This window comes from Nerophis ophidion, linkage group LG14 (genome assembly GCF_033978795.1).
Source record: "Nerophis ophidion isolate RoL-2023_Sa linkage group LG14, RoL_Noph_v1.0, whole genome shotgun sequence".
Lineage (NCBI taxonomy): Eukaryota > Metazoa > Chordata > Actinopteri > Syngnathiformes > Syngnathidae > Nerophis > Nerophis ophidion.
Window position 1 is genome coordinate 47844807 of NC_084624.1, and position 72089 is coordinate 47916895.

At 43.5% G+C, this 72089-nt stretch overlaps 3 protein-coding genes and 1 non-coding gene across 6 annotated transcripts in view; 1 reads left to right on the forward strand and 3 right to left on the reverse strand.

The window, feature by feature from the left end:
• Positions 1 to 14915: 14915 nt before the first annotated feature.
• amy2a (amylase alpha 2A) lies at positions 14916 to 39185 on the reverse strand. 2 transcript variants are annotated; one of them, XM_061920898.1, is made up of 11 exons: positions 39067 to 39185; positions 36307 to 36485; positions 34927 to 35073; positions 34645 to 34842; positions 26502 to 26732; positions 21845 to 21978; positions 21555 to 21777; positions 20335 to 20456; positions 20113 to 20238; positions 19317 to 20041; positions 14916 to 15341 (listed from the first exon to the last, which is right to left on the reverse strand). In XM_061920898.1, the coding sequence occupies exons 2-10, from the start codon at positions 36472 to 36474 to the stop codon at positions 19852 to 19854; spliced, it is 1539 nt and encodes a 512-aa protein (XP_061776882.1). In that variant the 5' UTR covers positions 36475 to 36485; positions 39067 to 39185; the 3' UTR covers positions 14916 to 15341; positions 19317 to 19851. The 2 variants fall into 2 exon arrangements, with proteins under 2 accessions (XP_061776882.1, XP_061776881.1); XM_061920897.1 differs by lacking the exon at positions 39067 to 39185 and having other exon boundaries at positions 36307 to 36541.
• Positions 39186 to 61765: 22580 nt separating this feature from the next.
• fem1a (fem-1 homolog a) lies at positions 61766 to 64695 on the reverse strand. Its single transcript, XM_061920899.1, has one exon. It carries the CDS (start codon positions 64513 to 64515, stop codon positions 62662 to 62664), a length of 1854 nt encoding a protein of 617 aa, XP_061776883.1. The 5' UTR covers positions 64516 to 64695; the 3' UTR covers positions 61766 to 62661.
• Positions 64696 to 70335: 5640 nt separating this feature from the next.
• Positions 70336 to 72089, reverse strand: part of LOC133568771 (C2 calcium-dependent domain-containing protein 4C-like) — an 11072-nt gene continuing 9318 nt past the window's right edge. For both annotated transcript variants that reach the window (XM_061920901.1, XM_061920900.1), the window contains exon 3: positions 70336 to 70999. In XM_061920901.1, coding sequence (XP_061776885.1) covers positions 70448 to 70999 — 552 coding nt within the window. In that variant the 3' untranslated portion in view covers positions 70336 to 70447. The remainder of the gene's footprint in view (positions 71000 to 72089) is intronic.
• On the forward strand, positions 71951 to 72022 carry trnag-ucc (transfer RNA glycine (anticodon UCC)). Its single transcript has one exon. It is a non-coding gene; the product is annotated as a tRNA-Gly (tRNA).

Sequence of the window (72089 nt, forward strand, 5' to 3'; positions counted from 1 at the left end):
AAACTAACATTTCTGAGGACTTCTGGAAAAAATCGCTAAAGGCTGTAACCTCGGGATGGTTTTCTGTTGGCCCCACTATGGACTGGACTCTCACTATCATGTTAGATCCACTATGGACTAGACTCTCACAATATTATGCTAGATCCACTCGACGTCCATTGCACCTCTCCAAGGTTTCTCAATGTCCCATTGGGTTGAGTTTTTCCCTGCCCTGGTGTGAGATCTAAGCCAAGGATGTTGTCGTGGCTTGTGCAGCCCTTTGAGACACTTGTGATTTAGGGCTATAGAAGTAAACATTGATTGATAGGCTGTCTTCATCGAATTCAAAGTGTTCCACAGACTTCACTACAGCAAACATAAACTCTCCATCATACACAATATTGCCAAAAGTATTCGGCCACCCATCCAAATGATCAAGTGACTACCTCTTGAAGCTCATCGAGAGAATGCCAAGAGTGTGCGAAAAAGTAATCAGAACAAAGGGTGGCTATTTTGAAGATATTACAATACAAAACATGTTTTCAGTTATTTCACCTTGTTTGGTTAAAAGTACCATCACATGTGTTCCTTCATAGTTTTGATGCCTTCAGTGACAATCGACAGCAGGGCTCAGGAACCTTTTTGGCTGATAGAGACAAATATTTAAAAAACTGTATTTCCTTGAGAGCCATATGATATTTTTTTTAAACTGAATACAACTAAATGCATGCATTTTTGATTGGTTGATTGATTGACACTTTTATTAGTAGATTGCACAGTACAGTACACTAATTGGTAACACCCGAATAAGTTTTTCAACTTCTTTAAGTCGGGGTCCACGTTAATAAATTCATTTACGTAAAACCAACATTTTTAGAATATAAGTCTCTGATTCTTTTTAATAACATTGTTATTCTGAAGCTAACCAATAATACCTAAAATACTTCTTACCATTAATGCAACTTCTTGAACAAGTGCCGTAAAAAAACGCATGAGAATGTTTTATATTTGTAACGTTATTTTTAACACTGTGATTACCAGCGAAACGATTAATTACTTATCCTGTTAAGTAATGTCAGCTAATCTACACTGTAAATAGTCATGAAAATAAAGAAAATGCATTAATGAGAAGGTGTGTCCAAAAAGACAACCATGAGCAAAGCAAAGCAATATATATATATATATATATATATATATATATATATATATATATATATATATATATATATATATATATATTTTTTTTTTTTTTTTTTATTATTTTTTTTTTTTATTATTATTATTATTTTTTTAAGACTTTTGTTTAGGCGGTGGCTCTTTGTTGTTAAGGCGGCCACCTTAACAACAGCAAAAAAAAAACCAACTAATTTGTATACATATGTAAATGTATTCAGTTATAAACATTCATTCACTTTCTTCTTTCCTTCATGGATCTGAACTTTACCGCTGCTGTTAGTTTGTCTATATTTTTATTTATTACGTTGTAGGTGTATTTATTTCAGTATTAAAAGTGTAAAATGATGATAATGGTGTGCCAAGGAATTCATACATTTTATATTTAAAGTTTAAATCTCCCACCACATTACTTCATAATTATCCCTCTTTTCAAAATGTTTCAGTTTTTTTCACATTGTTTTTTTGTTTGTTTGTTTGTTTTCTGTCAAACCAAACTATGTTTTTAATGGCAAACACAAAATAGGCAAAATCTTCCACCAAAAGTATTTTTCAAAGTGGAATATTTGATGTGAAGTAACGGCAACCTTGGGTATGTCAATAATTCATAATAACGGTGATTTTGATTCAATATTATGTTTTGAGCAGTGACAGTTTGAAAGAAAAAAAAAACCAGCTTTGTTTTATCAGTCAACATTGCAACTTTTTCGAAATGACATTTCATCTTTAAGCTTTTTTATTTTAATTTTGCTATGTTCTTGTTTATGCAAATAATATTTTTAGAATGTGAACTCCCTTGTCTCTGCCCCTCCCTCACAAAGGCTTTTGCATGCCACACCTTCACAATTTGTTTTGTTTTTTAACTCCTTCTTAACCCTGTACGTTCATTAAAAATACATGCTACTCCAACTCAAAATGCCGGACATTTGAGGCATTTAATAAACTCCTCCCGGACAGCCCCGCGAAAGAGGTCATGTCCGGGGAAAAGAGGACGTATGCTCAGTCTAAACCAGGGGTGTCAAACTCAAATACAGAGTGGGCCAAAATTCTAAACCGAACAAAGCCGCGGGCCAAAGTTGAACAACTTAACCTTTTAATAGGGACCCAAACAAGTTTTGGATTGAATATTGAACTAGCAAGGCTTAAATAACTTGCAAAATCGAGGTTTGTTGGTAGCGGGGGTGTATGTTGTAGTGTCCTGGAAGAGTTAGTGCTGAAAGGGGTTCTGGGTATTTGTTCTGTTGTGTTGATGTTGTGTTACAGTGCGGATGTTCTGCCGAAATGTATTTGTCATTCTTGTTTGGTGTGGGTTCCGAGTGTGGTGCATATTTGTAACAGTGTTAAAGTTGTTTACACGGCCACCCTCAGTGTGACCTGTATGGCTGTTGACCAAGTATGCCTTGCATTCACTTGTGTGTGTATGTAGAATCCACTTATATAACGTGACTGAGCCGGCACGCTGATTGTATGGCGGGAAAGTGGACATGACAACAGGTTGTAGAGGACGCTAAAAGCAGTACCTTTAAGGCACGCCGCCGATATTGTTGAAATCGGGAGAAATTCGGGAGAATGGTTTTCCCCGGTAGATTTTTGGGGGGGGCACTGAAATTCGGGAGTCTCCTGGGAAAATTATGAGAGTTGGCAAGTATTAGCATTAGCGGTGAATGCACCGCCGCTGTATAATACCGGCAGGCCAGCTCTAATGTTAATTTAATATTGTCTCAAAGGACATATTAAATTACATGGGGGGTCAGAGTTTGACACCCATGCTCTAGACGATACAAACAATACACAAGATATACATTTGGCCTGCGATAGAGCTTTTAATACTATTACTCCTGCAAGTTTGACGACAAGCAGATAAGTATAAGTTAGAAGTTTATTCACAATACCGTATTACGATTACAACAGTAGTGAATATCCATTTAAGGATGGTGGTAAGCGAAAGGGTCCCCCGGATAAGCTAGAAGACGCTTTTGGCAGGGGGTCCATAGGACAGTAGATGCATGGAATGCTGACATATGGTGGTAAGCACATAAACGCAATGTGTGTGTGTGTAAATATATATATATATATATATATATATATATATATATATATATATATATATATATATATATATATATATATATATATATGTATACTTATTAATTCAGGCTTATTATTTTTAGTTCTTTAGTCACTGTATTCTATTTGAGTTTTCTAATCTTGCATCTTTATTGTCTAAGAGGACTACTTCTTCTTATGGCAGGGTTGTTTTTAGAACCAATAGTACAGGACTTTTGAATGTTTCCATAGCACAATTGCACCGTATGTCTGAACGTGTCTTGATAAAATATTACTTGCAAAATAATTAAAAAATGATCTCATTTTATGTTCTTGTGTTGATAAAGGTGGACATGCATTCTGACTTTACACGGTTAATACTGCTCACTTTTGATTGACATGTGGTGTTATGCTAACAATAAATGTTATTATTGTGGGAATAAAGCAAATAGGAACTTTTATTTTTTTTTATATTTTATATGTGCTTTTTTTTTTTTTTACTGTGATGTCCTATGAGGAATTGTTTTAATTTTGATGAGTTGCCTGTATATATATATATATATATATTTATATATATATGTATATATATATATATATATATATATATATATATATATATATATATATATATATATATATATATATATATATATATACATATATATATATATATATATATATATATATATATATATATATATATATATGTTGTCGCTGTGAAGGTGTATACAAACATGAGATATTTGACATGTATACAGTGATTATATACATAGCAAGTGCCAACATATGTGTTTTACTAGTTGATTATTTGTTTTTTGTACCTGAAATAATATTTTGCTCTGTTTCAAGTCCAAAAAAGGACATCACAGGTGTTACCTTGAGTATTATAGTTCCTGTTGCAACACTGCCCCCTTGTGTCTGAAAGAGGAACACCATCAAGCCTGAACTAAGTTCAGTTTTATACAGTCTAGACTTGTGCGTCCATCTGAGTGGGAACAGTTTATTTTATATATATATATATTCCCACTGAAGGTTCACAAAGACAAGCTTGGGTGACTTTGGTTTAGAACAGAGCTGACAAGGTCTAACATGCTTCAGAGTCTTGTAGAAAGTCTTCCCAGAAGCGGTGATGGAGAAAAATGGAAGGATGTGGGAGCTCTCTTTGACATTATTCACATTTTGTTTATTATGAAAACCTCTCCAATTAGGTCATAATTTGCTAAAAAGTTAAAAGTTTATTGATACAACTTTCAATTTCAACCCTGTATAATGTACCTTTAATGTATATTGAACGTTTTAAGACATGATTACATGCTTTTGAATGAGAACGTGTCTCCAAACCTTTGATCTTATCCTGATTGTTACTTTTAATATTTAAAGCAATACGGTATTTAATCGCAGTACCTCATGGGAATCCTAAACTGTACCAATTTTTTATCATTTTGTCCGTTTTCCTGTGTTGATAAACATAAATTTGTTTCATATTAAAATAAATGTTTTTATGTACGTATTTAAATTTTAACCTATAATGAGAACTGTGATGTCCAGTGTTTTCTTAGACTTCTGAGTCGGATTTAGAATCAGAATCAGAAATATTAAATGATCCCCGAGCAAAAATTAAGATGTTCAGCACAATCCCATTCAACAGCAAACAAACAGTACAGGGGGACAGAACAGGATCAAACAGTACAGGGGGACAGAACAGGATCAAACATTACAGGGGGACAGAACAGGATCAAACATTACAGGGAGACAGAACAGGATCAAACATTACAGGGGGACAGAACAGGATCAAACAGTACAGGGGGACAGAAGAGGATCAAACATTACAGGGGGACAGAACAGGATCAAACATTACAGGGGGACAGAACAGGATCAAACATTACAGGGAGACAGAACAGGATCAAACCGTACAGGGGGACAGAACAGCGTCAAACAGTACAGGGGGACAGAACAGGATCAAACATTACAGGGGGACAGAACAGGATCAAACATTACAGGGGGACAGAACAGGATCAAACATTACAGGGAGACAGAACAGGATCAAACATTACAGGGGGACAGAAAATGATCAAACATTACAGGGGGACAGAACAGGATCAAACATTACAGGGGGACAGAACAGGATCAAACAGTAAAGGGAAACAGAACAGGATCAAAGAGTACAGGGGGACAGAACAGGATCAAACATTACAGGGGGACAGAACAGGATCAAACATTACAGGGGGACAGAACAGGAACAAACATTACAGGGAGACAGAACAGGATCAAACATTACAGGGGGACAGAAGAGGATCAAACCGTACAGGGGGACGGAACAGGGTCAAACAGTACAGGGGGACAGAACAGGATCAAACAGTACAGGGAGACAGAAAAGGATCAAACAGTACAGGGGGACAGAACAGGATCAAACAGTACAGGGAGACAGAACAGGATCAAACATTACAGGGGGACAGAACAGGATCAAACATTACAGGGAGACAGAACAGGATCAAACATTACAGGGGGACAGAACAGGATCAAACATTACAGGGAGACAGAACAGGATCAAACCGTACAGGGGGACAGAACAGCGTCAAACAGTACAGGGGGACAGAACAGGATCAAACATTACAGGCGGACAGAACAGGATCAAACATTACAGGCGGACAGAACAGGATCAAACATTACAGGGGGACAGAACAGGATCAAACATTACAGGGGGACAGAACAGGATAAAACATTACAGGGAGACAGAACAGGATCAAACATTACAGGGGGACAGAACAGGATCGAACAGTACAGGGGGACAGAACAGGATCAAACATTACAGGGAGACAGAACAGGATCAAACATTACAGGGAGACAGAACAGGATCAAACATTACAGGGAGACAGAACAGGATCAAACAGTACAGGGGGACAGAACAGGATCAAACAGTACAGGGGGACAGAACAGGATCAAACATTCCAGGGAGACAGAACAGGATCGCTGACGGGTCTGCCAACTTACTTTACAAAAAAGGTGAGAAACAGGTTAATGCTGTGCGGGGGTGAGGAAAAACAAATGTTCAATCTAAGCCTGGGCCCCTGTAGAGGGGGTCCAGACTGAGGCCAAGGGAGATAAAAACCCTCATAGCCATAGCCCACATAAACACGTTTGTTAGAGAGAATCGTCAAACTTCAAAGAACACAAGACACATTAAAAAGAACAGACCTGATGCAATAGCCATTTCTAGATACAGCTAGAAAGGTAAAAATAAAAAATAAAAACATGTACACTGTGGTGGCCTCTGCGGGGTTCTACGCCACCAACTGCTGGGGTGGGGGGAGCATGGCCGGAGACAGGAGCAGACCCACCAAAGCAATCAAGAGAACCGACTCCACCCTCGGCTCCAATACTAACTCTCTACCAGTGCCCAGTCGAGGACATGTCCAACAAGACCAAGGTGTCATTCAGCCAAGACACTGTGAAGCTTGTCCGTCCCGGCGCTCGGCACCAGTACTTACGGTACTGGACCTGTCAGCGATCCTGTTCTGTCTCCCTGTAATGTTTGTCTGATCTTGAATGGGATTGTGCTGAACATTTTAATCTCCCCTCGGGGATTAATAAAGTATTTCTAATTCTGATTTCTAATTAAAGAGGCGAAGAACAATTACATTTTACATCCGAACAATTCACAGCTTCATTTTGTTTTTTTTAATCGCGGCCTGGAACCGCTTCCTTCTTCCCGAATATTACAGGGAGACAGAACAGGATCGCTGACGGGTCCTGTATACCAATACCCGTATAGTAAGTACTGGTACTTACAGTACTTACTATGCGGGTAATGGTATGCAGGACCCCTTAGTACCAGTACTTACAATACGGGTATTGGTATCCAGTGATCCTGTTCTGTCTCCCTGGAACTACTTCCTTCTTCTCAAACATTACAGGGAGACAGAACAGGATCTTTGACGGGTCCTGTATACCAATACCCGTATAGTAAGTACTGGTACTTACAGTACTTACTATGCGGGTAATGGTATGCACGACCCGTTAGTACCAGTACTTACTATACGGGTATTGGTATCCAGCGATCCTGTTCTGTCTCCCTGGAACTGCTTCCTTCTTCTCGAACATTACAGGGAGACAGAACAGGATCACTGACGGGTCCTGTATACCAATACCTGTATAGTAAGTACTGGTACTTACAGTACTTACTATGCGGGTAATGGTATGCAGGACCCGTTAGTACCAGTACTTACTATACAGGTATTGGTATCCAGCGATCCTGTTCTGTCTCCCTGTAATGTTTGTCTGATCTTGAATGGGATTGTGCTGAACATTTTAATCTCCCCTCGGGGATTAATAAAGTATTTCTAATTCTGATTTCTAATTAAAGAGGCGAAGAACAATTAAATTTTACATCCGAACAATTCACAGCTTCATTTTGTTTTTTTTAATCGCGGCCTGGAACCGCTTCCTTCTTCCCGAATATTACAGGGAGACAGAACAGGATCGCTGACGGGTCCTGTATACCAATACCCGTATAGTAAGTACTGGTACTTACAGTACTTACTATGCGGGTAATGGTATGCAGGACCCGTTAGTACCAGTACTTACAATACGGGTATTGGTATCCAGTGATCCTGTTCTGTCTCCCTGGAACTACTTCCTTCTTCTCAAACATTACAGGGAGACAGAACAGGATCTTTGACGGGTCCTGTATACCAATACCCGTATAGTAAGTACTGGTACTTACAGTACTTACTATGCGGGTAATGGTATGCACGACCCGTTAGTACCAGTACTTACTATACGGGTATTGGTATCCAGCGATCCTGTTCTGTCTCCCTGGAACTGCTTCCTTCTTCTCGAACATTACAGGGAGACAGAACAGGATCACTGACGGGTCCTGTATACCAATACCTGTATAGTAAGTACTGGTACTTACAGTACTTACTATGCGGGTAATGGTATGCAGGACCCGTTAGTACCAGTACTTACTATACAGGTATTGGTATCCAGCGATCCTGTTCTGTCTCCCTGTAATGTTTGTCTGATCTTGAATGGGATTGTGCTGAACATTTTAATCTCCCCTCGGGGATTAATAAAGTATTTCTAATTCTGATTTCTAATTAAAGAGGCGAAGAACAATTAAATTTTACATCCGAACAATTCACAGCTTCATTTTGTTTTTTTTAATCGCGGCCTGGAACCGCTTCCTTCTTCCCGAATATTACAGGGAGACAGAACAGGATCGCTGACGGGTCCTGTATACCAATACCCGTATAGTAAGTACTGGTACTTACAGTACTTACTATGCGGGTAATGGTATGCAGGACCCGTTAGTACCAGTACTTACAATACGGGTATTGGTATCCAGTGATCCTGTTCTGTCTCCCTGGAACTACTTCCTTCTTCTCAAACATTACAGGGAGACAGAACAGGATCTTTGACGGGTCCTGTATACCAATACCCGTATAGTAAGTACTGGTACTTACAGTACTTACTATGCGGGTAATGGTATGCACGACCCGTTAGTACCAGTACTTACTATACGGGTATTGGTATCCAGCGATCCTGTTCTGTCTCCCTGGAACTGCTTCCTTCTTCTCGAACATTACAGGGAGACAGAACAGGATCACTGACGGGTCCTGTATACCAATACCTGTATAGTAAGTACTGGTACTTACAGTACTTACTATACGGGTAATGGTATGCAGGACCCGTTAGTACCAGTACTTACTATACAGGTATTGGTATCCAGCGATCCTGTTCTGTCTCCCTGGAACTGCTTCCTTCTTCTCGAACATTACAAGGAGACAGAACAGGATCACTGACTGGTCCTGTATACCAATTCCCGTATAGTTAGTACTGGTACTTACAGTACTTACTATGCGGGTAATGGTATGCACGACCCGTTAGTACCAGTACTTACTATACGGGTATTGGCATCCAGCGATCCTGTTCTGTCTCCCTGGAACTGCTCCCTTCTTCTCGAACATTACAGGGAGACGGAACCGGATCACTGACGGGTCCTGTATACCAATACCCGTATAGTAAGTACTGGTACTTACAGTACTTACTATGCGGGTAATGGTATACAGGACTTCCTTCTTCTCGAACATTACAGGGAGACAGAACAGGATCTTTGACGGGTCCTGTATACCAATACCCGTATAGTAAGTACTCTAAGTACCAGTACTGGCTCTTACTTATCCCGGCTTGGAACCGCTTCCATCTTCTCGACTTCCTAAGGCCTTGTTTCCCTCCTGTCACCGACAGGTGTGGCGTGCGCCATGAAATATGAAAGGGGAAGAGGACGTTGGTTGACAGACGCGTCACTGAGCATCAGTGAGGGTGACAGCGCCAAAGAGCTCGCTCGGCAAAAGCTGACATCTCGCCGGCTAATCAGAAGCTACAGGCGCCCTCGCAGCAGCCGGACGGGAGCGAGGAGACGGTGGTAGAAAAGGAGGTGAGGGGCGGTCAATAATTTAAAAGGAATGCGGGACAGGTCCAGTGATGGAGGTGTCCTTGATGTTGTCCTTCCTTTGCATTTTTTTCTTCTTGTGCCCTGGGAAATTATGCAACTTCACCTAATTGGTTAAAAAAACACTTTTTTCTGCAAATCAACAATTATAATCTGCAAATAAAGTTAAAGTACCAATTATTGTCACACACAGACGAGGTGTGGCGAAATTATTCTCTGCATTTAAGTGCTTCTTTAAAACTCATTTTTGCACTCTGGCCTTTTAAATAGACCCCCTTTTTAGAGCAGTTGATTTGCCGTTTCTCCTCTCCCTTACGGAGGGGGGGGAGGGGGGGGGGGGGGGGCACAGGCCCTGTGGCCATGGGTGAAGTGCTGGCTGTCCAGAGTCGGGACCCGGGGTGGACCGCTCGTCTGTGTATTGTTTGAGGACATCTCTGTGCTGCTGACCTGTCTCTGCTCCAAATGGTCTCATGCTGGCCCCACTATGGACTGGACTCTCACTATTATATTGGATCCACTATGGACTGGACTCCCACTACTATGTTAGATCAACTATTGACTGGACTCTCACTATTATGTTAGATCCACTATGGACTGGACTCTCACTATTTTGTTAGATCCACTATGGACTGGACTCTCACTATTATATTGGATCCACTATGGACTGGACTCTCACACTATTATGTTAGATGCCCTATGGACTAGACTCTCACTATTATGTTAGATCTACTATGGACTGGACTCTCACTATTATGTTGGATCCACTATGGACTGGACTCTCACTATTATGTTAGATCCACTATGGACTGGACTCTCACTATTATGTTAGATCCACTATGGACTGGACTCTCACTATTATGTTGGATCCACTATGGACTGGACTCTCACTATTATGTTGGATCCACTATGGACTGGACTCTCACTATTATGTTAGATCCACTATGGACTGGACTCTCACTATTATGTTAGATCCACTATGGACTGGACTCTCACTATTATGTTAGATCCACTATGGACTGGACTCTCACTATTATGTTAGATCCACTATGGACTGGACTCTCACTATTATGTTAGATCCACTATGGACTGGACTCTCACTATTATGTTAGATCCACTATGGACTGGACTCTCACTATTATGTTAGATCCACTATGGACTGGACTCTCACTATTATGTTAGATCCACTATGGACTGGACTCTCACTATTATGTTAGATCCACTATGGACTGGACTCTCACTATTATGTTGGATCCACTATGGACTGGACTATCACTATTATGTTGGATCCACTATGGACTGGACTCTCACTATTATATTGGATCCACTATGGACTGGATTCTCACTATTATGTTAGATCCACTATGGACTGGACTCTCACTATTATGTTAGATCCACTATGGACTGGACTCTCACTATTATGTTAGATCCACTATAGACTGGACTCTCACTATTATATTGGATTCACTATGGACTGAACTCTCACTATTATGTTAGATCCACTATGGACTGGACTCTCACTATTATGTTAGATCCACTATAGACTGGACTCTCACTATTATATTGGATTCACTATGGACTGAACTCTCACTATTATGTTAGATCCACTATGGACTGGACTCTCACTATTATGTTAGATCCACTATAGACTGGAATCTCACTATTATATTGGATCCACTATGGACTGGACTCTCACTATTATGTTAGATCCACTATGGACTGAACTCTCACTATTATGTTAGATCCACTATGGACTGGACTCTCACACTATTATGTTAGATCCACTATGGACTGGACTCTCACTATTATATTGGATCCACTATGGACTGGACTCTCACTATTATGTTAGATCCCCTATGGACTGGACTCTCACTATTATTTTGGACCCACTATGGACTGGACTCTCACTATTATGTTAGATCCACTATGGACTGGACTCACCCTATTATGTTAGATCCACTATGGACTGGACTCTCACTATTATTTTGGACCCACTATGGACTGGACTCTCACTATTATGTTAGATCCACTATGGACTGGACTCTCACTATTATGTTAGATCCACTATGGACTGGACTCTCACTATTACGTTAGATCCACTATGGACTGGGCTCTCACTATTATGTTAGATCCACTATCAACTAAGAGTCCAGTCCATGGTGAATCTAGTAAATAGTGTGAGAGTCCAGTCCATAGTGGATCTAACATAATAGTGAGAGTCCAGTCCATAGTGGATCTAACATAATAGTGAGAGTCCAGTCCATAGTGGATCTAACATAATAGTGAGAGTCCAGTCCATAGTGGGGTCAGCAGGAGGTCATCTTGAGTGGGGACAAGTCAGCAGTGCAGAAACGTCCCCAAATGATGCACAAATGAGTGGTCCACCCTGGGTCCCGACTTTGGACAGCTAGCGCGTCATCTATGGTTACTGAATCTGTGCCTTCCCTCTCCACAAAATGAAGGAAACAGAAAATAAAAGGCAATGAAGCATAGTGATGGCTACGCAGAACCAAAGTAAAACTGAACTGGCAACAAAATAAACAAAAACGGAATGCTGGACGACAGCAAAAACTTACAGCGTGTGGAGCAGAGATGGCGTCTGTACATGACACGACAATCTAACAATGTCCCCACAAAGAAGGACAGCGTCCGCTTGACTGAAACAGTCCTGTTTGCCAATAGAGAGCAGGTCAGGGAATGGGGCTCTAAAGGAAGGCGAGAAGCTGCTACAAGAAACCACCAACAAAACGACAAGAACTAAAGCACGACACACAGGAAAACAACAACAAACTCAAACTTTTTTCCTGTCTTGCCTCTTGGTGAGGGCGGTCGCATTTTTCTCCGCTCTCTCCTTCCCTGCTGGCTGTCTGTGTCCTGCCCCACCTGGACCCACTCCAATTCGCCTACCAGTCCCCCGACGGGGAGTGGAGGACGCAGTCATCTACCTTCTGAACCCAGCCCACACCCACCTGGTCAAGCCTGCAAGCAGTGTGAGGGTCATGTTTTTGGACTTCTCCAGTGCTTTCAATACCATACGGCCTGGGCTACTGGGTGTGAAGTCGGAGAGGATGCAGGTGGAGGCCCCCTCGGTGTCCTGGGTTGTAGATGACCTGACTGACAGACCACAGTACGTGCGACTGCAGGACTGTGTTTCTGACAGGCTGGTCAGCAACACCGGGGTACAGTCCTCTCCCCCCTTCCTCTTCACCACCGATTCCCACTATCAGTCAGAGTCCTGCCACCTTCAGAAGTTTTCTGATGACTCTGCGATAGTGGGGTGTATTGAGGATGGCGATAACAAGGAAGACAGGACACTGGTGGAGGACTTTGTCACATGGTGTGGAAAGAACCACCTCCAGCTTAATGTGACGAAGACCAAGGAGCTGGTTGTGGACTTGGGAAGGAGGGGGAGTACTTCAGCGACCCCTGTTTCCATCAGGAGGGTCGATGTGGACATGGTAGAGGATTATAAATACCTTGGTGTACACATGGACAACAATCTGAATGGGTCAAAACACGCTGAGGGACAGAGCCGCCTCTACTTCCTCAGGAGGCTAGGATCCGTCAACGTCTGTACAAAGATGTTGAAGATGTTCTACGAGTCGGTGGTGGCAGGCGTATTCTTGTATGCCGTGGCTTGCTGGGGCAGCGGGCTGAGAGTGAGGGACGCAAACAGACTGGACAAGTTAGAGGAGAAGGCCAGTAATGTGGTGGGAGTAGAACTGGACTCTCTGGCGGTGGTGTCAGACAGGAGAAGTCTAGCAAAGCTCCTAGCCATTATGGACAACACCTCCCACCCACTACACTCGGACCTTGCGGAGAGAATGAGCACGTTCAGTGGAAGGCTCAGACTCCCTAAATGCCATCAGACTGTATAATGCATATGTTCCTTGACTGCACTTAAATGTAGAATATATGTATATTATTCATATATTATATATATAATATATGTTATATATTATTTATTATTATTATTGTCTATTGTGAGCGAACTGTGGTGCTGAATTTCCCCCAGGGATCAATAAAGTACTTTCTATTCTGTTGTATTCTATTCTTTGTCTGAGCTTTTCTGAAGCCTCTTTCTTTGCGCTGTCCTCTAATCTAAACATCAAATATGAATATGATCAGCTGGACTCACGACGAAATTGACACAGTCTTTTCGACAAGGAAAAGAGGTTCGGGGGAGCCTGGCTGCCGTGATGGAACCATTGCTGCGGGGTACGTGAGAGACTCCTGGGATAAATGGAGAATCATGTGCCTCTCAGCCCTTTCCATCGAGGACGTGGGAGACATCTACCTATTTGGAACTGTGATCGCGGGGCACCTGCTGATTGGGCTGGGCATTGCTCTGGGGTATCGTCAAATTCAGAAGACGATGGCAGCCACTGAAGGGGCCCAACGGCTGTTCAACGCAATGGAAGGATTGGGAACACAGACTGGAAAGATTTCTGATTTGAATCGCAAAATGGATCTCATTTTGAAAAAGCTTGCTGACAAGGAATAATTAAATTGGAATTGGAGAATCCAGCATGGACACACAGAGAAGGCAAGTCACTGTTTGGTCTTCTCGAAGAAAAACAACATCTTAATCTACGGTTTGACTCCCTCGAATGGCCTTGATGCAATCAGGAACAGGCTGTTCTGAAGAATTCCCCCGGGGACTCCTCAAAGATGGACGCTTTTGACCTTCCTTTTTTCCAACAACATCTGGTGTCGAACTTGAGATCGGCCCCAGTCCACAAAAAGCATTCAACATCTCACCCAAGTTAATTGGGTATACGTTCATGCACACGCCCCTCCCCAAATCAACGCCTTCACCACCGCTTAATTCCTCTGGGGCTGTGGATGGCTGAGTAGCGCTTTATAGCGGCAGCCGGCCTCCAGGGCCTCAACTCACCCCCCCTTTCTCAGTTGCAAGTTGGTTTGTTTACATCTACCATGTTTATGCGTGCCATGCTATGTGAGATTTTTTCCTTGGACTCAGTCTGGACCCCTCCTGAGGGTCTAGCCTTGGACAGGTATTTTTTTTTACTCTTCCCCCTCTCCCAATGTCACCTTTTTCTCAGCTTTTTAAGGAGCACCGTAAGTGGCTGATCCATTGGCGGTCCCATCTTGTCCCCCCTGGAACGTATGTCTGCTCTTAGCGGGACTGTGCCGAAAAGGTAATTTCAGTTCTTATGTGTCTTGTACATGTTAAGAATGGACAAAATAAAGCTTGGCAATGTCAAAATAAGGCACGAGAACCTCCGTATTTTCTTTATTTAAAAAAAATGTACCAGACAAAGATCATCCCCTCTTCTGCCATCATCACCATCCTTACACGACTTTCAATCCCTAGATGTGAACTGTTGTTTCCAGGGAAGCAAGTCCTTGGTCTTATCTCACTTGCGGGTCATGTTGCCATGACAACTCAGATGAGCGGAGTGTTCTGGAAAAGCAATGTTTTAAATAAAAAATGTTATCCGTCTAAAGTCCTGGCCAGAGCTCGCCGGGTGGGTGGGCGGTACTGCGAAGGACAGGTGGACAAAAAGTTGTCAGCAGGTGTCCCGAGCGTCTCCACTTTGCCCCCATGCCAGCACTGGTGACACTGCGTGCGATGACAGGAAGTCCTCAGTGGCGGAGGGATGTGTAGGAAGGACATCCAGTGGGCAGCTCCGAGTCCTCCAGGCCGCACGTTTGACCGAGCACATGTCTGACGGAAGAACGGACGTGTTAAAGCCAAAAATAAGTGTAGCCCTCATATTCCGGCAACTATTTTTAAGTATGAGTGTGCCTTAAAGCCAGCAATTGTACTCAAGTAAGAGTACTGTTATTTAGAGATGTATTACTCAAGTAAAGGTAAGGAGTAGTCACCCAAATATTTACTTGAGTAAAAGTAAAAAGTATTTTGTGAAAAAACTACTAATGTAGTGAGTAACTGATGAGTAACCTGTTTGTTTAATGATGACGGCAACAAGTAATGCACAAAAACATAAAAACAGCAATGAACAATTTCAGAGCCACAAATATCTCTTAAGCAACTAAAACAATGATATATATTAAATCAGTGGTCCCCAACCTTTTTGGAGCTGCGGTCCGGTCAACGCTTGATAATTTGTCCCGCGGCCCGGCGTGGGCTAGGGGTGGGGGGAGGGATTCTTCTTTATTTTTTTGTTTTTTTATTTTTAATGAAAAAGGGAGGTTTTTGTCATGACAAAGGGACGTTTTTTGGGTTGGTGCACTAATTGTGAGTGTATCTTGTATTTTTTATGTTGAATCAATAAAAAAAAATATATATATTTTTTTAAACTAAACAAAAACATATATATATAAAAAAATATTTTGCGGCCCGGTACCAATGGAGCCCGGTGGTTGGGGACCACTCTATTTAATAATATATATTTGGTTTTAAACTGTATTGAAAAAAAAATTGAAAATGAAATTTACCTTTGCAACCTCATTATACTATTGGCTAAGTTTTATATTCATAGATGTGAGTTTCTCAATACCCGACCTGTTTTTTGGGCCTTTAAAAAAGATTTTAGAACTCTACATTAAAACACTCTACCTCTAACGACTAAAAAGCTGTGAAAACGATGAAGATGTGTTCCAAATTTAAGTTATTTACTGAGATTGAGTGAGCCTATGGCTTTGCACTTTGTTTATTTTATATATATATATATATATATATATATATATATATATATATATATATATATATATATATATATATATATATATATATATATATATATATATTTACATTCTATTTTAGTTTCTTTTTTAGTTTCTTTGAATTTGCAACCCCCTGGGGCTGTTTTGTACGGTTTTTATACTGTTTTGTACTGTTTTTGTACTTACTTTGATTATTATTTTCAACTGTTTTTAAATGTTGAAATTTATAAATAAAGGTTTATTAAAAAATAAATAAAATGTGTGCAGTTAATCATGTGACCGCCTGGCTCTGTTTGATTGGTGAAACGGAGTCAAAAGTCATCAGTGACTGCATTTTATTGGTGAAACGGAGACAAATGTCACCAGTGACCGCATTTGATTGGTGAAACGGAGTCAAACGTCACCAGTGACTGCATTTTATTGGTAAAACAGAGTCAAACGTCACCAGTGACCACATTTTATTGGTGAAACGGAGTCAAACATCACCAGTGACTGCATTTGATTGCTGAAACGGAGTCAAACGTCACCAGTGACCACATTTTATTGGTGAAACGGAGTCAAATGTCACCAATGACCGCATTTTATTGGTAAAACAGAGTCAAACGTCACCAGTGACCACATTTTATTGGTGAAACGGAGTCAAACATCACCAGTGACTGCATTTGATTGCTGAAACAGAGTCAAACTTCACCAGTGACCGCAATTTATTGGTAAAACGGAGTCAAATGTCACCAGTGACCACATTTGATTGGTGAAACGGAGTCAAATGTCACCAGTGACCGCATTTGATGGGTGAAACGGAGTCAAACGTCACCAGTGACTGCATTTTATTGTTGAAACGGAGTCAAACGTCACCAGTGACCGCATTTTATTGGTGAAACGGAGTCAAACGTCACCAGTGACTGCATTTTATTGGTAAAACGGAGTCAAACATCACCAGTGACTGCATTTGATTGCTGAAGCAGAGTCAAACTTCACCAGTGACCGCAATTTATTGGTAAAACGGAGTCAAATGTCACCAGTGACCACATTTTATTGGTGAAACGGAGTCAAACGTCACCAGTGACCGCATTTTATTGGTGAAACGGAGACAAATGTCACCAGTGACTGCATTTTATTGTTGAAACGGAGTCAAACGTCACCAGTGACCGCATTTTATTGGTGAAACGGAGTCAAACGTCACCAGTGACTGCATTTTATTGGTAAAACGGAGTCAAACATCACCAGTGACCACATTTAATTGGTGAAACGTAGTCAAATGTCACCAGTGACCGCATTTTATTGGTGAAACGGAGTCAAACGTCACCAGTGACCGCATTTTATTGGTGAAATGGAGTCAAGCGTCACCAGTGACCGCATTTTATTGGTGAAACGGAGTCAAACGTCACCAGTGACCACATTTTATTGGTGAAACGGAATCAAACATCACCAGTGACTCCATTTTATTGGTAAAACGGAGTCAAACGTCACCAGTGACCACATTTTATTGGTGAAACGTAGTCAAACATCACCAGTGACTGCATTTTATTGGTAAAACGGAGTCAAACGTCACCAGTGACCACATTTTATTGGTGAAACGGAATCAAACATCACCAGTGACTGCATTTTATTGGTAAAACGGAGTCAAACGTCACCAGTGACCACATTTTATTGGTGAAACGTAGTCAAACGTCACCAGTGACCACATTTGATTGCTGAAACGGAGTCAAATGTCACCATTGACCGCATTTTATTGGTGAAACGGAGTCAAATGTCACCAGTGACCGCATTTGATTGGTGAAATGGAGTCAAACGTCACCAGAGACCGCATTTGATGGGTGAAACGGAGTCAAATCTCACCATGGACTGCATTTGATTGGTGAAACTGATTCAAACGTCACCAGTGACCGCATTTGATTGGTGAAACCGAGTCAAATGTCACCAGTGACCGCATTTGATTGGTGAAACAGAGTCAAACGTCACCAGTGACCGCATTTGATTGGTGAAACGGAGTCAAACGTCACCAGTGACTGCATTTGATTGCTGAAACGCAGGCATGTGATAAATCCTACTTTGAAGGTCTGTCTGACAAACCAAAACAAACAAAGCGTGCATTAACAGATCGATACAAATGAGTAGCGAGTAGCGAGCTGAATGTAGATAAATGGAGCGGAGTAAAAGTAGCGTTTCTTCTCTATAAATATACTCAAGTAAAAGTTTTGTAACACAGTTTATTAGTATTGTATATTATTATTAGTAGTATTAATTTATATACATTATATATATATATATAATACATCTTTGGACATTATCACCCCTGGTGTCAGTCTGCCGTCATCTCCACTTAGTAAACCCATACTTCCAAGTCCGCTTTTCCTCCATGCAAACAGCGTGTTGGCCCAGTCACATAATTTATGCGGCTTTTACACACACACATGAGTGAAGGTAAGGCATACTTGGTCAACAGCTATACAGGTTACACTACGGGTGGCCGTAGAAACAACTTTAACACTGTTACAAATATGCGCCACACTGTGAACCCACACCAAACACATTTCGGGAGAACATCCGCACCGTAACGCAACATAAACACAACAGAACAAATACCCAGAACCCCTTTCAGCCCTAACTCTTCCGGGACACTACAATATCAACCAAACCCCGCCCCTCCCTTAAACCCCGCCCCCACATCTCCCGAATTCAGAGGTCTCAAGGTTGGCAAGTACGGAGTGTCATTTTGTGACTAATGTTTCGTAAAGTTTATTTTTGACCGTGTCTGAAAACAAATGGTGGTGACAATTGTCTTCCAGATGTATATTTTTAAACAGCGTACATTTTTATAAGATAAATTATGATACGTTTGGAGAGGTCGGGGTCTCGAGGGTTTCCATTGCAATATAAAGGGAACACCTCCATAAACACTTTAATGCAAGACTGTATTCCTTTTATAACTACCTTGTAATTAAATTGGAAGTGTAGATTTAAAAAAAAATCCCCTTTAAAGCTTCTTTGATGATTTCCATTAAAGACAAACCTTTCATTTGCCGCTGTTGCTTGGCAACAAGGTCGTCCTCTAGTGGGAGTAAGCAAAGGCACCATTTTCTTCCTGGAACTGATGTTGGGTATCCACAGAGGAGAACATAAAAGTGGAAAGATTTGGGTGGGGGGGGGCGGTTATTACGAGATACACCACAGTAAATTCTGGCATTATTTAGCATTATCCAATCTTCCCCATCTGTCAGTACTGCAGTTCATGAGAAGGCTTGAGAAAAGGGACACCAGTCATTCATTCATTCATAGCTTCCAAGTACTCCCGCAACCTAGGATAGTTTTTGGTCTGTGGGGGGAAGAAAGAATCCACGCAAGCAAAACCACCGACCACCAACTTCACACCAGGCTGAAAAACCGATCTGCAGCCCGCAGATAACTTTGTATCACCCGTAAGCAGTGACCCGAACCACTTCAAGTCCCAAGAAGACCGAGCAGAAGACAACCTTTCACCATGAAGCCCCTTTAATGGAAACGTCATATTTGTGAATGGTTAATGCTTGTTTGCTCAAAGTAAGTGTTTACAGTTTGGATTTGGCATGAATAGCTACAAAGGGGTCCTCGTCCTGGTTGCCGATCCAGAACTTGGCGTAGCCGTCACTGCGGACGTGAATCTGCTTCCCGGTGCATCTGTTGCCTTCTTTTTGACCGGAGATGACGTCACAGTAGGTGCCGCTCGGCATGCCGGTGTTGAGAGTCATGTCTAGATTCCTAAACGGGGAAGAGGTTAGCATTGAGAGGGAGCAACAGGTTTCGGATTTTCGAGATGACGTCTGCTTCACCAGTCATCGTTGTTAAAGACGACGAAACCTCGGTTACCGCGTCCAAATGCAACCTGGTTACTCTGGTTGTCCCACCAGTTGGAATGAGGCTGCCCGTCGACTACGTTGCGGAAAATCACCATGTTCCTGAAGGATCATAAGCAATCACAGACCTGAGACCTGGGGATCGAATCCTCTCATTGAAATCTCCCAAGCTTGAAAAGCAGGATCCCAAGGACTCACTTGATTTGACGCCACCTGTGCTCGCAGACCCATCCATCTCCGCAAGTCTGATCGGGGTTGATGGGAACGGGCTTGGTGCTTCCGTCGCTATGACTCGGTGGTCCCTTCCAGTCGTTTTGATCCTGGGAGAAGGTGACCTGACTACATTAGTCCATGAACACAAGGATTACCGTATTTCTTTGAATTGACGTCGGGTATATAGTATGTGCCTGCCTAGAATTACTGCCGGGTCCAAACTTGTTTCACAAAATAATTAGCGCATGCTTAGCATTACCGCCGGCTCAGGATTAAGGCCGGGTTAAACTCGTTTTGCAAAATAACATTTTTACTAGCGCATGTCTAGAATTTCAGCCGGGTCGAATTTGTTTCGCAAAATAATTAGCATATGCCTAGAATTTCCGCCAGGTCAAAGTCGTCACGCCACGAGTGACGGTTTACCTGTCATCATTTTCAAAATGGAGGAGGTTGAGTTCAATAATTTGAAATCACATATAGGGAAGCTATTGAATATGATAAAAAGAACAGTAAGCAGCTATGTTTTATTAATATACCGTAGCTGCGTGTGTCAAATATGAGTCATTAAATGACTCCCGCCACCTGGTGGTAGAGGGCGCTAGCGATCCTTCTTGCGACTACTCGGCTGCAGAAGAAGTGACAACAAGCAGCAAGAGTGAGCAGCGATCGTTTATTTTTTCCTCTCGCTTGCACTTTTAACATGGAGGATTACATCCATCCATCCATTTTCTACCGCTTATTCCCTTTTAGGGTCGCGGGGGGCGCTGGCGCCTATCTCAGCTACAATTGGGCGGAAGGCGGGGTAACATATCTAAAATTAAACAGTTTTCTAAACTGGACTTTCAATCGAAGCAGGAGGTAATAAAGGAAGATCTCCATTGAGAAAGAGAGACTTTTAAACTTGAAGAAAGATAAGGAAGACTTCTATAAACAAGTTATCGATGCTTTTGATCAGAAGGAGCTCCGCATGGACTTCATTTATAAGTAAAGGTAAGACCATGATAACGTTGTTTTTATTAAATGTGCTTTTCATGATGGTATCCTTACATCACACTCAAATTTCTAAGCGCAGGCCTAAATTTACCGCATGCCTCTGGTAAACGCCGGAGTGAGAAGAGGTTTTAAATGAATTAGCGCCCCGGCGGCAATTCAAGGAAATACGGTGAGTGTGGATCCTAAATGGAATGATCGTCACGAAGGTGAACCTTTCCGTTGACAATGTGGCGATCCCAGCGGAAACTGGACATGACCCTGGTTACTCCGTAGGGGTGTGCCAACATGTAGCCCACGGCCATTTTGTAGAGCCTCGGGTCCCAGAAGGTAAGTATCGATGCCCCGCCTGCGCCGTGACCTCGTTGGTTGTCGTGGTTGTCGACGAAGACGACAGCATTACCGCCAGGCATGAAACCCCAGCCTTCGCCCCAGTTTCTGCATACAGGATTTTTGATATCACATACAATCCCTTTTTTTCTCTCTGTTTTCTTTTACTGGAGACCTGGTGTAGTGAAGCTTTTCTCCTTGCCATTTTCGGAAGACCGTTCCTAATTTGGCTCCGTATTTGAATTCAGTCACCCGTCCCAGGTGTACGTACTCTTGAGACGAGATGGATTCACCTCCCAGATCGATGACCTGAAAGCAGGAGTTCCAAACTCAATCACACAGCGGGCAAAGTTCAAAGCACACTTTAGATCGTGAGCCAAACAATAAGAAAAAAAGACACTTCGAAATATAAATTTATCAGTCTGATTCAACATGAACTTGAAAATATTAGTCAAGAAGACTTTGACATATTTCGGTCTAATTTATTTAATCAAGTTCCTGCAACATGGTAAATGGTCTGCATGTAGAGATGTCTGATAATATCGGACTGCCGATATTATCGGCCGATGCTTTAAAATGTAATATCAGAAATTATCGGTATCGATTTCAAAAAGTTAAATTGATTACTTGGTCAACAGCCATACAGGTCACACTGAGGGTGGCCAAAAAACAGCTTTAACACTGTTACAAATATGCGCCACACTGTGAACCCACACCAAACAAGAATGACAAACACATTTCGGGAGAACATCCGCACCGTAACACAACATAAACACAACAGGTACCCTTGCAGCACTAACTCTTCCGGAATGCTACAATATACACCCCCACGCTACCCCCCACCCCCCCACCCCACACCACCTCAACCCCGCCCACCTCAACCTCCCCATGTCCTAAATTCTAAGCTGCTGTTTTGAGGCATGTTAAAAAAAAAATAATATGGCAATAATATAAATATAACTTGAGTTGATTTATTTTGGAAAACTTTGTTACATTGTGTTACGCATCCAGCGGGGCATCACAACAAAATTAGGCATAATGTGTTAATTCCACGACTGTATATATCGGTATCGGTTGATATCGGAATCGGTAATCACGAGTTGGGCAACGTCGGAATATCGGATATCTGCCATGATTAGCATACTTGCCAACCCTACTGATTTTCCCGGGAGACTCCCGAATTTCAGTGACCCTCCCGAAAATCTCCCAGGGCAACCATTTTACCGAATTTCTCCCGATTTCCACCCGGACAACAATATTGGGGGCAATGCCTTTAGCGTTCTGTAAAACCCCAAAAGGAGACTATTATACATATCTCCGTCATCCATAGGTTGATCTATAACCCATTAAGTAGGCAGGCGCGGAGCTATATCTCAGCGTGTGTTTATTCCAGCCGGCACGTTACTACACTGACGCACAACATCCTGATTCCCATCATGCATTGCTTCAAAACAACGGCAAGTAGTAATGTCCAAAAAAATTAACAGAGACGAAGCAGGAGAACGAAGAAGAGACGGTCATGGCGACGACGAGTAAGAAGAAGAAGAAGTACGCTTTCAAGTTCCAAAATGATTGGGAAAAAAACGATTTCAGTTCATCCAGGACAGCTCGAAGGGGAAGGGGTATGCTGCCTGCAAATTTTATAGATCAGACGTCTCCATTGAACACAGTGGCTGAAGGAATATACTCATGCATGAACGGATTATTTATACATATATGACGGAGATATATATCTATATATATCCGTATTTAAGAGTTATTTCTTTATATTCATAGTCATATTTGAAAACAGCTAGTGCTTTTCCATCCAGATGTCCGCTAGTAAACTGCGGGTGTTAACCTTGAAGCTGTAGGAATGTGAGGAGCAGCCATACTCCCTTCTTATCTCTCCCTGTCCCAGGGTTAGCAGGACAACAGATATGTGGATTTGTTCCGGTAGGTGTGGGGTTTTCAGATCAACGAGGCGACGCGAATTGAATGTGTTGTTTTTTTAGGTTGGTCTCTCCAAAGCTTTGGAATAAATTGCAAAATACCTCTTCTGTTCTGGGTTATCGTTTAAAATCAGTTTATGTGTCATCAAAAACTTTGGGATTGACCAGCAAATACTTGAAAATATATACACCTCCCCCCATCTCCCGAGTTCAGAGGTCTCAAGGTTGGCAAGTATAGTGAGTAGTAGTCAGTGTTGTTGAAGGACGAAGTCAACGTTGTGAGGTGTCTATGAAATTAATACACCGCATATCAATGTATTTGTGTTGTGTCGATGTGATTTAAAGTACATCCCATGTTTAAGATCTCTTCTAGGTTCCCATGTGCACTTTCCACTTCCTGCTTACCCCTTTGTTCCGCCTATCGCTCGTTTTTATTTCTACACTTGGCTGCTCATCCAAGTCAATTAGCAGACAGTGTTGTTTTTTCACGGCAAATATGATCTGAGAGTTCAAATGAACAAATACTTTGCAAGTTAAAGTGTGCATTCAACTTGAATTGAAAAAAAAAAAAATAATAATCCAAGACAACCTACTCAGTGGTCAGAGTGTCCGCCCTGAGATCGGTAGGTTGTGAGTTTAAACCCCGCTCGAGTCATACCAAAGACTATCAAAATGGGACCCATTTCCTCCCTGCTTGGCACTCAGCATCAAGGGTTGGAATTGGGGGTTATATCACCAAAAATTATTCCCGGGCGGTACCACCGCTGCTGCTCACTGCTCCCCTCACCTCCCAGGGGGTAATCAAGGGTGATGGGTCAAATGCAGAGAATAATTTCGCCACATCTAGTGTTTGTGAGACAATCATTGGTTCTTTAAAGGCCTACTGAAATGAGATTTTCTTATTTAAACGGGGATAGCAGCTCCATTCTATGTGTCATACTTCATCATTTCAAGATATTGCCATATTTTTGCTGAAAGGATTTAGTAGAGAACATCCACGATAAAGTTCGCAACTTTTGGTCGCTAATAAAAAAGCCTTGCCTGTACCGGAAGTAGCAGACGATGTGCGCGTGACGTCACGGGTTGTGGAGCTCCTCACATCTGAACATTGTTTACAATCATGGCCACCGGCAGCGAGAGCGATTCGGACCGAGAAAGCGACGATTTCCCTGTTAATTTGAGCGAGGATGAAATATTTGTGGATGAGGAAAGTGAGAGTGAATGACTACAAAAAAAAAAAAAAAAGACATGTCAGTGGGAGTGATTCAGATGTTATTAGACACATTTACTAGGATAATTCTGGAAAATCCTGTATCTGCTTATTGTGTTAGTAGTGTTGTAGTGAGATTATACTGTCGTACCTGAAATTTGGAGGGGTGTGGCCAGGGGTGTGATGACCGCCAGTGTCTCTGAGGGAAGCCACGTTTCTTGACGAGGCGAAGTAAAGGCAGCCGGTCGGGCCGGGCTGAACTTTTTTCCCCCTCCTTCACGGTGGAAGCATCCCCCCTTCAGGGGCGGCCGGTCGGAGTAGGCAAGACAGTCCGCAGCTGTCTCTTTGACAGTTGCACGAGGAACGACGCAAGCTCCCCCCATGTCTACGGTAAGAGCCGACATATTACCACAATTTTCTCACCGAAACCTGCCAGTTGACATGTGGTCGGGAACAACGTTCGCTTTACCGCTCTGTTCCATAGTAAAGCTTCACCTTCGGGAATGTAAACAAGGAAAGGCAGCCGCAATACACCGATTCCCACCTACATCTTTCTTTTTTGACGTCTCCATTACTAATTGAACAAATTGCAAAAGATTCAGCAACACAGATGTCCAGAATACTGTGGAATTATGCAATTAAAGCAGACGATTTATAGCTGGGATCGGGCTGGAAAAGAAATGTCCGCTACAATCCGTGACGTCACATGCACGCGTCATCATACCGCGACGTTTTCAACAGGATACTTCGCGCGAAATTTAAAATTTGCATTTTAGTAAACTAAAAAGGCCGTTTTGGCATGTGTTGCATTGTTAAGATTTCATCATTGATATATAGTGTTGTAGTGAGATTATACTGTCGTACCTGAAAGTCGGAGGGGTGTGGCCACGGGTGTGATGACCGCCAGTGTCTCTGAGGGAAGCCACGTTTCCCGACGAGGCGAAGTAAAGGCAGCCGGTCGGGCCAGGCTGAGTTTTTTTCCCCCCTCCTCCAAGGTGGAAGCATCCCACTTTCGGGGGCGGCCGGTCGGAGGAGGCACGACAGTCCGCAGCTGCCTCTTTGACAGTTGCACGAGGAACAACGCAAGCTCCGCTCATGTCTACGGTAAGAGCCGACTTATTATCACAATTTTCTCGCCAAAACCTGCCGGTTGACATGTGGTCGGGAACAATGTTCGCTTTACAGCTCTGGTCCATAGTAAAGCTTCACCTTCGGGAATGTAAACAAGGAAACACAGGCTGTCTTTGTGTGGCTAAAGGCAGCTGCAATACACCGCTTCCCACCTACATCTTTCTTCTTTGATGTCTCCATTACTAATTGAACGAACTGCAAAAGATTCAGCAACACAGATGTCCAGAATACTGTGTAATTATGCGATTAAAGCAGACGATTTATAGCTGGGATCGGGCTGGAAAAGAAATGTCCGCTACAATCCGTGACGTCACACAGACGCGTCATCATACCGCGCCATTTTCAACCGGATACTTCGCGCGAAATTTAAAATTGCATTTTAGTAAACTAAAAAGGCTGTATTGGCATGTGTTGCAATGTTAATATTTCATCATTGATATATAAACTATCAGACTGCGTGGTTGGTAGAAGTGGGTTTCAGTAGGCCTTTAACTTTAACTTTAACTCAACAGTCTGTTTTCGATCACTCCACCTTTTCCAATGACTGTGTAACCAAGTACCTCCTGGTAAATGAAGGGTCTGGAGCCATCGAGGAACCACTTGTTGCTGAGGTTGTTCAGACGACCGTAGATGGCGGCCAAGTCGCCGGGCCACATGTGTTTGCAGGCGTCCACCCGGAACCCGGCCACACCCATGTCGATCAGCTTGTTCAGGAACTCGGCCACCTTGTCCCGGACATAGTTCTTCTCCAGGGCCAGGTCCAGGAGGCCCACCAGGCGACAGTCACGCACCTGGGCAAGAAAATAAATAAATAAATGTTTTCGCATTTGGTTTGTATCGGCCTGGCTTGACTTCAAATGTCAGGGTTCAGTATTTTGGTGTAGAACTGGTGGAAAGGGTCTAGCGTTGATACAAGTATTGATGACCCTCAATTACTCGAGACAGGGCATGATATGCGGTCATATAATGTCTACACTGCAAAAACTGAAATCTAAGTAAGATGAAATATCTCAAATAAGGGGGATGTTTGCTTATTTTCTGTCTGATAAGATAATTCTTCTCACTAAGCAGATTTTATGTTAGAGTGTTTTACTTGTTTTAAGGGTTTTGCTCCTAAATGATCTCAGTAAGATACTACAGCTTGTTTCCGACATTTTATGACCTGTTTTGAGTAAAATATGCTTGAAACTATTTTTGTCCAAGTGTCCAAAACACACCCAGCAATGGTGCACAGGAAGGTGGGGAAGAAGAGGTGGAAAAGGCGGCCAAAATGTTCAAAAGTCCAAATTGTGTCCAAAATACCTCCCCGGGGTTCCAGTCCCACGAGTCCCGCCGCCAGCCACACAAATCCCGGCATACAAAAAATGTCCAAAACGCACCCAGCAAAGTCCCACGGGAAGTAAGGGGGAAAAATTAGAAAAGTCGGCAAAAGTCCCCCAAAATTTTCAAAATACCTACCAAGGTTCGAGTCCCAACCGGGTTCGAGGTTGAGTTTGAGCGCACACTCGAACCCGGGTGGGACTTTTGAACATTTCACCGACTTTTCTCCCCACCTTCCCGTGGAACTTTGCTGGGCACGTTTTGGACACTTTGGGCAGGCGGAACTTGTGGGACTCGAACCTGTGTAGGTATTTTGAACATTTTTGGGACTTTTGCTGACTTTTGCAACTTTCATACCCCCTCCCCATGGGACTCGGCTGGGTGTGTTATGGACATTTTGGGCATCCCGGGACTTGCGCGGCCATACATAAGATTCTATACTTGTTTGAAGTGTTTAGGTCCTAAATGATCTCAGTAAGATACTACAGCTTGTTTCCGACATTTTATGACCTGTTTTGAGTAAAATATGCTTGAAACTATTTTTGTCCAAGTGTTCAAAACACACCCAGCAATGGTGCACAGGAAGGCGGGGAAGAAGAGGGGGAGAAGGCGGCCAAAATGTTCAAAAGTCCAAATTGTGTCCAAAATACCTCCTCGGGTTCCAGTCCCACGAGTCCCGCCGCCGGCCACACAAATCCCGGGATACAAAACATTTCCAAAACGCACCCAGCAAAGTCCCACGGGAAGTAGGGGGGGAAAATTAGAAAAGTCGGCAAAAGTCCCCCAAAATTTTCAAAATACCTACCAAGGTTCGAGTCCCAACCGGGTTCGAGGTTGAGTTTGAGCGCACACTCGAACCCGGGTGGGACTTTTGAACATTTCACCGACTTTTCTCCCCACCTTCCCGTGGAACTTTGCTGGCCGCGTTTTGGACATTTTGGGCATCCCGGCCGGCGGCGGAACTTGTGGGACTCGAACCTGTGTAGGTATTTTGAACATTTTTGGGACTTTTGCTGACATTTGCAACTTTCATCTCCCCTCCTCATGGGACTCGGCTGGGTGTGTTATGGACATTTTGGGCATCCCGGGACTTGCGTGGCCATACAAAAGATTCTATACTTGTTTTAAGTGTTTTGCTCCTAAATGATCTCAGTAAGATACTACAGATTGTTTCCGACATTTTATGACCTGTTTTGAGTAAAATATGCTTGAAACTATTTTTGTCCAAGTGTTCAAAACACACCCAGCAATGGTGCACAGGAAGGCGGGGAAGAAGAGGGGGAGAAGGCGGCCAAAATGTTCAAAAGTCCCAATTGTGTCCAAAATACCTCCTCGGGGTTCCAGTCCCACGAGTCCCGCCGCCGGCCACACAAATCCCGGGATACAAAAAATTTCCAAAACGCACCCAGTAAAGTCTCACGGGAAGTAGGGGGGAAAAATTAAAAAAGTCGGCAAAAGTCCTCCAAAATTTTCAAAATACCTACCAAGGTTCGAGTCCCAACCGGGTTCGAGGTTGAGTTTGAGCACACACTCGAACCCGGGTGGGACTTTTGAACATTTCACCGACTTTTCACCCCACCTTCCCGTGGAACTTTGCTGGCCGCGTTTTGGACATTTTGGGCATCCCGGCCGGCGGCGGAACTTGTGGGACTCGAACCTGTGTAGGTATTTTGAACATTTTTGGGACTTTTGCTGACATTTGCAACTTTCATCCCCCCTCCTCATAGGACTCGGCTGGGTGTGTTATGGACATTTTGGGCATCCCGGGACTTGCGTGGCCATACAAAAGATTCTATACTTGTTTTAAGTGTTTAGGTCCTAAATGATCTCAGTAAGATACTACAGATTGTTTCCGACATTTTATGACCTGTTTTGAGTAAAATATGCTTGAAACTATTTTTGTCCAAGTGTTCAAAACACACCCAGCAATGGTGCACATGAAGGCGGGGAAGAAGAGGGGGAGAAGGCGGCCAAAATGTTCAAAAGTCCCAATTGTGTCCAAAATACCTCCTAGGGGTTCCAGTCCCATGAGTGCCGCCGCCGGCCACACAAATCCCGGGATACAAAAAATTTCCAAAACGCACCCAGCAAAGTCCCATGGGAAGTAGGGGGGAAAAATGAGAAAAGTCGGCAAAAGTCCCCCAAAATTTTCAAAATACCTACCAAGGTTCGAGTCCCAACCGGGTTCGAGGTTGAGTTTGAGCGCACACTCGAACCCGGGTGGGACTTTTGAACATTTCACCGACTTTTCTCCCCACCTTCCCGTGGAACTTTGCTGGGCACGTTTTGGACATTTTGGGCAGGCGGAACTTGTGGGACTCGAACCTGTGTAGGTATTTTGAACATTTTTGGGACTTTTGCTGGCTTTTGCAACTTTCATACCCTCTCCCCATGAGACTCGGCTGGGTGTGTTATGGACATTTTGGGCATCCCGGGACTTGCGCGGCCATACATAAGATTCTATACGTGTTTGAAGTGTTTAGGTCCTAAATGATCTCAGTAAGATACTACAGCTTGTTTCCGACATTTTATGACCTGTTTTGAGTAAAATATGCTTGAAACTATTTTTGTCCAAGTGTCCAAAACACACCCAGCAATGGTCTACAGGAAGGCGGGGAAGAAGAGGGGGAAAAGGCGGCCAAAATGTTCAAAAGTCCAAATTGTGTCCAAAATACCTCCTCGGGTTCCAGTCCCACGAGTCCCGCCGCCGGCCACACAAATCCGGGGATACAAAAAATGCCCAAAACGCACCCAGCAAAGTCCCACGGGAAGTAGGGGGGAAAAATGAGAAAAGTCGGCAAAAGTCCCCCAAAATTTTCAAAATACCTACCAAGGTTCGAGTCCCAACCGGGTTCGAGGTTGAGTTTGAGCGCACACTCGAACCCGGGTGGGACTTTTGAACATTTCACCGACTTTTCTCCCCACCTTCCCGTGGAACTTTGCTGGGCGCGTTTTGGACATTTTGGGCATCCCGGCCGGCGGCGGGACTTGTGGGACTCGAACCTGTGTAGGTATTTTGAACATTTTTGGGACTTTTGCTGACTTTTGCAACTTTCATACCCCCTCGCCATGGGACTCGGCTGGGTGTGTTATGGACATTTTGGGCATCCCGGGACTTGCGTGGCCATACATAAGATTTTATGTTAGAGTGTTTTACGTGTTTGAAGTGTTTAGGTCCTAAATGATCTCAGTAAGATACTACAGCTTGTTTCCGACATTTTATGACCTGTTTTGAGTAAAATATGCTTGAAACTATTTTTGTCCAAGTGTCCAAAACACACCCAGCAATGGTGCACAGGAAGGCGGGGAAGAAGAGGGGGAAAAGGTGGCCAAAATGTTCATAAGTCCCAATTGTGTCCAAAATACCTCCTTGGGTTCCAGTCCCACGAGTGCCGCCGCCAGCCACACAAATCCGGGGATACAAAAAATTTCCAAAACGCACCCAGCAAAGTCCCACGGGAAGTAGGGGGGAAAAATTAGAAAAGTCGGCAAAAGTCCCCCAAAATTTTCAAAATACCTACCAAGGTTCGAGTCCCAACCGGGTTCGAGGTTGAGTTTGAGCGCACACTCGAACCCGGGTGGGACTTTTGAACATTTCACCGACTTTTCTCCCCACCTTCCCGTGGAACTTTGCTGGGCGCGTTTTGGACATTTTGGGCAGGCGGAACTTGTGGGACTCGAACCTGTGTAGGTATTTTGAACATTTTTGGGACTTTTGCTGACTTTTGCAACTTTCATACCCCCTCCCCATGGGACTCGGCTGGGTGTGTAATGGACATTTTGGGCATCCCGGGACTTGCGCGGCCATACATAAGATTTTATCTTAGAGTGTTTTACGTGTTTGAAGTGTTTAGGTCCTAAATGATCTCAGTAAGATACTACAGCTTGTTTCCGACATTTAATGACATGTTTTGAGTAAAATATGCTTGAAACTATTTTTGTCCAAGTGTTCAAAACACACCCAGCAATGGTGCACAGGAAGGCGGGGAAGAAGAGGGGGAAAAGGCGGCCAAAATGTTCATAAGTCCCAATTGTGTCCAAAATACCTCCTCGGGTTCCAGTCCCACGAGTCCCGCCGCCGGCCACACAAATCCCAGGATACAAAAAATGTCCAAAACGCACCCAGCAAAGTACCACGGGAAGTAGGGGGGAAAAATGAGAAAATTCGGCAAAAGTCCCCCAAAATTTTCAAAATACCTACCAAGGTTCGAGTCCCAACCGGGTTCGAGGTTGAGTTTGAGCGCACACTCGAACCCGGGTGGGACTTTTGAACATTTCACCGACTTTTCTCCCCACCTTCCCGTGGAACTTTGCTGGGCGCGTTTTGGACATTTTGGGCATCCCGGCCGGCGGCGGAACTTGTTGGACTCGAACCTGTGTAGGTATTTTGAACATTTTTGGGACTTTTGCTGACTTTTCCAACTTTCATACCCCCTCCCCATGGGACTCGGCCGGGTGTGTTATGGACATTTTGGGCATCCCGGGACTTGCGTGGCCATACATAAGATTTTATGTTAGAGTGTTTTACGTGTTTGAAGTGTTTAGGTCCTAAATGATCTCAGTAAGATACTACAGCTTGTTTCCGACATTTTATGACCTGTTTTGAGTAAAATATGCTTGAAACTATTTTTGTCCAAGTGTCCAAAACACACCCAGCAATGGTGCACAGGAAGGCGGGGAAGAAGAGGGGGAAAAGGCGGCCAAAATGTTCAAAAGTCCAAATTGTGTCCAAAATACCTCCTTGGGTTCCAGTCCCACGAGTCCCGCCGCCGGCCACACAAATCCCGGGATACAAAAAATTTCCAAAACGCACCCAGCAAAGTCCCACGGGAAGTAGAGGGGAAAAATGAGAAAAGTCGGCAAAAGTCCCCCAAAATGTTCAAAATACCTACCAAGGTTCGAGTCCCAACCGGGTTCGAGGTTGAGTTTGAGCACACACTCGAACCCGGGTGGGACTTTTGAACATTTCACCGACTTTTCACCCCACCTTCCCGTGGAACTTTGCTGGGCACGTTTTGGACACTTTGGGCAGGCGGAACTTGTGGGACTCGAACCTGTGTAGGTATTTTGAACATTTTTGGGACTTTTGCTGACTTTTGCAACTTTCATACCCCCTCCCCATGGGACTCGGCTGGGTGTGTTATGGACATTTTGGGCATCCCGGGACTTGCGCGTCCATACATAAGATTCTATACTTGTTTGAAGTGTTTAGGTCCTAAATGATCTCAGTAAGATATTACAGCTTGTAGCTGAGATTTGATGACCTATATTGAGTAAAACATGCTTGAAACTAGAATATCAACTGTTGCAAAGCTGTGTCATCAACACTCACAAGTATAAAACTACTTTTTAAAGTAAGAATTTCTTATTTTAAGAACGTAAAACAAAATCATGACTTTGACACAAATGTTTCTCATATTAAAACAGATGACAGCCAAATAGACTTTGCCGTTTTATTTTCAATGAAACAATAGAAAATACGTACTCGTATACTGTAGTAGTACACTTGTTATTAGTGAGAATATACTTATTTTAAGGTATTTTTGGGTTCATTGAAGTTAGCTAATTTTACTTGTTTTGGAAAGTCTTGACAAGCCAAATTTTCTTGTTCTATTGGCAGATAATTTTTCTTAGTTCAAGTAAAATACCCCTCATTTTTGTTTTTTGTTTTCTCGTTTTTCAACACTGACTTTTTGCAGTGTACCAGGTCCGTTTTACTCATTGTGACCCACACTATATTGCCAAAAGTTTCTGGCCACCCATCTAAATGATCGGAGTCAGGTGTCCTAATCACTTGGCCCGACCACAGGTGTATAACATTAAGCACTTAGGCATGGAGACTGGTTCTACAAACATTTCTGAAAGTGGAACTGTCATAGGATGCCACCAGTGCAACAAATCCAGTCGTGAAATTTCCTCGCTCCTAAATATTCCAAAGTCGGCTTTATTATAAGAAAATGGAAGAGTTTGGGAACAACAGCAACTCAGCCACCAAGTGGTAGGCCGTGTAAACTGACAGAGAGGGGTCAGCGGATGCTGAAACGCATAGTGCAAAGACTTTCTGCGAAGTCAGTTGCTACAGAGCTACAAACTTTATGTGACCTTCCAATTAGCCCACGTACAGTACGCAGAGAGCGTCATGGAATGGGTTTCCATGGCCGAGCAGCTGCATCTAAGCCATACATCACCAAGTTTGCGTTGGATGCTATTGGACTCTAGAGCAGTGGAGATGTCTTATCTGGACTGATGAATCACGCTTTTCCATCTGGCAATCTGATGCACGAGTCTGGATTTGGAGGTTGCCGAGAGAACGGTACATTTTGGACTGCATTGTGCCGAGTGTGACTGTGGAGAGGCGCAGCCGGCGAACGAGCAGCGGGGCAGGGCACGCTGGAGCCAGGCCCAAGATGGCGGCAAGGAGGCGGAGAATGCGGTTAAGCGTGGAGGCAGGGCGTGCCGGGATCGACGCCGCAATCGAGTTCAGGTGCGTGGATCGCGCACCTACACACAATTAATAAATCTCCTCTGGCTGTGTAAAAGGGCAGCAGCGCAGGAGGGTGGAGCAGAAGGAGGTGGAGAACCCGCAGCAGTACTTGAAGAGCAAGAGCGACAAAGAGCAGATGACGACGACGGCAGCTGAAAAGCGGACCGTGAGCGAGCAGTGGAGAGGAGGAGCTGAAAAGCGACCCGATCTGAAAACAAAGCTGGTATAGAAAGATAAAGTGAGTCAAACCTGCTCAAAAGCAATATGTCCTTCCTTGATGGTCCGTGGAACCCGCACGACGACAGCAAACAACGGTCACAGTGACTTTTAGTGAAGGAGGAATTATGGTGGTTTTTCAAAAGTTGGGCTTGGCCCCTTAGTTCCGGTGAAAGAAACTTTTAATGCTCCAGGATACCAAAACATTTATGACAATTCCATGCTCCCAACCTTGTGGGAACAGTTTGGAGCGGGACCCTTCCTCTTCCAACATGACTGTGCACCAGTGCACAAAGCAAGGTCCGTAAAGACATGGATGACAGAGTCTGGTGTGGATGAACTTGACTGGCCTGCACAGAGTCCTGACTTGAACCCGATAGAACACCTTCTCGACCAACTTCAGTGTATGACCTTTTGGAAGAATGGTGGAAAATTCCTATAAACACACACCGCAACCTTGTGGACAGCCTTCCCAGAAGAGTTGAAGCTGTAATAGCTGCAAAAGGTGGACCGACATCTTATTGAACCTTATGGGTTAAGAATGGGATGGCACTTCAATGATAATATGGGAGTCAAGGCAGATGGTCAAATACTTTTAGCAATATAGTGTAAGTGCTGCATTCGTTCATGATGCAATGTTTGGGACCATGTTTTGTACTATACAGGGTCTTATATTGTAGCACCTGAGATGCGTCGCCGTAGTTCTCAATCTCGCCGCTTCCAGTTTTGCATTTATGGTCGTTAAAGTCCCAGCTGCTGTAGGGAACACTGGGGAAGTTCTTTGTGCTGGCACTGAACCAGGTACCGCACGAAGAGTGGGTCCCCTCACCACCGGCGGAGCCGCACATGTGGTTGATGACTGCGTCCACGTAGATGTTGACCTGGGGGTTTCATTCCCACGGTCAGTTTATTCTTTTGTTGTTTGACCCAAAAAGCCGGAGATAAGCGCGACCGCCATGATATACCCCGACGTTGTTGCATCTGGTGACCATGTCTCGGAGCTCCTGCTCGGTGCCAGACCGGGAACACAGATCGTAGCCCACTGGCTGGTATCGTTCCCACCATGGCCTCCAGGGATTGTCCAGCACAATGTGTTCGTTCGGAGGAGAAATCTGATCAAATAAAGAAAAAAGAATTGTTCAAACAGTTGATCACACCTGTCGGTTCATGCACGGATTCAGTTTATTCTTGAAACATTCAACATTTTTAACGGGGGCAGCTGCCCAAGTAGGGAAGCCCAGACTTCCCTCTCCCCAGCCACTTCGTCCAGCTCTTCCCGGGGGATCCTGAGGCATTTCCAGACCAGCCGGGAGACATAGTCTACCCAACGTGTCCTGGGTCTTCCCCGTGGCCTCCTACCAGTCGGACGTGCCCTAAACACCTCCCTAGGGAGGCGTTCGGGTGGCATCCTGACCAGATGCCCGAACCACCTCATCTGGCTCCTCTCCATGTGGAGGATTACCGGCTTTATTTTGAGTTCTCCGCGGATGGCAGAGCTTCTCACCCTATCTCTGAGGGAGAGACCCGCCACCCGGCAGAGGAAACTCATTTCGGCCATGATCTTGTCCTTTCGGTCGCAACCCAAAGCTCATGACCTTAGGTGAGGATGGGAACGTAGATCGACCAGTAAATTGAGAGCCCTGCCTTCCGGCTCAGCTCCTCCTTCACCACAACGGATCTATACAGGGTCCGCATTACTGAAGACGATCTCACGATTCACTCTTCCCTCACTCGAGAACAAGACTCCGAGGTACTTGAACTCCTCCACTTGGGGCAGGGTCTCCTCCCCAACCCTGAAATGGCACTCCACCCTGGACTCGGACTTGGAGTTGCTGATTCTCATCCCATTCGTTTCACACTTGGCTGCGAACCGATCCAGTGAGAGCTGGAAGCCATCAAGACCACATCATCTGCAAAAACTAGAGACCTAATCCTGCAGCCACCAAACCAGATCCCATCAAAGCCTTGACTGCGCCTAGAAATGTGACAAAGGGCAGCCTTGGCAGAGTCTAAACCTCACTGGAAACGCGTCCGACTTACCACCGGCAATGCGGACCAAGCTCTGTTACTGATCATACAGGGAGCGGACCGCCACAATAAGACAGTCCGATACCCCATACTCTCTGAGCACTCCCCACAGGACTTCCTAAGGGACACGGTCCAATGCCTTCTCCAAGTCCACAAAGCACATGTAGACTGGTTGGGCAAACTCCCATGCACCCTCAAGGACCCTGCCCGGAGTCAAGTTTATTCATATATCCCTAAATCACGAGCCACAACAAATTTGGTCAGAAAATACATATATAGAAATATTTCCACGTATAAGACCTGGAAGCCTGGTGTACCTGAACTCCCCCGAAGCCATTGGGCCCCAAGAAGCGCTCGCACTCGGCGGCGATGTCGGCCCAGCGCCACTCGAACAGGTGCACGATCGCCGTCCGGCCGTGTCGGACGTGGGGGTCGTGCTGGGCCACGCTGAGCCCCAGCAGCGCCCACATTATAACCCACCTCATGCTTACCCTGCCTTGATGTCGAGAAGAAGAAAGAAAGAGAAAAAAAACAGAAACAAAAAGGAGAAGCCAGGAATGAAACGGACCACCTGTATTTGTACACCGAGTCTCGCCGGGGGGAGCCAATGGGAGGCTGGGAAACAAACGTCAGGGCAGGTTAGACAGCTGCGTCATTCCCACGCTTTGTTTACAAACTTGACTGAGAAAACTCCAAACTCTCCCAGTCATTCGTATATTATACATGACAAATACTTTTACCATGCATATATTGTAGATAGTCATGGTCAAAAGTTTACATACAGCAATGTTAATATCTGGTCACATGTCCCTTGGCGAGTTTCACTGCAATAAGGCACTTTTGATAGCCATCCACAAGCTTCTGGCAAGCTTCCGGTTGACTTTTTGAGCACTACTCTTGACAAAATTGGTGCATTTCAGCTAATATTCTTCATCTGACATCACATGGACAAAGATAAGACCTTTCGGAGGAAAGTTCTGTGGTCAGATGTAACAAAAAATGAGCTGTTTGGCTACAATACTCAGCGATATGTTTGGAGGAGAAAAGGTGAGGTCTTTCATCCCAGGAACACCATAACTACCGGTACAGGCAAGGCTTTTTTATTAGCGATCAAAAGTTGCAAACTTTATCGTGGATGTTCTCTACTAAATCCTTTCAGCAAAAATATGGCAATATCGCCAAATGATCAAGTATGACACGTAGAATGGACCTGCTATCCCCGTTTAAATAAGAAAATATCATTTCAGTAGGCCTTTAAATAGTGCTGTGATTATCGACAGGTGCGTGAGTCCAAAATAAATGAGTCAGGTGAAACTAACGGTTTTCATGGAAACTTAAACTAGGGTGCGCAAAAACTAATGGAGTCAAAAACAAAACAGAACATAACTAAACAGAACATGATCACAAAGACATGACAGACTGCACGAATTTGGTCAAGAGTAGTGGTCACTAACTCAACCAGAAGCATGTGGATGGCTGCCAAAAAGCGCCTTATTGCAGTGAAACTTGCCAAGCGACATGTAACCAAATACGGTATTTCCGTGAATTGCCGCCGGGTATATAGTATGCGCCTGCCTAGAATTACTGCCGGGTCAAACTCGTTTTGCCAAATAATTAGCATATGCCTAGAATTTCCACCGGGTCAAACTCGTCACGTCACGAGTGACACTTCACCTGTCATCATTTTCAAAATAGAGGATGCTAATTTCAATCATTTGAAATCGCTTAAAGGGAAGAAGATTAAGAGCTATTCAGTAGGATTTAAGGTCTAAGCTATTGAATATGCTAAAAAGAACAGTAAGCAGCTATGTTTTATTAATATACCGTAGCTGCGTGTGTCAAATATGAGTCATTAAATGACTCCCGCCTCCTGGTGGTAGAGGGCGCTAGTGATCCTTCTTGCGACTACTCGGCTGCAGAAGAAGTGACAACAAGCAGCGACCTTTTATTTTTTCCTCTCGCTTGCACTTTTAACATGGAGGATTACATATCTAAAATAAAACAGTTTTCTAAACTGGACTTTCAATCGAAGCAGGAGGTAATAAAGAAAGATCTCCATTGAGACAAATAGACTTTTAAAACTGATGAAAGATAAGGAAGACTTCTATAAACAAGTTATCGATGTTTTTGATCAAAACGAGCTGAGCATGGACTTCATTTATAAGTAAAGGTAAGACCATAATAACATTTTTTTTTATATTAAATGTGCTTTTCATCAATCAATGTTTATTTATATAGCCCTAAATCACAAATGTCTCAAAGGACTGTACAAACCACTACGACTACGACATCCTTGGAAGAACCCACATAAGGGCAAGGAGAACTCACACCCAGTGGGACGCCAGTGACAATGATGACTATGAGAACCTTGGAGAGGACCTCATATGTGGGCAACCCCCCCAGGGGACCGAAAACAATGGATGTGTAGCGGGTCTAACATGATACTGTCAAAGTTGAATCCATAGTGGCTCCAACACAGCCACGAGAGTTCAGTTCAAAGCAGATCCAAGACGGCAGCGAGAGTCCTGTCCATTTCATGATGGTATCCTTACATCACACTCAAATTTATAAGCACAGGCCTAAATTTACCGCATGCCTTTGGTAAACGCCGGAGTGAGGAGAGGTTTTAAATTAATTAGCGCCCCGGCGGCAAATCAAGGAAATACGGTTTTAACATTTAACTTAGCAAATTTGCTCACATTTTCAGTAATAGATTCATAAAAGAACCAAACTTCAGGATTGTTTTTTTAGTGACCAACTAGTATGTGCTCCAATCACTCTATCACAAAACAAATAAGAGTTGTAGAAATGATCGGAAACTCAAGATATGTATGTAAACTTTTGATCGCGACCGTATCTTTACCGTGGATCCATAATTGAACATTTCTTACGACCCTCAACGTTGGAACTTTCCACGAAAAATATATGAAGTGCGACTACCTGGAGTAAATGATTACTCGGTGTTGAAATCTGCAAAGCAAACAGTGATCTGTACTAACAAGCGTCACACTAATAATAGTTTAGTTGATTTATTACATTGAAATACATCACGTTTAGAAGAGTGGATTCAATCTTACCCCTTCTGCGTGCCTCACTGGTTGCTAAAAGTTAGTTTACCTTGAGCAATGTTATTTTTTTTATTTGCTCAACAGGAAAACCAACACAGAAAAGTTGCAGTTCGGATTGGTTACGTAAGAGCAAAGCAAAAAAACAAAAACAAACATCAGATCTGGGCAAACGTTAAATAATACAAATAATCATAATAAATGTGTTGCTTCCCTTACAATTTGAATTATCACAATTTCAAAAGGGTTAAAAACAATAAAAATCAGTTCCCAGTGGCTTGTTTTAATTTTTGAAGTTTTTTTCAAAATTTTACACCTCCCGTAATATCCCTAAAAAAAAGCTTTAAAGTGCTTGATTTTCGCTATTTGCGATGCGACTGTCCATTTCCCTGTGACGTCACACAGTGCTGCCAATACAAACATGGCGGTTAGCACAGCAAGATATAGCGACATTAGCTCGGATTCAGACTCGGATTTCAGCGGCTTAAGCGATTCAACAGATTACGCATGTGTTGAAACAGATGGTCGGAGTATGGACGCAGATAGCGAAAACGAAATTGAAGAAAAAACTGAAGCTATTGACGCTATTCGGCCATAGCGTGGGTGTACCTAATGAAGTGGCCCATAGCATGGCTGCCCTATTAGCATCGCCGCTAAAATGTGCGGACCAAACGATCAGGACTTTCGCATCTTGTGACCCTGGAGCAACTTAAATCCGTCGATTGGTAAGTGTTTGTTTCACATTAAATGTGGGTATCTAGTTTCAAATGTACATACAGCTAGTGTAAATAGCATGTTAGCATCGATTAGCATAGCTTGTTAGCATCGATTAGCTGGCAGTCATGCTGCGACCAAATATGTCTGATTAGCACATAAGTCAACAACATCAACAAAACTCACATTTGTGATTTCGTTGACGTAATCGTTGCAAATGCATCTGCAGGTTATCCATACATCTCTGTGCCATGTCTGCCTTAGCATCGCCGGTCAAATGTGCGGACCAAACGATCAGGACTTTCGCATCTTGTGACCCTGGAGCAACTTAAATCCGTCGATTGGTAAGTGTTTGTTTCACATTAAATGTGGGTATCTAGTTTCAAATGTACATACAGCTAGTGTAAATAGCATGTTAGCATCGATTAGCATAGCTTGTTAGCATCGATTAGCTGGCAGTCATGCTGCGACCAAATATGTCTGATTAGCACATAAGTCAACAACATCAACAAAACTCACCTTTGTGATTTCGTTGACTTAATCGTTGCAAATGCATCTGCAGGTTATCCATACATCTCTGTGCCATGTCTGCCTTAGCATCGCCGGTAAAATGTGCGGACCAAACAATCAGGACTTTCGCATCTTGTGACACTGGAGCAACTTAAATCCGTCGATTGGTAAGTGTTTGTTTCGCATTAAATGTGGGTATCTAGTTTCAAATGTACATACAGCTAGCGTAAATAGCATGTTAGCATCGATTAGCGTAGCATGTTAGCATCGATTAGCTGGCAGTCATGCCACGACCAAATATGTCTGATTAGCACATAAGTTAACAACATCAACAAAACTCACCTTTGTGATTATGTTGACTTTATCGTTGCAAATGCATCTGCAGGTTATCCATACATCTCTGTGCCATGTCTGTCTTAGCATCGCCGGTAAAATGTGAAGACACTTTGCTACATTCAATGGGGTTCTGGCGGAAAATTTCTTGCCAGTGGTGCAACTTGAATCCCTCCCTGTTAGTGTTGTTACACCCTCCGACAACACACCCACGAGGCATGATGTCTCCAAGGTTCCAAAAAAAAGTCGAAAATGAGGTGGTTAGGTTATCTGTTTAGGATAAATGATAAATGGGTTGTACTTGTATAGCGCTTTTCTACCTTCAAGGTACTCAAAGCGCTTTGACACCACTTCCACATTTACCCATTCACACACATATTCACACACTGATGGAGGGAGCTGCCATGCAAGGCGCCAACCAGCACCCATCAGGAGCAAGGGTGAAGTGTCTTGCTCAGGACACAACGGACGTGACAAGGTTGGTTCTAGGTGGGATTTGAACCAGTGACCCTCGGGTTGCGCACGGCCACTCTCCCAATGCCTCTCAGGGAGGTGTTTAGGGCACATCTGAACGGTAGAAGGTCACGGGAAAGACCCAGGACCCTTTGGGAAGACTATATCTACCGGCTGGCCTGGGAACGCCTCGGAATCCCCCGGGAGAATTTCTTGCCCCAAGTGGAGGAGTTCAAGTACCTCAGAGTCTTGTTCACGAGTGAGGGAAGAGTGGATTGCGAGACTGACAGGCGGATCGGCACGGCGTCTTCAGTAATGAGCTTTGGGTTATGCCCGAAAGAACAAGATCGATGAGTTTCTTCCGCCGGGTGGTGGGTCTCTCCCTTAGAGATAGGGTGAGAAGCTCTGCCATCCGGGAGGAACTCAAAGTAAAGCCGCTGCTCCTCCACATGGAGAGGAGCCAGATGAGGTGGTTCGGGCATCTGGTCAGGATGCCACCCGAACGCCTCCCTAGGGAGGTGTTTAGGGCACATCTGACCAGTAGGAAGACATTAGTAAGACCCAGAACAACTGTGGGAAGACTATATCTACCGGCTGGCCTGAGAACGCCTCAGGATCCCCCAGGAGAATTTTTTGCCCCAAGTGGAGGAGTTCAAGTACCTCGGAGTCTTGTTCACGATTGAGGGAAGAGTGGATTGCGAGACTGACAGGCGGATCGGCGCGGCGTCTTCAGTAATGCGGATGCTGTATCGATCCATTGTGGTGAAGGAGGAGCTGAGCCGGAAGGCAAAGCTCTCAATTTACCGGTCGACCTACGTTCTGGTCCTCATCTATGGTCATGAGCTTTGGGTCATGACCGAAAGGATAAGATCACGGGTACAAGCGGCCCAAATGAGTTTCCTCCGCCGTGTGGCGGGTCTCTCCCTTAGAGATAGGGTGAGAAGCTCTGCCATCCGGGAGGAACTCAACGTAAAGCCGCTGCTCCTCCACATGGAGAGGATCTAGATGAGGTGGTCCGGGCATCTGCTCAGGATGCCACCTGAACGCCTCCCTAGGGAGGTGTTTAGGGCACATCCGACCGGTAGGAAGACATTAGTAAGACCCAGAACACTGTGGGAAGACTATATCTACCGGCTAGCTTGAGAACGCCTCAGGATCCCCCAGGAGAATTGTTTGCCCCAAGTGGAGGAGTTCAAGTGCCTCGGAGTCTTGTTCACGAGTGGGGGAAGAGTGGATCGTGAGATCGACAGGCGGATCGGCGCGGTGTCTTCAGTAATGCGGACGCTGTATCGATCCATTGTGGTGAAGGAGGAGCTAAGCCGGAAGGCAAAGCTCTCAATTTACCGGTCGATCTACGTTCTGGTCCTCACCTATGGTCATGAGCTTTGGGTTATGACCGAAAGAACAAGATCAATGAGTTTCTTCCGCCGGGTGGCGGGTCTTTCCCTTAGAGATAGGGTGAGAAGCTCTGCCATCCGGGAGGAACTCAAAGTAAAGCCGCTGCATCGAGAGGAGCCAGATGAGGTGATCCGGGAATCTGCTCAAGATGCCACCCAAACACCTCCCTAGGGAGATGTTGAGGGCATGCCAACCGGTAGGAGGCCACGGGTACACGTTGGGAAGACTATGTCTCCCGGCTGGCCTGTGAACGCCTCGGGAGCCCCCAGGAGGAACTGGATGAAGTGGCTGGGGAGAGGGAAGTCTGGGGGATTCTCTGCTCAAGCTGTTGCCCCCGCGACCCGACTTCGGATAAGCGGAATGGAAATCACTGCTGTAGTTTTGATTATTTTAGTAAGACATATAAATAATTACAAAGTTAGCTTTGAATATAAATTGTATTAGTTTTTTTAAACTGCTGTGGTAAGAGTGTTCACGTCTAATGTTGCTGACATGTGGTCTATGGAATATGAAGGAGTTTGCATGTTTGCTCAACATGAACAAATAAGGGGGAATATTGATTCTGGCAAAGCCGGTTTGAGTGTCAATATACGGTATTTTACCTTTGGGTTCATCTGTGAAGAAGTGTGTACTTAAAGTGTGCACCTCGGGCTGTTGGGATTGTACTCGGTCTTCATGGGAAATACCATTAAAAAGTGAATACTCGTGATGGCTCAAACAATACTGGAGCAACGATGGAATTTGAACACAAAAAGTGATACGGTGTCCCTGGAGACCTTGATGAGTGTGTCAATTTAGGAAAAAAAATCATTTGACCGATACAGCTGCAAAGTACCAGGGATTGGTTCTTTGGGCTCACGAGTGACAGCTCGTACTAAAAAAAAGGTTTTTTTATCTATCTATCCATCTATCTATCTATCTATCTATCTATCTATCTATCTATCCATCTATCTATCTATCTATCTATCTATCTATCTATCTATCTATCTATCTATCTATCTATCTCTATCTATCTATCTATCTATCTATCTATCTATCTATCTATCTATCTATCTATCTATCCATCTATCTATCTATCTATCTATCTATCTATCCATCTATCTATCCATCTATCTATCTATCTATCTATCCAGCTATCTATCTAGCTATCTATCTATCTATCTATCTATCCAGAATATTGAAGCATTATTTGCGGTCTAAAATGCCTGAATACGATTAAGGCTCATCTTTTAGACCAAAATTGAATCAACTTGTGATTTAATGAATTTGTTATAAATATGTTTGTGGAGGTTCCCCTCCCTCCTCTGCTCACCGGCAACTCCCGCACCGTCTCTCGTCCCGGCTGCTGCTAATAAGGGCGACAGGTGATTAGATAACAAGTCCATCCATCCATTTCCTACCGCTTATTACTTTTTTTGGGGTGGCGGGGGGCGCTGGTGCCTATCTCAGCTACAATCGGGCGGAAGGTGGGGTACACCCTGGACAAGTCGCGACCTCATCGCAGGGCCAACACAGATAGACGGACAACATTCACACTCACATTCACACACTAGGGCCAATTTAGTGTTGCAACAAGTCCCAGCTGGGTAATCTACTCACCTGGTTGATCCTTACTCAACCCGCCCCGCGGCAGGCCCACAGACCACGCCCCCCCTTTCCTCCACAATGTCAATGTTCCTTGTAACCTTAACCTCAAAAAACGCAGGATTTCAACAAAAATTGAAAATGGGAGTAAAAGCACATACTCACTGTAGAATTACTCTGTTTTAACTCATTATAAGTAATAATAATAATAATTATACAAAACCCAAAACCAGTGAATTACCTTTGGGTTCATCAAGATGGCGGCGCCCGGGCTGCGACACTGCGGAGCTCTTGCTAAAGATGGAACATTTGGCGGAAATGCCGGACAGTTCTGCAGACTTCATGGCTGGCTCGCATCGTGGTCACTCCGTGATCACGTACGACCGCCAGACACTTCTGGATATGGACATACCGGGCCGTTTTGGACTGATAGACGCGGGCGTGCTAAACATGCTAACTAGCATGGGGATACATCGGCGGCTACATCCAGCGGCCTGTGAAGCAGGGGAGTCTAGTAGCAGCGGGGGCCGTCTACGGAGCAGACGCCAGCGGTGTGATCGGAAACGCGGATGTCGAGCGGGGCTAAAAACAAAGCAGAAGGCTAATCCCCACAGAACACCACTTCCCTCCATCCTGCAGACGGATTTAGATGGAAAATGCGAGACTACTGGTCTGGGTAAGGAGTCTGTTAAATTAGAACAAGTTTTTTCTGCTTTGAGTGTTTCAGAGTTGGACATGTGTTTTACTGAGGTGGCTAACTATGATGCGTGCAGTTTATCTAAGCAACAAACAAACAATCGGAAAATCCACCTTACTGAGGTGGCTAACTATGATGCGTGCAGTTTATCAAAGCAACAAACAAACAATCGGAAAATCCCCGTTACTGAGGAGGCTAACCATGATGTGTTCAGTTTATCAAAGCAACAATCAAACAATCGGAACATTCCCGTCGTATCAATTCCTAGATATGGTCGTAATTATACTGAATGCACTGGGCATAATAAACACAACATTATTAATATTGCTACTACGGATAATTTGATCAAAAATTCCCTAAAACAGCCCACTACCTATAATATAGGTTTTTTAAACATAAGATCATTGTCTCCTAAAACGTTGTTAGTTAATGATATCATCAGAGACAACAATCTTAACGTCATCGGTCTCAGCGAAACCTGGCTTAAACCAAACGACTTTTTTGCGCTAAATGAGGCATGTCCTCCTAACTTTACACATGCGCATATTGCCCGTCCGCTTAAAAGGGGTGGGGGGGTCGCACTAATATACAACGAAAACTTTAACCTTAGTCCTAACATAAATAATAAATATAAATCGTTTGAGGTGCTTACTATGAGGTCTGTCACACCGCTGCCTCTACACCTGGCTGTTATCTACCGCCCCCCAGGGCCCTATTCGGACTTTATCAATGAATTCTCAGAGTTCGTTGCTGATCTAGTGACACACGCCGATAATATAATCATAATGGGGGACCTTAATATCCATATGAATACCCCATCGGACCCACCGTGCGTAGCGCTCCAGAGTATAATTGATAGCTGTGGTCTCACACAAATAATAAATGAACCCACACATCGCAACGGTAATACGATAGACCTAGTGCTTGTCAGGGGTATCACCGCTTCCAAAGTTACGATACTCCCGTATACTAAAGTATTGTCCGATCATTACCTTATAAAATTCGAGGTTCAGACGCATGTTCGTCAAACTAATAATAATAATAACTGCTATAGCAGCCGCAACATTAATACAGCCACAACGACAACTCTTGCTGACCTACTGCCCTCGGTAATGGCACCATTCCCAAAGTATGTGGGCTCTATTGATAACCTCACTAACAACTTTAACGACGCCCTGCGCGAAACCATTGATAACATAGCACCACTAAAGTTAAAAAAGGCTCCAAAAAAGCGCACCCCGTGGTTTACAGAAGAAACTAGAGCTCAGAAATTATTATGCAGAAAGCTGGAACGCAAATGGCGCACGACTAAACTTGAGGTGCACCATCAAGCATTTAGTGATGGTTTAATAACTTATAAACGCATGCTTACCTTAGCTAAAGCTAATTATTACTCAAATCTCATCCACCGTAATAAAAACGATCCTAAATTTTTGTTTAGTACGGTAGCATCGCTAACCCAACAAGGGACTCCTTCCAGTAGCTCAACCCACTCAGCTGATGACTTTATGCAATTCTTTAGTAAGAAAATTGAAGTCATTAGAAAGGAGATTAAAGACAATGCGTCCCAGCTACAACGGGGTTCTATTAACACTGACACGATTGTATATACGGCGGATACTGCCCTCCAAAATAGTTTCTCTCGTTTTGAGGAAATAACATTAGAGGAATTGTTACAACGTGTAAATGGAATAAAACAAACAACATGTTTACTTGACCCTCTTCCTGGGAAACTGATCAAGGAGCTCTTTGTATTATTAGGTCCATCAGTGCTAAATATTATAAACTTATCACTCTCCTCGGGCACTGTTCCCCTAGCATTCAAAAAAGCGGTTATTCATCCTCTTCTTAAAAGACCTAACCTCGATCCTGACCTCATGGTAAACTACCGACCGGTGTCTCACCTTCCCTTTATTTCAAAAATCCTCGAAAAAATTGTTGCGGAGCAATTAAATGAACACTTAGCGTCTAACAATCTATGTGAAACCTTTCAATCCGGTTTCAGGGCAAATCACTCGACGGAGACAGCCCTCGCAAAAATGACTAATGATCTATTGCTAACGATGGATTCTGATGCGTCATCTATGTTGCTGCTCCTCGATCTTAGCGCTGCTTTCGATACCGTCGATCATAATATTTTATTAGAACGTATCAAAACACGAATTGGTATGTCAGACTTAGCCCTGTCTTGGTTTAACTCTTATCTTACTGATAGGATGCAGTGTGTCTCCCATAACAATGTGACCTCGGACTACGTTAAGGTAACGTGTGGCGTTCCCCAGGGTTCGGTCCTTGGCCCTGTACTCTTCAGCATCTACATGCTGCCGCTAGGTGACATCATACGCAAATACGGTGTTAGCTTTCACTGTTATGCTGATGACACCCAACTCTACATGCCCCTAAAGCTGACCAACACGCCGGATTGTAGTCAGCTGGAGGCGTGTCTTAATGAAATTAAACAATGGATGTCCGCTAACTTTTTGCAACTCAACGCCAAAAAAACGGAAATGCTGATTATCGGTCCTGCTAGACACCGAACTCTATTTAATAATACAACTCTAACATTTGACAACCAAACAATTAAACAAGGCGACACGGTAAAGAATCTGGGTATTATCTTCGACCCAACTCTCTCCTTTGAGGCACACATTAAAAGCGTTACTAAAACGGCCTTCTTTCATCTCCGTAATATCGCTAAAATTCGCTCCATTCTGTCCACTAAAGACGCTGAGATCATTATCCATGCGTTTGTTACGTCTCGCCTCGACTACTGTAACGTATTATTTTCGGGTCTCCCCATGTCTAGCATTAAAAGATTACAGTTGGTACAAAATGCGGCTGCTAGACTTTTGACAAGAACAAGAAAGTTTGATCACATTACGCCTGTACTGTATATACCTTTATATACATATATACATACATATATACCTATACTGTATATACCTTTATATACATATATACATACATATATACCTATACTGTATATACCTTTATATACATATATACATACATATATACCTATACTGTATATACCTTTATATACATATATACATACATATATAACTATACTGGCTCACCTGCACTGGCTTCCTGTGCACTTAAGATGTGACTTTAAGGTTTTACTACTTACATATAAAATACTACACGGTCTAGCTCCATCCTATCTTGCCGATTGTATTGTACCATATGTCCCGGCAAGAAATCTGCGTTCAAAGGACTCCGGCTTGTTGGTGATTCCCAAGGCCCAAAAAAAGTCTGCGGGCTATAGAGCGTTTTCCGTTCGGGCTCCAGTACTCTGGAATGCCCTCCCGGTAACAGTTCGAGATACCACCTCAGTAGAAGCATTTAAGTCTCACCTTAAAACTCATTTGTATACTGTAGCCTTTAAATAGACTCCCTTTTTGGACCAGTTGATCTGCTGTTTCTTTTCTTTTTCTTCTATGTCCCACTCTCCCCTGTGGAGGGGGTCCGGTCCGATCCGGTGGCCATGTACTGCTTGCCTGTGTATCGGCTGGGGACATCTCTGCGCTGCTGATCCGCCTCCGCTTGGGATGGTTTCCTGGTGGCTCCGCTGTGAACGGGACTCTCGCTGCTGAGTTGGACCCGCTTTGGACTGGACTCTTGCGACTGTGTTGGATCCATTGTGGATTGAACTTTCACAGTATCATGTTAGACCCGCTCGACATCCATTGCTTTCCTCCTCTCCAAGGTTCTCATAGTCATCATTGTCACCGACGTCCCACTGGGTGTGAGTTTTCCTTGCCCTTATGTGGGCCTACCGAGGATGTCGTAGTGGTTTGTGCAGCCCTTTGAGACACTAGTGATTTAGGGCTATATAAGTAAACATTGATTGATTGATTGATTGAAGTTGGCACGTTGTGTAAATAGTAAATAAAAACAGAATACAATGATTTCCAAATCATGTTAAACTTATATTTAATTGAAGAGACAGCAAAAACAAAATACTCAACATTTGAACTCCTCAACTTTGTTATTTTTTGTAAATAATAGCTCATTTGGAATTTCATGCCTGCATTGTGTTTCAAAAAAGCTGGCACAGGTGGCAAAAAAGACTGAGAACGGGGAGGAATGCTCATCAAACACTTATTTGGAACATCCCACAGGTGAACAGGCAAATTGGGAACAGGTGGGTGCCATGATTGGGTATAAAAACAGCTTCCATGAAATGCTCAGTCATTTACAGACAAGGATGGGGCGAGGTACACCACTTTGTGAGCAAAAGCGTGAAAAAAGTGTCGAAGAGTTTAAGAACGACATTTCTCTTTGAGCTGTTGCAAGGAATTTAGGGTTTTTTCCCATCTACGGTCCGTAATATCATCAAAAGGTTCGGAAAATCTGGAGAAATCACTGCACGTAACATTGAATGCCCGTGACCTTGGATCCCTCAGGCCGGACTGCCTCAAAAAGCGACATCAGTGTGTAAAGGATATCACCACGTGGGCTTAGGAACACTTCAGAAAATCACTGTCAGTAACTACAGTTGGTCGCTACATCTGTAAGTGCTAGTTAAAACTCTACTATGCAAAGCGAAAGCCCTTTATCAACAACACCCAGAAACGTTGCCGGCTTCTTTGGGTCCGAGCTCATCTAAGATGGACTGATGCAAAGTGGAAAAGTGTTCTGACGAGTCCACGTTTCAAATCGTTTTTGGAAATTGCGGACGTCGTGTCCTCTGGACCTAAGAGGAAAATAACTATTCGGTTTATTATAGGCACAAAGTTCAAAAGCCAGCATCTGTGATGGTATGGGGGTATGAATTCCCAAGGCATGGGTATTTTACACATATATGAAGGCAGCATTAATGCTGAAAGGTACATACTGGTTTTTGAGCAACATATGTTGCCATCCAAGCAACGTTATCATGGACGCCCCTGCTTATTTCAGCAAGACAATGCCAAGCCATGTGTTAAAAACAGCGTGGCTTCGTAGTAAAAGAGTGCGGGTACTAGACTGGCCTGCCTGTAGTCCAGACCTGTCTCCCATTAAAAATGCGAGGTGCATTATGAAACATAAAATACCACAACGAACATCTCGGACTGTTGAACAACTTAAGCTGTACATCAAGGAAGAACGGGAAATAATTCCAAAACATAATGTGGATGGATTTTGACCACATTTTCAGAAAATGTCTGAAATTGTGCGTTCCTAGTTTGTGCTATTCATAAATGTGTCATGAGGGCAGTTCTCCTGCTTTTTTTGTCTCTTCTTTTCCTACTCCCATCCCCTCTTGTGTCTGTAAGTCTCCCACATTGTCGTTAGTTCCAGGTGTGCTACCCCGTCGTTAGTTCCAGGTGTGCTGCCAGTCATCCCAGCCCACCTGTGGCTAATCAACCACCAGACTTAAATCCTGGATCTCCACTCAGCCGGTGCCAGTTTGTCCCTTTCCTGCAGTAGAATCTAGTCCCCGAGCTCACTTCCTCTGACCTTTGCCCTGAACCTTTAGTAATTCCTGTTTATTTGTATTTTCTCAGATGTTGGACAGACTTTTGACCCGGTTTTCCAGGAGCTGATTTTTCAATGCTGGCGATTTGTTTTCTCCAGTGATTTTTTTGTTATTAAATAGAGGCGTTTTACTGATCTGCATTTGGATTCTTTTTTTTGTTGAGGCCACGAGAAAATGAGCTTGTCAAAGCACTTTTTTGTTGGTTTCCTGTAAAGTAAATATTTCTAAAAATGTAAACGTGTTTTTATGCTTATTGTGCAGAGGAAACAGATCCAGATGTGATCTATGGCAGTGGTCCCCAACCTTTTTGTATCCGCGGACCGGTCAACGCTTGATAATTTGTCCTGCGGCCCGGGGGGGGATGTCCTTTTTTTTTCTTTTTCTTTTTCTTTTTTTTTCTTCTTTGTCATGAAAAAGGGATGTTTTTGTGGTTGGTGCACTATTTGTAAGTGTATATTGTGTTTGTTTATGTTGATTTAATTTAAAAAAACAAAAAAAAACATTTATTTTTTATTTTATTTTATTTTATTTTTTTTAATAAAAAATTATTCTGCGGCCCGGTGGTTGGGGACCACTGATCTATGGCCTTCTGCTGACCTCTGTTGGCTAATGGCATGTACTGCACATCAGAGATGTCTGACCTTTTTGTATCCGCGGACCGGTCAACGCTTAATAATTTGTCCCGCGGCCCAGGGGGGGTCGAGGTTGTCCTTTTTTTTTCTTTTTCTTTTTTTTTCTTCTTTGTCATGAAAAAGGGACGTTTTTGTCATGAAAAGGGGAGTTTTTTGTGGTTGGTGCACTATTTGTAAGTGTATATTGTGTTTTTTTATGTTGATTTAATTTTAAAAAGAAAAACTTTTATTTTTTTTATTTTATTTTGTTGTTTTTTTTATAAAAAATTCTTCTGCGGCCCGGTGGTTGGGGACCACTGATATATGGCCTTCTGCTGACCTCTGTTGGCTAATGGCATGTACTGCACATCAGAGATGTCTTAAGTCAGTGGTCTCCAACCTTTTTGTATCCGCGGACCGGCCAATGCTTAATAATTTGTCCCGCGGCCCGGGGGAGGGGGGTAATCCTTTTTTTTTTTTTTTTTCTTTGTCATGAAAAAGGGAAGTTTTTGTCATGAAAAAGGGAGTTTTTTGTGGTTGGTGCACTATTTGTAAGTGTATATTGTGTTTTTTTATGTTGATTTAATTAAAAAAATAAATAAAAACTTTTTTATTTTTATTTTATTTTTTATTTTTTTTATAAAAAATTCTTCTGCGGCCCGGTGGTTGGGGACCACTGATCTATGGCCTTCTGCTGACCTCTGTTGGCTAATGGCATGTACTGCGCATCAGGGATGTCTTAAGTCAGTGGTCTCCAACCTTTTTGTATCCGCGGACCGGTCAACGCTTAATAATTTGTCCCGCGGCCCGGGGGAGGGGGGGTAATCCTTTTTTTTTTTTTTTTTTTTCTTTGTCATGAAAAAGGGACGTTTTTGTCATGAAAAATGGAGGTTTTTGTGGTTGGTGCACTAATTGTAAGTGTATTGTAAGTGTATATTGTGTTTTTTATGTTGATTTTATCAAACAAAAACAACATTTTTTTTTCTTTTTTTTTTTTTTAAATAAAAATGAATAAAAAATGATCCTGCGGCCCGGTGGTTGGGGACCACTGTCTTAATTCTTGCCTTGGCAGAGGTTTGCACTCTCCAAGTACTATTCTAGTTTAGTAATTAATGGTATGGAAAAAGCACATTTTTGACAGGCATATTTAGTGATGAAAAAATACTCCCATTACCTCACAGAATGTTGGACACATTGGACCTGGGTCGAAAAATCAAATCAAGGGAACTTTATGAAGGAAGTGCAGCAACAAGAATTGATTAACGTGGACCCCGACTTAAATAAGTTGACAAACTTATTGGGGTGTTACCATTTAGTGGTCAATTGTACGGAATATGTACTGTACTGTGCAATCTACTAATACAAGTTTCAATCAATCAATTATTCATTTTATTTTTTTGCTATTGCTCAAAAAAAAAAGACAAAAAAAATCCACGTTATAATGAATTATTTTCAAAGCTCCAATTAGTTCAAATATTTCAATTTAAAATGTTTTATGTGGTAAATATTGCATGTATTGAGAAGTTGGCATGTAAAAACAAAGTTTAATTCGACAAAAAAGCATAAAATAAACAAAATAATAGTTAAAACGTAAAATCGGCAGATATATCTGAAGTTGATCTCGTAACTTAAGTGTTGAAAGTTTAAAAAAAACTAATAAAAATGTATATTTAGTGGTCTTTTATTCATCTTTTCACTGTGATTTTTCAAAAATAATAAAGAAATAATATCAACGGTGTCCTGCATTATTGATCTTTTAGGGCTCTAATTACTAAATACTGCATATTTCAGTTTTACTATTAAAAAAAACAAAGATGTTTTTGACAGAAATGCCATAAAACCTTTTTTTTTTTTTTTTAAAGTTGACATAGAGATTTACTGTAAGTGTTAAATAAAAAATAATAATACAAATCTGACTTATTTTTAACATTTTAATAACTGAGGCCCTTTATGGTCCCCGGGAACCCCAAAGGTAAAATACATTTTAAAAAACTATGTATTTTGTTATGGTTTGAAAATAAAAAATATCAAAATGTCTCCCGCTTGCTTTAATTTTTCCGTGTGCGGCCCACAGTGGAAAAAGTTTGGACACCCCTGCGCTACAAAGACAACATATTTGATGTTCAAACTGATCAACTTTTTTTTTTTTTGTGCAAATAATCATTAACTTTAGAATTTGATGCCAGCAACACGTGACAAAGAAGTTGGGAAAGGTGGCAATAAATACTGATAAAATTGAGGAATGCTCATCAAACACTTATTTGGAACATCCCACAGGTGTGCAGGCTAATTGGGAACAGGTGGGTGCCATGATTGGCTATAAAAACAGCTTCCCAAAAACTGCTCAGTCTTTCACAAGAAAGGATGGGGCGAGGTACACCCCTTTGTCCACAACTGCGTGAGCAAATAGTCAAACAGTTTAAGAACAACCTTTCTCAAAGTGACATTGTAAGAAATTTGGGGATTTCAACATCTACGCTCCATAATATCATCAAAAGGTTCAGAGAATCTGGAGAAATCACTCCACGTAAGCGGCATGGCCGGAAACCAACATTCAATCCCTCAGAAGGCAATGTATAAAAAAGCGACATCAATCTCTAAAGGATATCACCACATGGGCCCAGGAACACTTCAGAAAACCACTGTCACTAAATGCAGTTTGTCGCTACATCTGTAAGTGCAAGTTAAAGCTCTACTATGCAAAGCGAAAGCCGTTTATCAACAACATCCGGAAACACCGCCGGCTTCTCTGGGCCTGAGATCATCTAAGATGGACTGATGCAAAGTGGAAAAGTGTTCTGTGGTCTGACGAGTCCACATTTCTAATTGTTTTTGGAAATATTCCACATCGTGTCATCCGGATCAAAGGGGAAGCGAACCATCCAGACTGTTATCAACGCAAAGTTGAAAAGCCAGCATCTGTGATGGTATGGGGGTGCATTAGTGCCCAAGGCATGGGTAACTTACACATCTGTGAAGGCACCATTAATGCTGAAAGGTACATACAGGTTTTGGAACAACATATGCTGCCATCTAAGCGCCGTTTTTCTCATGGACGCCCCTGCTTATTTCAGCAAGACAATGCCAAGCCACATTCAGCACGTGTTACAACAGCGTGGCCGCATAAAAAAAGAGTGCCGGTACATTCCTGGCCCGCCTGCAGTCCAGACCTAGACCTATCTCCCATGGAAAATGTGTGGCGCATTATGAAGCGTAAAATAGGACAGCGGAGACCCCGGACTGTTGAAGGACTGAAGCTCTACATAAAACAAGAATGGGAAAGAATTCCACTTTCCTCAGTTCCCAAACGTTTATTGAGTGTTGTTAAAAGAAAAGGTGATGAACTTCATCCATGGCCACCAAACCTGTGCCCCCTCTTCCACAAGGGAGAGGGGGGTAAAGAAACGGCAGATCAACTGGTCTAAAAAGGAGGTCTATTTAAAGGCTAGAGTATACAGATGAGTTTTAAGGTGAGACTTAAATGCTTCTACTGAGGTAGCATCTCCAACTGTTACCGGGAGGGCATTCCAGAGTACTGGAGCCCCAATAGAAAACGCTCTATAGCCCGCAGACTTTTTTTGGGGGCTCTGGGAATCACTAATTGTGAATGTCTTTGTATCTGTGCTGCATCTCCCAATGCCTTCACGGATCTAAAACAATAAATACACAAAAACACGCCAATAATCGGTCATCTATTTGCATGAATATTTGACGTCATGTTTGCTGTCAAATTTTTTGCTGTACACACGATCTGCTTGTGAGATTCGTCGTAGTTCGGCTGTGCAAACCCAACCTTTGTTTGATTGTTCCTAAAATGAAACTGTGTTTGCTTTTATGCTTAAAAATGCCATATTTTAAAACCAGGTAGACTATGCTAAGAAGAAAAAAAGAGTGCACAATGAGTTTGTTTACACCAGTGGTGTCAATCTCACTTTAGATTTGGGGCCACATGGGAGAAAGATCTACTCCCAAGTGACCCGGACTGGTGAAATCACAGCATGATAACTTCAAAATAAAGACACTTCAGATTGTTTTGTTTAAAAATACAACATAAACATTTTGAAAATGTACAAATCATAATTTTGTTGTTTTTTATACTTACATGTTGCAATTAATAGTATTCTACCTTTATTTGTCATTATTTACACTTTGTGAATGCATTTTGCGATAATGTTCATCAGTCAACTCATTGGTGTTCATTTTTAATCCATCAAGATAACGCAAATAATATCAAAATCAAATGACCTGATGTACTGACACCATGTTGGAGAGGTTGCCTTCCAGCAGGTTCCTCAGACCACCAAACACTGCCATGAGAGCCCGGTTAAGGGTTACAACACTCTTTTATATTTATAAATTAGTGCAGTGGTTTTGCTTTCCAGCAACTGTCTTTTCGTGTCCGTGTCTCTCTCGCTCTCATTTCAGCTCCGACAAGGTGTCTCATACCGGCTGCTGCTAATAAAGGCAACAGGTGATTAGATAACAAGGCCCACTTCTCTTTTGTAAAGTAAATCTGAACAGCCGACAGGGGAATCTACATCAACTATATGATTTGCCTGAGAAGCTGGACAGGACAAAATAAAAAATTAAAACAAATTAAAAAGATAACAAGGCCCATCTGGGCAATCCACTCACTAGCTGCTAACTTTGGGGCAGGTCCTGGCACACCCCGTTCCGCGGCGGGCCCACAGGCCACGCCCCCCTCCACACGTGTTGTCTTTTACATACAGTCGTGGTCAAAAGTTCACGTACACTTGTAAATAAATAAATAAATAAATGGGTTGTACTTGTATAGCGCTTTTCTACCTTCAAGGTACTCAAAGCGCTTTGACACTACTTCCACATTTACCCATTCACACACACATTCACACACTGATGGAGGGAGCTGCCATGCAAGGCGCCAACCAGCACCCATCAGGAGCAAGGGTGAAGTGTCTTGCTCAGGACACAACGGACGTGACGAGGTTGGTACTAGGTGGGATTTGAACCAGGGACCCTCGGGTTGCGCACGGCCACTCTGCCACTGCGCCACGCCGTCCCTAAAGAACATTATGTCATGACTGTCTTGACTTTCCAATCATTTCTACAACTCTTATTTTTTTTGTGATAGAGTTATTGGAGCACATACATGTTGGTCCCCAAAAAATTCATGAAGTTTGCGTCTTTTATGAATTTATTATGGGTTTACTGAAAATGTGAACAAATCTGCTGGGTCAAAAGTATACATACAGCAATGTTGATATTTGCTTACATGTATCTTGGCAAGTTTCACTGCAATAAGGTGCTTTTGGTAGCCATCCACAAGCTTCTAGCAATTTTTAAAAATCATTTAGACAAAATTGGAGCAGTTCAGCTAAATGTGTTGGTTTTTTGACATGGACTTGTTTCTTCAGCATTGTCCACACGTTTAAGTCAGGGAAGGCCATTCTAAAAGCCTGATTTAGCCATTCCTTTACCACTTTTTACATGTCTTTGGGGGTCATTGTCCTGTTTGAACACCCAACTGCGCCCAAGACCTAACCTCCGGGCTCATGATTTTAGGTTTTCCTGAAGAATTTGGAGGTCATCCTCCTTTTTTTATTGTCCCATTTACTCTCTGTAAAGTACCAGTTGCATTGGCAGCAAAACAGGCCCGGAGCATAATACTACCACCACCATGCTTGACGGTAGGTGTGGTGTTCCTGGGAATAAAGGCCTCCAAACATATTGCTGGGTATTGTGGTCAAACAGCTAATCTGTTGTTTCATCTGACCACAGAACTTTCTTCCAGGTTTTATCTTCGTCCATGTGATGTTTACACAGTAGATTATACCAGATGCTCGGTATAAAAATCTGATTATGAATGCATGTGATAAACATATTGCTAGAGGAGTACTGCGACGGACTCTTGCCGCCGTGCGGGTTCCATGGACCATCAAGGAAGGACATTCTCGTGCAGGTTTGACTCTTGTTTATTTTTTCAAATAAAGAAAGTCTTTTGCGCCGTCGTCGCTCCTCCGTGCCGCTCTTCAGTCGGCCGCGACTTCGTCGTCGCCGTCTTGCTCTCTGTCGCTCGTACGCTGCTTGTAGCACTGTAGGCTTTCCCACTCCTTCCTCCTCACCCTCCTCTGCTGCTGCCTGCGAGAAGAGATTCATTGATAGTGTAAAGGTGCGCGATCCACTCAACTGAACTTGACTGCGGCGTCACTCCCGGCACGCCCCGCCACGCCGCTCGCCGTAAACGCCTCCATCTTCAGCCTCTCCACAAATACCTCCTGCAAAAAACAGTGGAAGAAATCTATGATTTCATTAAGAAAAGGTATTGTTTTCCTTGTTTCCCCCCTTGCTGTTGTAAAGCAGGTGAATGTTGTCTCGACTTATGACTTTTTGCCTTTAGACAGCGCTTGGTTTTTAAAAAAAATAATAAAAAAATGTTGTTTTCTTTGCCATGAGCCTTGAGGAAGTTCATCCTGAGCACAAAGCTTCCTTTCACGGCTCCAGCTTGGTTGGAGAGTCCAGGTAAAAAAAAAAAAAGGTACTCATGTGACGACTTTTTGTCGTGGGAAAGTGGAAAAGTCAAGTCCAGACCTGGCGAAGAGCGAAGGATGAAGGACTTCAAAGAAGAGGGGTGGAGGTTGGCACCCCAGTGATGTCATTTTGTCGCCACATTTACCTTGTTTTTTTCTATATTATATATTTTTTTTAAATATGCAAATATATTTGGTCATTCTGCATTGCCAACATTCCATTCAGAGAGAGTAATGCCCTCCCGGTAACAGTTCGAGATGCCACCTCAGTAGAAGCATTTAAGTCTCACCTTAAAACTCATTTGTATACTCTAGCCTTTAAATAGACTCCCTTTTTAGACCAGTTGATCTGCCGTTTCTTTTCTTTTTCTTCTATCTCCCACTCTCCCTTGTGGAGGGGGTCCGGTCCGATCCGGTGGCCATGTACTGCTTGCCTGTGTATCGGCTGGGGACATCTCTGCGCTGCTGATCCGCCTCCGCTTGGGATGGTTTCCTGCTGGCTCCGCTGTGAACGGGACTCTCGCTGCTGTGTTGGATCCGCTTTGGACTGGACTCTCGCGACTGTGTTGGATCCATTGTGGATTGAACTTTCACAGTATCATGTTAGACCCGCTCGACATCCATTGCTTTCCTCCTCTCCAAGGTTCTCATAGTCATCATTGTCACTGACGTCCCACTGGGTGTGAGTTTTCCTTGCCCTTATGTGGGCCTACCGAGGATGTCGTAGTGGTTTGTGCAGCCCTTTGAGACACTAGTGATTTAGGGCTATATAAGTAAACATTGATTGATTGATCCTGCAGGCTAAATTCCACTCAGAATCGTCCAATGGAAACTTCTTACCGCAGTGATATGTTGTGCAGATGTCCAGGAAAGGTTTCCATTTCACTGCAAAGAATAACAACAGCAGCAGCAGCAGCAGGAAGCCCCCCGGGAGACGCTCAGAAACACACACACACACACACACACACACACACACACACACACACACACACACACCCATTTAAAACCGTCAGTGTGAGGCATGCGGTCCGTGCCAGCACGCGTGCTCGTCCTCTACTGACACCTTCTGTTTCTTATCAGGTCAAAAAAAAAAAAACTTCTTCACTTTGCAAGGTAAACCATGCGTCTCTTTTTGCACAACAAGGGTTAATGGTGTTCGGGGTCTTTAGGACCCACTGACTTTGGCTCATTTTCTGTGAAGAACATCTATCAGAATACATATTTAATGACCACACACCATACACCCCGCCCCCTACACATTTCTATTACATCTAAGATGCCCGGGTCCACTGGACCTGGGGATCATAAAAGTGTGGAAATTGATGTTCTGTGTACCACACGCAACCACCCACCCACACACACACACACGCAACCACCCACCCACACACACACACACACAGCAGACCTAGACAGTAGGAGGACAGAGTGTAGGTACACAGAACATCAGAAGGTCAAATGTGCGAGAAAATGAGAGCAGACGGTTTTGACAAACAATGTTGCAACCTTGTGTGGGAACCGCAGGTGCAGAAACACAAAATAAAAATCCCTATGGGATGCAGAATTTTTCCGTACAACGTCAATATATTGTTGTTACTCAGCCAGCGTGTGTGGGTCTGATGGACCCGTTGCATTTTGTGGCTTTTAGTGCCTCACAATCAAACACTTTTATGTTCAAATACTGAGCAGATGTTTATTGGGATAAGGTAAACATCTGTTCAGTGTTTAAACACAACCAACCACCCTTACACACACACACACACACACACACACACACACACACACACACACACACACACATACACACACACACACACACACACACACACACACACACACACACACACACACACACACATGGGGCTTCACTGTGTCAGAGGGGTTAGTGCGTCTGCCTCACAATACGAAGGTCCTGAGTAGTCCTGGGTTCAATCCCGGGCTCGGGATCTTTCTGAGTGGAGTTTGCATGTCCTCCCCGTGAATGCGTGGGTTCCCTCCGGGTACTCCGGCTTCTTCCCACCTCCAAAGACATGCACCTGGGGATAGGTTGATTGGCAACACTAAATGGTCCCTAGTGTGTGAATGTGAGTGTGAATGTTGTCTGTCTATCTGTGTTGGCCCTGCGATGAGGTGGCGACTTGTCCAGGGTGTACCCTGTTATCCGCCCGATTGTAGCTGAGATAGGCACCAGCGCCCCCTGCGACCCCAAAGGGAATAAGTGGTAGGATGGATGGATATATATATATATATATATATATATATATATATATATATATATATATATATATATATATATATATATATACATCCATCCATCCATTTCTACCGCTTATTCCCTTTTGAGGTCGCAGGGGGCGCTGGTGCCTATCTCAGCTACAATCGGGCGGAAGGCGGTGTACACCCTGGACAAGTCGCTACCTCATCGCAGTATATACATACACATATATAGATATATACATACACACATATAGATATATACATGCATACAAACATATACATATATATATATGGGATGCAACTCAGTATTCTTCTTCCTCCAAACACGACCAGTTGAGTTTATACCAAAAAGTTCTATTTTGGTTTCATCTGACCACATGACATTCTCCCAATCCTCTGCTGTATCATCCATGTATCCATTTTGGAATAAACTCAACTGGTCGTGTTTGGAGGAAGAAGAATACTGAGTTGCATCCCAAGAACACCATACCTACTGTGAAGCATGGGGGTGGAAACATCATGCTTTGGGGCTGTTTTTCTGCTAAGGGGACAGGACGATTGATCCGTGTTAAGGAAAGAATGAATGGAGCCATGTATCGTGAGATTTGGAGCCAAAACCTCCTTCCATCAGTTAGAGCTTTGAATGGTTGACCAAATACTTATTTTTCACCATAATTTCCGAATAAATTATTTAAAATTCCTACATTTTTTTTCACATTCTGTCTCTCACGGTTGAAGTGTACCTATGATGAAAATTACAGACCTCTGTCATCATTTTAAGTGGGAGAACTTGCACAATCGCTGGCTAACTAAATACTTTTTTGCCCCACTGTATATATGTGTATATATATATATATATATATATATATATATATATATATATATATGTATGTATATATGTATATATACATATATATATAAGTATAAACATAAGTATAAATATATATATGTATGTATGTATGTATGTATGTATGTGTATATATATATATATACACACATATGTATACATATATATATGTCTATATACATATATATAAGTATAAACATAAGTACATATATATATATATATACATATATATATATATATATAGTAATTTTTTTGTGATTAATTATGAGTTAACTTGTTATTTGTGACAGCCCTAAACAAACAGAGTACACGGGGAATGAAAAATACCCAAGAAACAAACTCACGCACGAAACAAATGTTTGAAATTGTCAACAAAAGAGCTGTTGCAGCATTGTATTTTGTTATTGCGTCTTATTATTCAAAAGGAACAACGTTGCAATGTTAAAAGTTCAGCTAGAAGGTAAAAATAAAATCATAATTAAGGTTGAGGCTTGCATGTAGGACACAAATAAAAATAAAAATCAAACTTTGACATGTAACTCTCCTTATTAAGGGCTTCTGGTGTTAATTTAACAATTTTGGAATGATAAACTAATTGTTTGGCACAAGGCATGAATAAATATAATGCCTTGTTGAGGGCGACATCTAGTGGTAAAACATTGTTAAAACACTTGGCAAGAAACAGTCCAACAATCCCCACTGCAACAAGGTTTTTACAGACTATATTTCAACACCGTCTTAATGCCAACAACCACCTGGCGACCCCAAACACAGGTCATGTGTTTCAACTAAAGAGTGGATACCAGCTGGTACCAACGTGACACCTGAAATATTAACCACATCAGTCACAATGGCAAGACATTAATAAAACATTACTAGAAAAGGAGGTGTGTGTTGACCCAGTCCCATCCCCGCTGGTCACCCTGTGACCTGGCGGAGTGGGAAGTGTGACACTATCCCCCGTTTTCAGAGTTGGTGCGAGGGCGATTCTGAAAAGATCCCTAAAATTAGAAGAGCAAGCGCCTGGTCTCTCTCTCTCTGCCCCGCAGCAGTGACGCTCTCTGCACTATTTATATTAGGAGCAGCTCAACCTGCGAAGATCGAGTTCCATCCATCTTTATTTCGGTATGCCGCAGTTTAACGCCAGAAGCTTTTTGGGTGAAAAGGCGTTCCTAATGTCCCAGTAAGCAGAACTTTATGTCCGTTTAATGAGGATGTGCGACAAGTGCGACCATTTAAGCCTGCGTAAAAGGGCCTGGAGAACACCACAGAAGGAGGGGGGGAATTAACCCTCGGACCAATTTGCAGACGCAAAACGAGCTCCGTTCTGGATAGTTGACACAAAGCACAGTAGGAAATGTAATGAGCACCGTACACAGGTCCTGCTGCCATACTCAAATTTATTTAGGTGATGGCTCGACACCCTCCACACCCACAGTTTCATACCAGCGCTGGAACACACCAGCAGAGACAGAGAAAGGCAGTTTGTAGTCTAAACGTTAGTTGTCCATTTAGAGCATCAACAGACGCGGTAACAAAAGTAGGATTAAGATGCCGGGGGCCACAAAGCCGTCAATCGCAACTGCATCTGAGGTTAAAGGGGACTTGAACAAGATAACGAGAAATACTTGATTTTGTTGAAGTGTTTTGAACGGCCACATGCACGGTTTGGATGATAAGGCATTTCAAGGAAACATTTGGAATCAGAAGCTTTATGGTCTAGAACTCCCATTTAAAAGAAGCAATTGAGAAGTACCCTTAAGTCCGATCGGTTCACAGTGATGCTTTGCTTCAGGAACTTAACTGCCAGACCACAGTGACTAATTTTTTTTTAAATGCGGTCTCTAAATAACCTGAGGAGTCCCCTGGCGTTTTGTCAGTTAGGATGATATGTTAGTGGCTTAACATCACAGAGGCGTTTGGCACGGTGCGCTTTAACAATTTCCTAAGCAGACAGAACATGTCAACAAGCAGAAACCTGCCAGAAACAATAAATACAGGCAAGTGTAGCTCGTTTGGTTTGTTCAATCATCATTTCTGAACATTTTGGACAAGCAATCGCATTCAAATTGTCCCTTTCATGCATCGTAATTGACCAGATGTTGTCGGTCACCGCATCAAACCCGTATAGATACAAGCGTACTTTGGGAAATGTTCATTCTAAATGCCGGACTGCGGTGGATCAAAGTCATGAGTCCAGGAGCGAAGCAAGCGGAGGTTAGAGACAAGAGAAAGGTGAGGTCAAGGGGAAAAGACTCAGGGGTCAGTGATGGAGGTCAGTGCAGCTCAATAAAACCTTCCATCTCTTCAGAGATGAGTCCCCTGTAAGGAAGTCTGTGCTTTTCCACCGCACGAGCTGCCAGGCACTGAAGAGTGATGTAGTTGAGCGGGAAGAGAGCCGGGTGTCCAATATTGTGCTCACCTAACAGCTCGTAGGCCGTCTTCCTCTGTGCGTTGGTGGCGTCAAAGTGCGCCCCGGCCTTCATGAGAAGCGCCATGATCTCCGGGCATCCGTTCAACGCGGCGATGTGCAGCGGAGTGTTGTTCTCGCAGTCCCTCGAATCGACGTCGGCGCCGCACTCCAAGAGCAGCGACGCCACCGCCTGTGAGGGGAAGCGGCCAACGGGGTAGCGCCCCACGGACGTGGTCTCCTTGTCCACGGCCATGTGGAGCGGCGTGAAGCCGGAACGGCCGCGAGGATTCAGCTTTAACAGGTGGTAGACCGTGTGCTTCTTCTGGTGCTCCTGCTCGGGGTTGCACTCCAGCTTCTCCAGCAGGAAGACGAGGTGGAGGATGATGGCGAGCGCTTTGGTGAACTGTGGGACCTCCGGTGGGTTGTCCCGCTGCGCCACAGCTCGCTCGACCTCTCGCACACTTTTACCCAACACGGTCATCAGATCGTGGAAGGTGATGCGCGTGGACAGGGTGCCCTTCGCACGGTCTTGCAGGACAAAGGAGAAGAGCTCGGCAAAGGACAGGAAACTGGAGGCCGTCATGGGGCTGAGTGGGTCCAGGTTGCTCTGCTGCATATCCAAAGCGTATTTCCACAGGCTGATACATCTTTCAAAGTTTCCAGAGTCGGCGTAGACGGCTCCTCTGTAGCGGATGTAGTAGGACGTGTCTGGGTGGGACGGCCCCAGGATGCGCTCGCGAACCAACAGGGCCTGCATCCTCATCTCATCAGGGTCTGTGATCAGAGCCTCCAGTTCCTCTGCACTGTTCACCTCCTGGGCACAACCATAAGCAGGAATGGGGGCCCCAGGTGGGGGCTTGGTCAGAGAGCCTGTTTTTTCCCCTGGCTGCCTCAACTCCATTGCCCGTCTCCAGTACTTCATTGCGCCGAGCAGATCCCTCTTCTTGTCCACGAAGGTGGCCCCGAGGAGCTCGAGGGAATCTATTCGCTCCTCCCTGGAGGTGCGGGGCTGGTGGGCGAGGTACTCCACGATGTTGGTGTGTCCCGTGACGCTGGCGGCGAGGAGCGGGGTCATCCCGTAGCCGTCCCTCTCCATGCGGGCGTCGCACTTCAGCAACATCTTCATGATGTCCAGGCTGCCGGACTCGGCGCAGTCGTGGAGGGCGGTGTTCCCTTTCACGCTCTTGCGGTTGACATCGGCCCCCCGGTCCAGGAGGTACTTGGCTATCTCCTTGTGGCCCTTGTAGCAGGAGATCATGAGGCAGGTGTGGCCGTGCCGGTTGGCCACCTCCATGTCAGCTCGGTGCTCCACCAGGTAGCGGACAATTTCCAGGTGGCCGTCGAAGCAGGCGGCCCGCAGCGGGGTGGAGTTGGTCAAGGTGGCGTTGTTGACGGAGGCGCCGTGTTTTAAAAGTGTTTTCACCACCAGGAGGTGACCGGCTGCCGAAGCCGCCCACAGCGGGGGGGCTTCTTCGATGGTCTCGCCGTCGAAGTTGACCGCCCCGCCGAGTTCTACATTGGCTTTACAATGTCCGATGAGATAGTCCACGACCTCCAGGTGTCCATACCGCGAGGCTATCAGGAGAGAGGTGCCTCCCTGGGTTTTCTCCTCCGATAAAGCTCGGAGCTCCGCGGGAGTTTTGTTGCCGAGCAACTTCTGGATAAGTTTCAGCTTACCGTCTCTGGCCGCGTTGAACACTGCTGTCGTTAAATCCATTGTTGACGGACATTAACCCCATAACCACTCGTTGTCCAGCGCACTAACATGAAAGTGTGTCTTTTACAGGCAACATTACTTTGGCGTCTGGCTCTCCTCCTTCTTCCATTTTAAGGCAGGATGTCAAGATGGCGTTTGTGTTGCTTGACAGTTCTGTGTTTACTATTGCCGCAGTGCGTTATGGGTAATGCAGTTGTAATTCTTTAATAGAAGCGGGCTTTTTCGTTGCCGTAAACTACATCTCCCGAGGTGCAACTAATTTAAATGACTTATAGTACCAGCTGACGAGTTCGTTCCGTATTTATTTTCAGACAAACAAGACGCGCCACTGGAAAAAATAACGTAATGCCGGTAAGTTATTCTGGCTCTCATCCTTTTAAAATTTTAAGTCAGTATGTGTGTTGCTTGACAGTTTTGTGTTTACTATAGCGACACTACATTGTGGGTAATGTTTTTGTAACTCTTCAATGGAAGCGGGCTTTTTTGTCTTAAACTACATCTCCCATGGTGCAACTGATTTGAATTACTAACAGTCCCAGCTGACGGGTTCGTTCCGTATTCATTTTCAGACAAACAAGACGCGCCACTGGACAAAATAACGTAATGCCGGTAAGTTCTTCTGGCTCTCATCCTTAAACCTTTTTAAGGCAGGATTTGTGTTGCTTGAAAGTTCAGTGTTTAGTATTGCGACACTGCATTGTGGGTAATGTTGTTGTAACTCTTCAATGGAAGCGGGCTTTTTTGTTTATAAACTACATCTCCCATGGTGCAACTGATTTGAATTACTAACAGTACCAGCTGACGGGTTCGTTCCGTATATATTTTCAGACAAACAAGAAGTGCCACTGGACAGAACAACGTAATGCCGGTAAGTTCTTCTGGCTCTCATCCTTTTAACATTTTAAGGCAGGATTTGTGTTGCTTGACAGTTCTGTGTTTACTATGGCGGCAGTGCATTGTGGGTAATGTTGTTGTAACTCTTCAATGGAAGCAGGCTTTTTCGTTAATAAACTACATCTCCCACGGTGCAACTGATTTGAATGACTAACAGTACCAGCTGACGGGTTAGTTCCGTATTCATTTTCAGACAAACAAGACGCGCCACTGGACAAAATAACGTAATGCCGGTAAGTTCTTCTGGCTCTCATCCTTAAACCTTTTTAAGGCAGGATTTGTGTTGCTTAAAAGTTCTGTGTTTAGTATTGCGACACTGCATTGTGGGTAATGTTGTTGTAACTCTTCAATGGAAGCGGGCTTTTTTGTTTATAAACTACATCTCCCATGGTGCAACTGATTTGAATGACTAACAGTACCAGCTGACGGGTTCGTTCCGTATATATTTTCAGACAAACAAGAAGTGCCACTGGACAGAACAACGTAATGCCGGTAAGTTCTTCTGGCTCTCATCCTTTAAAAATTTTAAGTCAGTATCTGTGTTGCTTGACAGTTCTGTGTTTACAATAGCGGCAGTGCATTGTGGGTAAGGAAGTTGTAACTTCAATGAAAACTACATCACCCATGGTGCAACTGATTTAAATGACCTATAAAGTGCCAGCTGATGGGTTTCGTTCCGTATTTATTTTTGGACAAACAAGACGCGCTAATAAATGATGTCATGCCTGTAAGTTCTGCCTTAACACTCAACAAAAAACTTTATTAGGATTTTCAAGAGCATAATTCTGCTATGGCTATTCTTATCAATACAAACATTCATACATTAATACAGCATTAGCAAACATTTCACAATTCATTGTGGAATAACTGACAACAATTATTAAAAAGTGTATGTATTAGTCTTCAAATATATATACAAGTAAATATACAATTGTATAATACGACACAAATTAGATCATCCTAAATATTATTATTTACATTGTGTATTGCCATAATAAATTCTGGAAATGTAAATACACAACAACATGCATACGGATGATTAATTTGGTTCAAGATGCTGAAAAACATTTACATCATTCACTTAAAATGAGTTACACATAACAAACATCAAATCAACAGTACATAAGTATGTTTTCAAGTTTTTTACTCTTAAGCAAAATAACACTACAATGTATCTCTTAAATTCTTGGAAAACTTTATTAAAAAATATATATTGTTCCATCTTGTGTATTCTGGGATGGTACATTTTGTTTAAAAATACGTCTAAATACAATATAAACATTTCTTAACGGTTTCATTGCTTTACTTTTGTCTAAATGACGCTTATTAGAATGTTGTAATTGGTACTTATTGATATGTGTATTCATGTTACGTTTAGCGTCATAAAGCCAATGATGTCATCAAATGTCCAAAGAGAAGGTAAGGAGTCACTTCAAAGTGACCTACTTTGTTGTAGGCTGTCATTCTACTCTTTGTCCAGCAGAGGCTGCTCTTTCTTTTCTTGTCGAGCTTTTAATTTTCCCTTTTTTCTCGCTTAACCAAAATGTGTACCTTTCTCTCTTGAGTTTATCAAGCCAGAATTGTACTTCCTTCACAACCACATTATTTAAAGCTCATGGGGAGGCACAATTCAATCAAGAATGTCTTTGCTGAAATGAGACAGGGAGTTAGAATATTTACACAGCATACGGTGTGCAAATAAGGCAGAGAGAAACCCCACGAATGGCCTTTGTTGTTCTCTCATGGCATGGGAGAACACTGAAGACATTTGGAGAAATCCAACATTCCAAAACAACAATCATGCACACAAACAGTCAAGCTGTAGCACATGAAGTCGTTTATTGATTGATGGATCAGGAACAAGTCACATCACGGCAGGTTCGTTCAGGATTGAACCGAGTACGAAATCAACCGAACAAATGCAGCTCATAAACATTATGCAGGAACACAAATCCATTTAGACTAGGAAAATTACAACAACAATCATTAAATACAAACCCCAAAACCAGTGAAGTTGTCACGTTGTGTAAATGGGAAATAAATAGAGAATACAACAAATCCTTTTCAACTTATATTCAATTGAATAGACTGCAAAGACTAGATATTTAACATTCCAATAGGTAAACTTTGTTATTTTTTGCAAATATTAGCTCATTTGGAATTTGATGTCTGCCACGTTTTAAAAAAGCTGGCACAAGTGGCAAAAAAGACAGACAAAGTTGAGGAATGCTCGTCAAAGACTTATTTGGAACATCCCACAGGTGTGTGGGCTAATTGGGAACAGGTGGGTGCCATGATTGGGTTTAAAAGCAGCTTCCATGAAATGCTCACCTATCCACAAACAAGGACGGGGCGAGGGTCACCACTTTGTCGACAAATGCCTGAGCAAATTGTTTAAGAACAACATTTTTCAAGCACCTATTGCAAGGAATTTATGGATTTCACCATCTACGCTCCGTAATATCATCAAAAGGTTCAGAGAATCTAGAGAAATCACTGCTTGCAAGCCATTATATTACGTACCTTCAGTCCCTCAAAAAGCGAGTGGGTAAGTAAGAGATATCACCACATGGGCTCAGGAACACTTCAGAAAACCACTGTCAGTGGCCTAGCAGTTAGAGTGTCTGCCCTGAGATCAGTAGGTTGGGAGTTCAAACCCCGGCCGAGTCATACTAAAGACTATTAAAAAAATGGGAACCATTGCCTCCCTGCTTGGCACTCAGCATCAAGGGTTGGAATTGGGGGTTAAATTATCATAAATGAGCTGGCGCCCACTGCTCCCCTCACTTCCCAGGGTAGAATCAAGGGGATGGGTCAAATGCAGAGGACACATTTCACCACACCTAGTGTGTGTGTGACAATCATTGGTACTTTAACTTTAACTTACAGTTGGTCGCTACATCTGTAAGTGTAAGTTAAAACTCTACTAAGCGAAGCCTAAGCTATTTATCAACAACACCCAGAAACAGCGCCGGCTTCACTGGGCCCGAGCTCATCTAAGATGGACTGATGCAAAGTGGAAAAGTGTTCTGTGGTCTGACGAGTCCACATTTCAAATTGTTTTTGGAAACTGCGGACGTTGTGTTCTCCGGAAGAAAGAGGAATAGAACTGTAATGACGACTATGACTGGTTAAATATGGATTAGCAATCACTTCAGGGTGTCGGGTCAGGACAGCAATTATTCATTCAGGTGAGTGCAGGAGAAAAAATAGATTGTCCAAGTCCAGATCTGCAGGTTCAATTGCATATTGAGTTGTTTGTTTGCATTTGTGTATGTGTGTGGTTTCCTAAACAAACAAATACAATTATTGTAAATTAACTAAAGTGACCACAATACAATTGAATATAGACACAAGCATGCAACATGGCTGTTAAATATACATTACTTAGCTGTGTATACACAGTTTACATAAATCCACAGAATTTGAACATCCCAGCCCTAAGTAATGTAATAATTACTAGAATGTAAATAGCATCACAACAATAATTCTAAATTGTCAATTGGGGCTAACAAACATGTCCAATGCTACAAACAGGCCCCAATCAGGGTATGATATTTAGCTAGCAGTTAGCTTGTGAACCTGATGCCAAACAGCCATTAGACAACAATAAAACTGACCAAATGAGTTGCAATGTAGTTTTAAGCACAAAACAGGTTATATTAAAGTGTATATAAAGTAACTCACTTTGTATTGACGCACACTGTCAATTAAACAAATGACATCGAAGTTCACCGTAACTTTCAGAGCTTGCTGATATAGTGATGTGTTCAATGCCCCCTCCAGTGTCGTAAAAGTGAACTACACTCAAGCAACTCAATGACACAAAAAGAAAACAAGCGTTTCAGAGACAGTCTTTTGTACAAGAACCATCCGGATTGTTCTCGGCGCAAAGTGTAAAAGGCAGCGGGTGTGATGGTATGGGGGTGTATTAGTGGCCAAGGCATGGGTAACTTACACATCTGTCAAGGCACCATTAATGCTGAAAGGTACATACATCTTTTGGAGCAACATTTATAGCCATTCGAGCGACGTTATCATGGACGCCCCTGCTTATTTCAGCAAGACGATGCCAAGCCAGGTGTTACAACAGCGTAGTAAAAGAGTGCGGGTACTAGACTGGCCGGCCTGTCTCCCATCGAAAATATGAAGGCTAAAATATGAGGCAGGAGACTGTTGAACAACTTAAGCTGTACATCAAGCAAGAACGGGAAATAATTCCACTTCAAAAATGTGTCTCCTCAGTTCCCAAACCTTTACTGAGTGTTGTTAAAAGGAAAAGCCATGGAACACACAGGTAAAAATGCACAACTTTTTTGCAATGTGTGCAAAAAATAACAAGTTTCTCAGTGTCTTCGCAGTCTATTCAATTGAAAATAAGTTAAAAAGGCTTTGTTGTATTCTCTTTTTCTTTAGCATTGACACAAGGTGACAACTTCACCGCTTCTGGGTGTTGCAGGACACAGTTCCACTACACTGAAACCTTACAGACGTTAACCCGAGAAGTTAAGTTAATCACTTCCTGAACTCATAAAGTTTTGGGAGACAACAATCTGGTGTTCTGGTGTTCTGAAAGCCCATATACAGGGACGGCGTGGCGCAGTGGGAGAGTGGCCGTGCGCAACCCGAGGGTCCCTGGTTCAATTCCCACCTAGTACCAACCTCGTCACGTCCGTTGTGTCCTGAGCAAGACACTTCACCCTTGCTCCTGATGGGTGCTGGTTGGCGCCTTGCATGGCAGCTCCCTCCATCAGTGTGTGAATGTGTGTGTGAATGGGTAAATGTGGAAGTAGTGTCAAAGCGCTTTGAGTACCTTGAAGGTAGAAAAGCGCTATACAAGTACAACCCATTTATTTATTTACTATGCAAAGCCAAAGCCATTTATCAACAACACCCAGAAACGCCGGCTTTATTATTTATAAGTGTCTTGCTCCTGCAAGTCTTCCAGGATGACTTCCACCTGCAGCAACTCGCCACAAACGTGGCGTGGAACGAAGAAAAGGCTCTGGAGTGGTTTTTGAGGGGCAGAAGTCTTCCCCTAAAGGCCGGCCAGCAGCTCGCTGAGCAGCACCTGTCTCTCTCCCAGCAGCACGTTCCTCTTCAGACTGGTGCCCTTGTTCACCACCTTGATCTTCATGGCCAGACTCTTCACCTGCGCCTGGGGCAGCGCGTCGAAGAAGAAATCCTCGTTGAAGACGGGATTCCTGCTGTTCTTGATGATGGTGCTCCTCTGCTTCTGCTTCTTGCCGGGTTTCAGGTAGAGCGCCACGCAGCAGTTGATGCTCTTGAGGTCGGTCTTCCTGTCGTAGATGGCCTCCGCCGCCAGCACCCGCACCCTCAGCCGGGCCGCCTCCGGGTCGTAGTGCGTGCTGAGCCTGAGCGTGCCGCCCTTGTGCAGGTTGACGGTGTGCTCGCGCTGCAGGGGGTCGGACGCCGCGCCTCGGAGGCCGCCGCCCCTGCACCCGCGGAGGGCGGGGGAGGCGGGGCAACGCGGGCGGCGGCGCTGCATGTTGGGGCTGTTGTCGGCCGAGCTGCACTCGTCGGTGGAGAGGGAGCTGTGGCGGGCCAGGGAGCGCTTGGCACGGGAGACCTGGGAACAGACGAGGGAAAGCTGGACTTAAATGGAACAAGGAACACGGTTGTTGTGTTGCTCAACTTCCTGCTGCAAGGGCTTGGTCACACCTGGTGCCAAAACTGTGTCAAAATCCTGCTGCGTAGAACCTTTTTGTTCGTGTGCTAACTCTGTTTATGCTCGCGATGATTTTTTGTCGTTCTTAGGGTTTTACTATACTAGTACCGGTATACTAATTAATCATATTCAGTACTATACCGGCTCTAAAAAGTACTACTCCTGCACCCCCCTTTTTTTTATTAGGCATGACAACGCATCATCACGTTGTGACTGATGGACCTGTCTGGGTTTCGAGGTTGCCAGGAGTTCGATACATTTCAGACTCCATTGTGCCGAGTGTGAACTTTGGTGGAGGAGGAATTATGGTGTTGGGATTGGCCCCTTAGTTCCAGTGATACCATAACATGTTGGACAATTCCATGCTCCCAAACTTGTGGGAACAATTTGGCGCGGGCCCCTTCCTTTTCCAACATGACTGTGCACCAGTGCACAAAGCAAGGTCCATAAAGACATAGATGACAGAGTCTGGTGTGGATGAACTTGACTGGCCTGCACAGAGTCCTGACCTGAACCCGATACAACACCTTTGGGATGAATTAGAACGGAAACTGAGAGCCAGGACCTTCTCCACCAACATCAGTGTGTGACCTCACCAATGCGCTTTTGGAAGAACACACTCCGCAACCTTGTGGACAGCCTTCTCAGAAGAGTAGAAGTTGTAAAAGCTGCAAAAGGTCATATTGAACCCTATGGGTTAGGAATGGGATGGCACCTTCAAGTTCATATGTGAGTCAAGGCAGGTGGCCAAATACTTTTGGCAATATGTAGTATATGCTGGTTCTAGTCAGGATTCGAGCAGCAGCATTCTAGATGTACTGCAGTTGCTTAACAGCTGCTTTAAAGAGCCCAGCATTGGTGGTATAGTGGTTAGCATAGCTGCCTTCCAAGCAGTTGACCTGGGTTCGATTCCCAGCCAATGCATGGCTTGTGATGTTTTACCATGAATTGATTAACGTGGACCCCGACTTAAACAAGTTGAAAAACTTAT

Coding starts and splice junctions, on each gene's coding strand:
- fem1a (XM_061920899.1), bottom strand. CDS start 64,515: ATGGATTTAACGACAGCAGTGTTCAACGCGGCCAGAGACGGTAAGCTG.
- amy2a (XM_061920898.1), bottom strand. CDS start 36,474: ATGAGGTGGGTTATAATGTGGGCGCTGCTGGGGCTCAGCGTGGCCCAG. Junction 35,074..36,306: donor ATGGCTTCGGGGGAGTTCAG/GTACACCAGGCT, acceptor TTATTTGATCAG/ATTTCTCCTCCGAACGAACA. Junction 21,979..26,501: donor GACCCTTCATTTACCAGGAG/GTACTTGGTTAC, acceptor TCCTGCTTTCAG/GTCATCGATCTGGGAGGTGA.